Source organism: Varanus komodoensis, unplaced genomic scaffold (assembly GCF_004798865.1).
Source record: "Varanus komodoensis strain SLA01 unplaced genomic scaffold, ASM479886v1 scaffold1, whole genome shotgun sequence".
NCBI lineage: Eukaryota > Metazoa > Chordata > Lepidosauria > Squamata > Varanidae > Varanus > Varanus komodoensis.
In genome coordinates this window covers 82,601,437-82,673,525 of record NW_025335268.1, presented here as the reverse complement: position 1 = coordinate 82,673,525, position 72,089 = coordinate 82,601,437, and the positions used below count along the sequence as shown (strand labels likewise).

The 72,089-nt window shown below is 41.0% G+C and overlaps 1 protein-coding gene across 1 annotated transcript; it reads right to left on the bottom strand.

Annotated features, from left to right (window-relative positions):
- Window positions 1–32,917: 32,917 nt before the first annotated feature.
- MXRA5 (matrix remodeling associated 5) lies at window positions 32,918–51,964 on the bottom strand. Its single transcript, XM_044449691.1, has 7 exons — window positions 51,749–51,964; window positions 48,526–48,655; window positions 47,282–47,672; window positions 42,768–46,022; window positions 41,172–42,662; window positions 39,353–40,253; window positions 32,918–34,826 (listed from the first exon to the last, which is right to left on the bottom strand). The coding sequence occupies exons 1-7, from the start codon at window positions 51,952–51,954 to the stop codon at window positions 32,918–32,920; spliced, it is 8,283 nt and encodes a 2,760-aa protein (XP_044305626.1). The 5' UTR covers window positions 51,955–51,964.
- Window positions 51,965–72,089: the final 20,125 nt, after the last annotated feature.

Below are 72,089 nucleotides of genomic sequence, written 5' to 3'. Positions count from 1 at the left end.
GCATGTTGCTGAAGAGGCCAATAGATTATGTGCTGCTTGGGCCAGGTTTATGTTCATGGGTGCTGACACGCACTTTATGCACTGACATCTCTGCACCTGCAGTGAGTTTTCTTGAAATTATTACTACCTCAAAACGTCTATTTGCCTACAGGGCTCCATTTATATATCTCAGCTATTCCACTGTGGCCACATAACAGCACAGCCCAAATAGCAGGTTTTTAAAAACAGTGTTGTGAATGGTAAGACGTGGATGCTATTCATTCACTTCCCACCCATCCTCCAAGGGTTTCAGGGAGGCGCCCTTTCCCCTCCCATCCTCATAATAACTGTCAGTACTAAAATTGCACAGTCCCTAATTACAAAAGGCACATTAAACATAGCCACTTCTATTTTTAATGTAAAGCAAACATGCATGGCCTGAGGGGCCATGTCCCCAGTCTGGATTGAGAGCAGCCTCCAGTGATTTTCTACTGAAGATCCACCCCTGAGGGTGTAAGGGGAAACAGGGCACAATTTTCAGCAGACAATTTGCATGTGCCCCCAATGTGCAGTTCAGAGTTGAGACTCTGTGCAGCTACTTTCCCTTCAAAATAAAATAACAGTGTTAAGTATATTTTATTAAAAAACATTAAGATATCTTAGGGCACCTTCTGAGATACAAAAATGGACTCAAGGTAGCTTACAAGGTTAAAAAAACAGTCCATTAAGAAATATTTGAATTAAGGATAAAACAGATACCCCCCTTCCAAAATGCTAAATCCGAAATACAATTGCACTCAGAACCATCGGCAGACTTGGGGGATGGTGTGGAAGCAGCCCCTCTGCCCCAAACCCAACTCAGGACTAGGCCAAGCAATGAAACCACTTTTAAGGCCATTCCTGAAAACCTGTAATAGATAGGCCTTGAAAAAAAGCATGCATTGGATTGGTAGTGAATTTTTTAAAAGGACAATTAATACAAAATTTCATCTTCATGCTCATCAGACCCCTCTTCTGGGGTCTGATGAGCATCGGCCTCAGGCACATTATCCCAGTGTTTGGTTCATCCCATAGCACCAGTTCTGTTTACCAAAAGTAACCCACTAGGTGGCTCATGTTCCACACCTGGCTCCATGCTGGGTTGTCTTAACACAAGCTGAAATTTGGCCTGTAGGGAAGGGTGAGTTGGGGCCCCATATCATTTAGGGCACCATCCTATGTGTGTTGACACAGGATAAGTCCTACAGTTCCCAGCATTCCTCAGTCAGCAATACTGGATGATGTAGGACTTTTTTCTGTTTAAACATATATAGGAATTAGCCAATGAATTAGAAGACTTCTTTGTCATTTGAGTAGCATCCATTGCTCAATCAAGCTCCTTTGCCTGCAAGGGATTGCTGGATCTGGTTATGAGTAACAGAGTGAATTATGCACAAGTCAATTATTATATCACATCAACTCTTTAGGGATTACTACAGACAACTCTGACAAGACTAACATACCTGAAAATGTAGATGTATTCTGGAAACTATGTAAGAGTACTATTTTAGCACGAGTTGCTTTAGAGTTACATGTTGAAACCTATCTGTGATGTGAACAATTTGGCTGTCTTTATATATATACAATTGAATTCTTAAAGTGGAGGGTTGGAATCATCTATGCCATTTTGTCCTTAAATGATCTTTTATTTGATGTGGTTGAAGGATGAAGAAAGATCGTAGAAAGGGGTAATTAGGTTTTACAAAATAGTTGCTTTGCTATGATCTAGGGGCCCACGAAAGTGCTGTTTTATTAAAATCGCATAGCCTATTTCAAAGAGATAGGAAAATTAAAACACTTTGAAGGTATACATGGATACTATGTTAGGATTCAGACCTAAGATAGCACAGTTGCTCTGGGGCATTTAATTAAACCATGGCAGTACCTGGCCTACTATAATTCAACTTCAAAAGGTAAGAAATATTTTTGAATAATATCAGATGGTGGTAAGGAGAAATTTTTAAAATAGAGATGGAGGCATGAAATCAAATTTGCAGGGACACAGACATAAAGTTGCAAGCTTTGTGTTCAATTCAGTGTCTCTCCTCTGAGACAAAAGTTATTACTCTGGTTCTCCTACTGCATTTTAAAGGACTTTTTGAGATAATGGATAATGCAGCATACTACAAAGAGAAGTAGGGGCATGCCGCCCATCTTTTTCTCCAATCCTTCTTCTTCCTTCTTGTGTGCCTAACAGGGGAGGAGCCTATAAAATTGGTGTGTGTCTATTTGTTTATTTTGACAGTGTTTGAATAGAGAATCAGTTGGAAAGGAAAGGGGACTCCCTTATATAGGGATGAATGATGTTATCAGTTTGAGTTCCTCTCAGTTTTTCAGTTTTCCAATCTCAATTTCAGTTTGTCCCAAAAGTTAAAAAAACAAATCATTTGCATGAACGGTCCAACGTATTGTGCACATTTCTCCCAACCTTTTAATGCAATTTTGCCTAGTATACACAATTTTGCAAATACGTTTCCTAATACATTTTAAACAACTACTTTTCAGAGTGTATGCATTTTTGTGTACATGTCCCCATAAAATACACATTTTATGCTTTTTTAAAATTGGAGAACACCACTGCAATATTCAGAAAAGTGCACATTTCAAAGGATAACTAAATTTCAGTTTCATATTGATTTAAAAGTGCTAGATCAGGAAATAATACATTGTATTGTAGCTGGACAGATTGCTCCTCCATCCTTATCCATGCTTGTCATTAAATAGTTCTTTTCAAAAATGTTCAGCTGCTCCAAAGGATCAATTCATTCAAATTTTACTGTTTATCTGTTGAATAGAAGCTGGTCAGAATTTAAGTCATATAACATTCATTAGCAGATTTGATTTGGAGTGAAATTCCACAATGCAGATTTGTCAGTGAGATGTATTTGCACGCTCTTGGATATATTCAGGAAAAATGACAGAAAGCAGTGTATTTCAATAACCTTAACTGTTGATAATTCTGGAAACAGCAGCAACTTTATCAACACTTTTCATTCTCACTCCTGAATTTTAAAGCAAAGGGATCTATTGCTTGGGCAGGCATACTCAGCACCAAGGTACAGACAATTGAACAATGAAAACAAGAAATGTTGTCAATTGTTTTAAAAAAATCTATACAATACCATAAACTCTCTGGAGGATTGGCCAAATGTTTTAAAGGACTAATTCACTTCACTGTGTCCACCTCGCTCAGAATGCCATTTAGGGAAGCATTGGGAGGTTTCAGGCTACAAGAGCATCTGCTCTTTCTGCCTCTCTCACTAGCTTTACACACTGGCTTTAGTACTTCTAAAGATTTGCACAATGGTGTCTCTATCCCTTTAGAAGTACAATAGTACTTCTAAAGATTTGCACAATGGTGTCTCTATCCCTCCTTGCCATGATGAAAGAACAGGAGGAAAGGGGCTCTCAAACAACCACAGATGTGAACTACGATCCTGAACATGGAGTCTCTCCATGTAAGTGGGAACCTCAACTGGTCCTAATCTGTGCAGAGCCCTTTCCCATGTTGGCTGAATGAATGGATGCAGGGAGAGCATTTCTGTTGCAGGTGGCAACTTTCTATCTTGACAAGCTCAGGAATATGACTGCTGTTTATTTGACACTGGGTGAGATATGCATCATCCTGTTGGACTGGACTATGGGACCACTTGTATAGCACCCATTCCCATGCATACTTCTGCATACAACTTGAGATGTGCAGGAGAAGGCTGAAGAAGAGCTAATGAGGAATCATTCACAAGCAATTACATGATGTTTTATCGTGCTGCTTTATTAGGGCATGCATGACCTCCTGTCAGTTCTTACCACCTGGTCAACAAGTGGTTACCTGAGTGGTGGAGGAGAACACCATGCCTCTGCTTGCCATCGTGTCTGCTCCTCTGATGTCTGATTTATGAGGATATTGAGCATGGTCCGTGAATGTGTTGCTTCTCTGGTGGTGGCAGAGAGAGAGAAAGGAGATAAGCTCCCTATCATGACACACCAAGCAACTCTTCTGCATCTCTAGATTTTTACTGCATCCCCAAAGCTACCTGCAAATGTCTAGAGGGAACAGAAATTAAATCACTACAAACAAATGACTAGCAAGAACAGTCTTTTAAAATTTTCATATTGGCAGATCCATTAATTTATACCACAAATCTACAGCTAGCCTAAGGGCATATCATAAGCTTTATGCACCAACTGGGGAGCTGTAACCATTTAAGGTATTTTTCTTCCAGGAAACAAGTGGTTTCAAAATGTGCAAATGACTTCAATGAAGTATCCAAGGAGGGAGTGTATTATTTTCAGTGATGCAGCTGGGATTAGCATGAAACATACTCCTTCCAAGAAATGGAAGTTTACAAGCTAAAGCAGTATTTTCAGCCAAGCCTGCCAATGTTTACGCAGCAGATTATATTTCTCAGTTATTTGCTTTACTGATTTTACAGAGAATTAGCAATGATAGTAGTTGCACTTGAGAATTTATTGTTTATGCGTTTATTATTGTTGTTGTTGATTTGGCAAAAGAGGAAATTAAATGGGAACAACTTGCAAAAAATAAAAAAAAACCCACACAATTTATTTGACAGCAGACCCCAAAGTTTAATAAACCTCTTATGTTGTATATACGTTTGAATGGGAGAGGGATGAAATCAATCCTATACGTGTCTATTAAGGAATAAGTTGGATTTATTCCCAAGTAAGCACGCCAAAGAAGCAGTGGAACGAAGTTAGGTGAATGAGCCATTTAATGAAACTATTTCTTCTTGAATTATTGTGTCAATGTGGCTTACTGTGGCTTACAGAATTAAAGTGGGACTTAGATCTGGCCATGAGGCTAAGTGGGTGATTTCGGTCAGTCACTGACTTTCAGTCTCACCTACCTCACAAGAATAAAATGAATAAAATAAAATGAAGAGGAGGAGGAACATGTATGAAACCTTCATCCCCTGGAAGGGAAGGCAGGATATAAATGTAACAAATATATGTCTTTTAGAAACTTCTGGTGAAACCACTATTTCTTAATAGCGCACCCAATTATCCCTCACAAACGGTGATCTCAGAAGCTTCTGGGTCACCATTGCCTGTCTATGCTTCCCATCACAGAAACACTAATTAGTGCTTCCATATGGCGGCTTCCTGGCACACAACTCCTTCTGAGAATTCCATAATGACAGCCCTTTGGAAAAATGTCAATGTCATTGTAGAAATGGCATTAGTAACCCCAGGTGAGCACAACCTGGTCTTAATACAAGTCTTCCATGCTTTTTGTGTCATTGCACATGTATGCATCTGTGTGAAGAAGAGCACCAGCATCCACTGGAAACGATGTCCTACAATAGATAATAGAAGAGAGTTGAATTCCTGAGATACAGCAAAATCAGTGAAAGCAGATAGGGATGTCCTTGCTATGAGAAAGGTATGTGAAGTAGAGATGGGGTATAAAGGTTAACCAAATAAAAAGGCACATTTAAAAAAGTCCAGGGAACTTATTGAATTTACTTGCTCCTTCATACTTTTAGTAGATATAGCACTGCTAATACTTCCTTCTGGCCTGCCTTTGCAGAGGCACAGAATTCCTGCAAGATGTAGGCATGTTGGAGCCAGTGCGACATGGATAGAGATGGATTTTCTGTACTCAATTGACCCTAAACAAAGATAAACTATGTTCTAAAACAGCACTAACTGCCCTTTTGCTAAATGAGATTCTACCATTTTAAATGGAAATAATTCTACAAGTCCATTTTCTCCATCTTAAGCTGTTGAACATGAATAAAACTCAAAATAAGACCATGATGTTAATATCCCACTTACCAAACCCAATTTGCTTAATTCTTTGGCTCCAGTAGCTATAGCTCATTTCATTACTGTTAATACGCGCTGTGCCAGAATATACGCCCGACTCTCATTACCAAAAAATGTCAGACCAAATTAAATAAGATGTTTTATAAACTTACTGGTGTTAAATGATGAGCCATTTTAGAACTTGGCATATATAGCATATGTCTTTCAACACTGAATGATGTTTGATGTATTGTTGTCAGCTAGAGAGCCAGGATTTCAGAATATGTCCTGTTTACCTTTTCCTAGTAGATTGCATTCCAAATAATGACAAGACCAATGAAATTGCTTGGGAGCGTTTTGTTCCCCAAATACTTGGTATGCAATAGCAAAACACAACCAAAGTGGTGTTTTGCAGGTACACACAGACAAAACTGAGGTATGGACGGTTCTCTCCACCCCACTATACCTTTGCTGTTGTTATGTGCCATCACCTATGAACGAAAGCCATCCAAAATGTCCTGTCCTTGGCAGTTGCCCAGTAGCTGCCCTTCAGGAATTTCTCTGCCTCACCATTAGAGTGAAACATTCTTTTCTGCTGATATGAGCACTACTTCTGGACAAGGTGGATACATCTTTGGTGCCTCAGCTTTGACCATTCTCTAGGGAGAGTCTGGCCTCCAGATGGTATTTCTCTTGGCTTCTCTGACATTCTTAAACCACCTCACCATTGTTAAGGTGTGCATTCAAGAGGGGGCCTCCTCACACGTTCAAAACATATGTTGGAATTGGGGGCCATTTTGCCTAAGCATGTTCAGTATGTGGTTTGAGTAAACCCTACAGCATAAAATGTGGGGTTGTTCATGATCATGCCTCTGGGTGGGGGGGGGTGCTTTTTGCTGAACCCCCAACCGTGCCTACAGCACTTATGTACATGCAATTTATTTATTTATTTATTAAGTATTTATATGCCGTCCTGTCGCAAAAGCCTCAGGACGGCTCACTTAGATAAAATACAATAAAATATAACATAGATAAAATTATCGACCCACACTGGCTGCAATGTGCAATTTGAATGCACGTGGGTCAAAGGCGAGTGGGACCTACCACTGCGGTCCAGTACCTCTCCTCCCACATGTACTGTTTATGTGCTATGACCGTAAGAGGGCAAAACTCAGCCCAATTGAGTTGGCCTTAACAGAGAACAATATTTCACTAAGCAGACTGGAGAGCAGAGTTGCTAACAGACAGCCATCTGAGAGGGATGGGTTAACGCAGAGTCTTACACTGAACAGAGGGGGGAACGCTCTGGCCCTGTCCAACACTCCAATTCCATGATTTTATTATTAGACGCAGATTATACACTACAAGAATTGTGTGTTCCTCACCACCTGCCAATCTCTATACACAATTGTTTACTGCTTACATGCTCAACCTACAGACTGAAATAGTAGGCCAGCGCAGTGTTTCTTAGCAGCTAAAAATGCCTAGAAATTGTCCATACAACTTTAAATACAACACATGAGGTGAAAGTGGGAGGAATGTTTTGCAACATTAGGACTGATCACTTGACTTAAACATGGCGTTGAAAAACATAACAAATCAATCAGCTTTTCTAATAAATACCTGTAAACATACACATGGAAAACAATTTCTTCAGTCTGTTACTGGTGACCAGCTCAGCAATGCATATAACAAGAATAGAGACACATGTAATTCCATCACTCTTCATTGTTTGGTAATCGTGGGAGTAGTCATTTGTTTTATTTAAATATGTGCTTAATAGTTTTATAACAGTCTTGGGCAACATTCATCTACAGTGGCTTTTAACTGATTGAAAGCTCCCAGAGCATGAATATCTATTCAGGCATAAGGCCAAGAGCATATTAGACACTTGCTAAAATCCTAGGAAACGGCAGAAATTACATATGAAGAACCTATTAAAGTATCAATATAAACTTCTTTTGAGGGGGATGTGGGGAGGCCTGGATAATAAATTGTGAATATCTAGCTAAAGGAACTTTGCTTTAGAAGAAGCGAAACAGCTTTGTGCGTTAAGTGTGAGTCAAAGCTCATGTGTGGAAGATTCCCATAGTTTGAACATGCACACTGGTGCATGCAGGAGTCCAAATGGACTCCTGCACAGAATTGGAGGTCAATACCACCTCCAGCATCTTCATCTAGTCTTTCTTCACTGCATAATCCACATTAACTCATATTCTGGACATAATCAACTTGAATTGCAAAGAGGGACTGCCATTCCCTTTTAATAGCCCTGGTTATGTGTTGCCTGTCTTTGCACCTATGCAGCGGAGGTGGGTGCGGGGATGACTCTTTAACACAGAGTACTTGGCAGATTAAGTTGCATTTATGGTGATTAGTTGTAATAACTCCCGATACACCTTTTCTAGGTTTAGGTCCTGGATTCCCCCCCCCCCCCCACATTTCCTCATCTCTCTTAGCCACTTCCTTCCTATTTTAATTTTCTCTCTGTCCTTCTTTTCCACAGATTTTTACAGTGTCACCGATCGTTTCCTGTGTCGAGTTTTCGGTGCTAGACCTTTTATTTTCTCTGTTTTCTGTCCTCTGCCTTATAGTTACCCATTACTTGAGAATTCATCCATTCTACATCTAAGCTTCTCTCCTATGCTTGCATAAAGGATTTCTACAAATGCCCATTCTTTCGTTTTCTTCCCTGAAAGAAAGGGTCAGCTATTGACTGACTTTCAGGCATTAGGAGAAAACAGGTACAAAATCCCTGTTCAAACTTCTCTTTTGAATAACAAATAGCCAGCAGTGTTAAGTATATTAGGGTTATTGCCTGATTAAATATTCAGTAATGCTGAATGTCTTCAAATACAATATGTTTTCATAGTTCTCAGTACAACTACCTTTTTGAGGAACCCGAAGTGTGAGTTGACATACAATTTAATATTCAAAAGCCACAATGAATTGTTACAGATTTGATGTTACATCTTCTCCTTACTGTAAGGCGTGTTCTGATCCACCCATGGCAGGTACACATTAGGTAAGGCCAGTGATTGCAGCACCATGGAAGGCCGCAAGTGAGCAGCTTGTTTCAACAAGTGCTTGAGATAGACTGGACCCTCATACAGCCTGCCCATCCCACTAAGTCACACCCCATGCCTGAAGGGGGTCTTGACATTCATGAGTCTTGAAATTGTCACCCCACCTGCTCTGAAGACAAATGCTTACCTTACTTTCTTTGGCCTCCTGCTTGTTTTGATCCTGCTCCATTGGTAAAAGGTGGGGCAGAGGGATGTACACTCATTGACACATTGTACAACCTGGACATGGGAGAAGGAGTCTGTGGGTATTCTACACAGTCTACAGACATCAGGCTCAGTTACCTGCTCCAGTTTCTCAGTTGGTAGTAAAGCACATCTTCCTCTGACTCCGAGCTCTACGCCAGGTCCAGAGCAATATATACAAACATGTTCACCAGTAAAAATTCACCCAAGCCTCTCTGAGTGCCATTTTTGGTAAAGAGGCCGAGTACAAATAAACAAATAATTGCTATGATTATGATAAATGATTTAGTAGAATGATCTACAAGTTAAACAATTAAAATTTACATCCCCAACATAAATACATAGATGGTTTAGATTTCAGCAGATCATTTAATTACTATTTTATAGTTCTTCAAAAGACAGCAGATGAAAAAAGGCATCTATTGATAAGAAGTGCATGAATATGACTATTTCTTTTTGGTTTCATTTTTACCTGAAATTCCATTCCATTCTTACATAAATCTGTGACATTAAGAATAATCTCTGAATAAGTATTCAAAAATATATTGTAATTCACACTTAAATACATGCGTTTCCTCAAAATGCCTATTTGGATGTGCATGCAGACATTTAAAAATGCCAAGAACTGCATCACAACATTTAGAGAACTGCAAAATCTTTGTAATAACTATGTGTCGATCCACACTTTAGTCCACAAAGTATGTTGTTGTTAAATGCTGTCAAGTAGCCTCCAATTTATGACTAACCTATGGATAAATACCCTCCAAAAATGTCTTGTCTTTGATAGCCCTGCTCAGCTGGTATACCAAGAGATATAAACCAGGCCCTTTCACATAAAGGTTTACATATCAATCACATTCCTCATGGAATCTGCTGCTGATTACACCCTCCAAACAGTTACTGAGGAACCATTACTCTTTCAGGTTTCATTCCATCTATAACGGACATGAAGATACATTTTAGAAAAACTCTTCAGGATCTTGGAGACTATCCAGTTCATCAATGACAAATTTACATGTATGATTTTCACTTGGCTCAGCAGTTGCAAAATTTAATAATGATAATCTCTGCTGTGATGGATGTTCGGCAAGAATAGTCTATTCTATTATCTCTGGACCATGCTGACAGGTTAACACATACAATTTAGATATTACTTTGACAGGGACTAATCTAAAGTGCTCTTCAACTTTTCATATAGCCACCTGATAAGGTAGCTATCTCAGGTAAACTTCTTAAACAATAATACATCCCTGTTTTCTACAGACATTTTGTTATAACAGCTTGTGTGAATTGTAGGTCAAGTGAAGTTTCCAAACTGTCTTCAAGGGGAGCTCAGTATTCATCATATTGCAGTAGTCCAAACAAGAGTTTATATGGTCCTGCACAAAAGTTGAAGAACAGATATATCAACCAAAGCTGGTGAAATGCACTGCAGGAGATTGTGTCTTCCTGACAGTGGGAAAGAAGCCTTAGTTTCAAGAGCACATTTGAGTTATGGAATGGATAGCATGCACTGAAAATGGACAGGCAATTTGATGGCCGTTGACTGCCCTGTAGTCTTTTATGAAGCACTGAGAGGTTTCAGAGAAATCTGAATGGCAGTTATCATTTGTTATCAACAACACAAATTCCCTTTACTTGATGAATGGACTGTTCAGTTATCTGTGTTCAGCTACATTATTTGCCTTGCTAGAAGTTTTGTTTAGAAAGTCTGCTCTCAGTGACCATCTGGTCCTTTCATTCACCTATTCAAGTGATGGTTAGAGTGCAATGCACATCAAATTATGATTTTGGCCCAAACCAAACCTTAGACACGGAAAAGTAATACATACATATAAAGAAAATTGATGCAAGACATTCCATTTGTATGAAATAAGAGTGTGCCTTTATATGATTTGCTGGAAATGATTATATTGTTCAGCCACTGAAAAGAACATGGCCTTTCGTATGCTACTGATTGGTAGTGATCTAATTTGGGAATTATGTTTTTAATCCAGATGTTTCCTCCGATTCTGCCAAAAGGTTTAGGTGTCTCAAATTATTTCCCACCAGAAGTACATGTTTTAATCATGTTGCTTACAGAGATAGCTGGAGTCAGTAAGAGTTCATAATCTTAAATAGGCTGTGACCCAGGTCAGCTGGAAGCTGATCACAAGGAATCATTTGTGGAGGCTAGGTCCTCTGCCAGGGTTACTTTTGGCCTATGGTGAAGAGAGTGTGCTAAGATCTTCACCTGAGGCTCCCGTACTGGTAGGTTTGCCATAGCAAATCTTTAGAAAGTGGTTGAACTCTGTTCAGTTTAGGAAAGTCACTCTCACCCATCTCAGCTGTTGAAGGTTTAGAATGAAGAAGACACATAAAATAGTTCATCATGTGGAGTTATTGACATAATGTAATTATGACCACAAAGGAAATAGCTGTGCAAATGGGCCCTGCAAACTCTCTTGTGGTCTAATCATAGTTCTAATGTACATGTTTACACAATTCAATGTCTTTTTTTTTCAAGGAATCAGGCACAGGACTGCAATCTTACTTTTTCAAATACATCCTAAACTTCATGCTACTATGCTGAAATCATCTTCAAAAATCATGGCAGAGCTTAATTCCTAAATTATGAGGAAAACTCAAGTCCTTATGGAACTCTGAGTTTTCCCCTCTGAATCAAAAAGTGAATGGTGCTTGTTTGCAGTTAATTTGCAATGAAAAAGAGATAATCCATCGAGACTTTGCATGTGTAGACAGAAAAAAAGCCATGCCGGCTGGGGAATACTGAAAGTTGAAGGAATTTTTGTCTGACCAAACATGCATAGGGGCATGACCTAAAGGGTTTTTTTTAGTTTACTTTTTTATCTGAGAGGTAAGTGTGTAATATAATGTGCCATAGATAGTTATGCTATTAGGTTATGCGTGATATTGAGATTAATTATATTTTAATTGGTTTGTATTTTTATTTGTTGGGACCCCCATGCATGTATGATATCTATATTACTTTATTTTGTCTTTTTAATTATAGTAGCTTTTATTTATGGATCTATATAGTTGGTTTTATCATGAATTATGGATTTTATTGTGTTGTAAGCCAACTGGAGAGCCTATGGCTAATGGGGCAGCATATAAATGGAATAAATAATAATAATAAACAATAGCTAAATTGCTGCTGCCAAGGATTCATCTAGTCCAGCATCTTGTCCGCAAGAGGCTCCCACGTGTACATTTTTGACTAAAGCTTATATAGATCTAGACCTCAGACATGAAAAACATGAGGAACATCTATAGAAAAAATATGGGAGCAGAAGAAAAATGGTTGTTTTGCCTCAGTTATTTGATTCAGCTGTGTTTTGGATGAATAATGCTATAACTGGCCATTCATGAAAAGAGAGAAAAATCTTAACTTTGCAGATCCTCACATTTTAATGGCAGGAAGTCCTAACTGTACTCCAGCGGGTTCAATCACACTTCAAGCTTTATTTGTAGAGCCCCCAAAGGGCTGCACATACAGCACCACATGTGTGCATTGCAGGAACAGCGCAAATATTTATCTTTTCAAGTTCACGAAAGAAGCTCCTGCTTTATTGTCCACTACTTGTCTCTGTTCTACTCTGTCTCTCTGTCTCTCTCTCTCTCCCAACTTTAAAACGGATTTTCTGAACAAAATGGAAACAGGTGGCTTCTTATAATCTTTGGAGGTGAATCCTATATCCAATCACATGCACGCACACGCACACACCTTGATACATGTATATATCTTGGCAAATACTGGAAATTGCAGCAATTTTTCCTTTTATGTATGGGACATACAATCATGCCATAGTTATTAGAAGCACTCCAGATGTACTGATCTGCAGAGCTCCTTCAAACACATGGATTCCTCATATACAGCAATATGTTAAATGTTGCATGGAAAAAACGGTAATGTGAGGGCTACACATTTCCTTAATGTTGTATCCTAATGACTATGCCTTTTTCATTCTAGAGTAGATGTGCTTCAGTTTCCAATATTTAGGCTGAAGCTGCCTCATCCAGCATGCATTTACATGCAAGAAATGTTCTGTGGGGTGGCTCCCCATAGAAGCTAAATGAAACCCTCACTCTTCTTCTCTCTCATCCAGCTGTTCCTGCACCAGGGGAGCTCCCGGTATGTTTGTACACTGCCTTGTGGCCAATCACTTGATCCCCAGTCGGGGTCCTTTGCACAGGACAATTCAGTAGTCTACTTTCATGTCGCTGAGCTCAGCTTCAGCTTTATGCAAGCCCTCTGACTGCTGTTTCGCCTCATGCAAACCAGGATATTACACTGAGTGTCTGTTCACAATGGCACATGCAGGACTGGCTGTCACCTGGCTGGTGCCATAGTGGAAAGAAAAAGTTTCTGCTTGACTCGTTATGAGAAGGAACTCTAGAGCCTGCTTCGCATGTAAGGAAATGCTGTTAGAGTAAGGTGGAAACCTACCCGTTGGTGCTAAGTGTTGGAAGTGAAGAGTTCTGCCTTGAAATGTGGTTCTAGTTGTGCAAGGTACGGAGGAAACTCTTCCATTTTAACTCTAATTTCTGGAGTTGTAAATTTTTGCTGAGCTTGTATTTTTATATTTGTGAACCACTGTCAGAACTGAAGATGCTTTATATAAAGTCTGTTACCAACTAACCAATTGATCAAACAACATACAGCAATCAGGTACTCATGAGATAACCTTTCACAGTCCACAATAGCATCCTGTTGTGGATCTAGGCTAGGACTGGGGAAAGCATTGCTCTTCAGATGTTGAATGCAACTCGCATTATCCTTAGCTAGAGAAGCTAGAATCTGGAAGCCACATATTTCTCATCCCTGAGTTAGGTATTCTATGATATTCGTTTTGCTACCATAGAATCAGCATAATGTGTGCATGTTATCGGGAATTTGTGACCAGTTGCTAGTCATCATTACCCTGCATTCCATAAATGACAGGACCTAGTTCTAGGCTTCTGGAAATGTGTATGCCATGAGAGAAATCAAATTTTCCTCAAGAAGTGTACAGTCTATATCAGATGTTGCAATAACAAAGGGTTTAATCCATTTAGGCAGAAAAATAGTACTATAAACCCCAGCATGCTCCAGAGAATCTGGCTGGCCGGGTCACGCTGAGAATTGTAGGACTTTTCTCCATCTAAATGTGCATGGAATTGCACTCCAATGATCCTAAATTGTGAGACACTAGCTAAGAGGAGTGAGATAAAGGAATAAAAAGAACTTGAAGAAAGCCATGCGAATCCATGTTATTAACTACTTCCCAATCTGTGTAGATAGGAGACCAGGCTAAATAGAATGGCCCACATCTATTTGTCCTTCCCTTCCTTGTACTCTTCCACTGTCATCAGATGCAGTTCTTTATTTTCCCAAGATGCATCTACCAAACAACCACAAGACTGTTTTGTAAATGCCTTTTGGCAGTGTAGGGCTTGGCTTCTAAACACTGGGTGGATAATGCAAGCAGAAAATGTAAACAACACAAAGTTTAAACAGTATCATTTTAAAAGGTTACTGGAAAAAAAATATTATTAGGAAAAGGGTTTCAACATCTACAATATGCATAGACACAAACAAAATTGTACAGGCTAAGTGTATCCAACTAAACACAACTAGAATGTGTCCCAACAAAATCTTGGTATCATATCTTATAGTTTTTCTAAACAGCTTTCTTTCTTTTTTCTTTCTGCACTTTTCCCCACCTTCCTCAGTCAAATCCTTCTTCTGTCTTCTAAAAAACTGTCCTTTCGGTTTATGGATTTTATGTATTACAACTATCCTGAGTTTTTGCAACTCTGACCAATCAGTAGGGCTAACTCTAGCCCTGCTTCCTCTGAACTTTGCATGCTTTTTCTTGTTGTTGTTGTCACAAAGCCTCTGCATTTGGCTGATCTGAAGTTTGTTTTTTCTTTAGAGATCTTTTCAGAGCCAAAAAACAGAGCAAGTTTTCTGACCTTTTGCTGGATCTCCTGTCCCCTCTCTTCTAAGTAGACTTACAGGCAACCGCCTAAACTCCTGAACTCTTGGTTTTAGCAAACACAGCCAAGGAGCTAATGCTATAATATCCAAACTAAACTATATGCAAAATTAGAAGACAGTTCTATTCATTTATAGTCCATAAGGGAAAAGAACCCTCAGTTGGATAGTGCTTTGACTAGAAATAATCAAAAGGTTATGAAGTAGCAAGCAAGCTTTTAAATTGCCCAGAGCTCTTTACCAGGTTTGATGTTAAGCAAACTGGGGAAAGAAAAAGATTCCATGCCTTGATTTAGAAGCCGTAACTTTGTATTTAATCATAGACTTAATTCTGGGTGCAGAAAGAGATCACAGACTTGGGGTGCAATCTTTTATTCATTTAGTTGGGAGTAAGTCCCAGTGAAAGTGAGTTATACTTCTGAATAGACATTCATAAAATAGCTCTGTTAATTGCATGAGGCTACTCGGCACATTACAGGTTTGAGGCTGCCTTTCTGATTGCAGAAACAACAGAACACACAATGACTGGTTCTTGATTTTCGAAAATGCAAAATCCCATGCTTACCCAAGTCTATCCTTAAAAACATTTGGACTCCTTGTTAGGTACAGAAGAGATAAAATTATAGCAATTGTTATATTAGCAATTCTAATAGTAATTTTAGGTGTCATACAAGGCAAAAATAGCAAATAAAAGCCAATAAAAGCTTAACTGGGTAGCATTATCCACTGGATGTATGTAACAGAATCCTCAGCAATTAACTGTCGAAAAGAAAGGCAAGGCAAGGCAAGGCAAGAGGAAGCTGGTTCAAGGAACGTCCTGTTTGCAAACTTATCCCCAAAAAGTGACAGGCCCTTTTATCTACATTTGCATTGGGTATTACTGTTCTTTATCCACACTTCCGCTCTTAACACCATCAGTGGTCTACAGTCTTGATCATTAGTCACCAAAAGAGTCCTGACTGGATGATAGAAATGTTTTAATAAATAAATAAATAGTAAATGGGGGATATATTAGAACAAAAATGTCCACATAGACAGATTTCAAAAAATGTGAAAAGAATAATATCCAAATAAATCTTCTTATATAAGGAACATATATTTTAAAGTAAAAAATAGCTGGTGCTACAAAATAGCTGTTTTTGAATCCACAATTAGAGAAAGGCACACCATCTAATTTAGCAAGTTTTGCCTGTACTGAGCTGTACAATGTGGTCCAAAAGTAAAACTGGAGAGTTGTGTAAACCAACGCAGTATGTCAGAGGCAGCTTCCCACAGAAAAATAATGCTGCCTTTTTAGCACATGAAAAATAATTTTGAATAATTGTCTCATTAGAAGGTGTGTATGCTTTATAAAAATTACAGCCATGGGCTATAGAACAAAATATATCCTGATGCAACTGCCATGCATCTTGTTAGGGAGTCATAAGAAACATAAATTATATAGTGACTAATACATAAAATCTTCACTGTGCAATAGGATTTGGACATTAGCCAGGGAGGACACTTCTACATAATATTTCATGAGTGTTATTTTAATGTATTTTGGCCTAGTGGAAGATTTATTTTGACAAAAAATCTTGGCACTGACAAAAGAAGGAAGGAATTCCTCAGGAGCCAGTGATAACTAGAGATAACAAGTACTATCTTGAAAGTAAAATGAGTAATTCACAACAAAATAAACTGAAGGAAAGATGACAGGAGCATGAAATCCAGTTTATCAATGACTACCTTGCAAGGTTGTTAGGAAGAATAAAGTAAGAGAGGGATTTTTCTACAATGGAATTGCTATAGAAAATGGTTTGTAAGCTTGTTTGTTTTATGATCCTTATCCAGCAATCAATGTGGGAATGCCTCTGTGTGTACAGTTTCCCCACTTCCAATAGCTTCCCTTTTCAATCCTGGGAAGAAAACAGCTGTGAGGAAATGGCATTGAATGTGCAAGGTCCTATCCATTTGAACAAATCTGGGCAACTCACATGTGTGAGGGTTTGCTTTGAATTCTTGACCCTCGCATGCCGCAACTGTGCAAACCTGACATATGGAGCTGCTTCCATGTGATTGGATGCATGCATGAACTTCATTTATTTTAGAAATCTGTGTGTTGCCCTTTATGAAGCAAGTATGATCCCTGGGCAATTTGGCAATCACAGTGAATCACAAAGCTTTTGAAAGACACGTCTTTACAATTTCTAAAGCAGGTGGCTACAAGTCATCCTCAGCCAGTGATAGAGGGTGATGAGAATTGTAGTTCAAGAATGCAAGGTTTACCTTATAATCTCTACATGAAAAGAAGGTAATGAGGTAATTTGTGAGGGAATGTACTTAGTGGCTAAGAGGCTCACACTGCTGGGATGGAAAGACAGATCATCTCTCTCTACCATGCATGGACTGAAGACCTCACAACACTGGAATCTTATGAGAAAATATACTACTGACAACATCTTTGTCCAATCCTCATTCCAACATTTGGTCAACCGACCTCAATCAATATTAGTGATGTGGAACAGGAACTTTGACTGTTTGGATCCATATGTGTGAGAATGTTTGTGTATGTTAGTTATACTTTCAAGACCAGTTAAATGTATCTCTGATTGTTATTGTTGTTAGTTGTGAAGTCGTGTCCGACCCATCACGACCCCATGGACAACATTCCTCCAGGCCTTCCTGTCCACCACCATTCCCCGGAGTCCACTTAAGCTCACGCCAACTGCTTCCGTGACTCCATCTAGCCACCTCATCCTCTGCCGTCCGCTTCTTCTTTTGCCATCTATTGTTCCCAGCATTAGCCTCTTCTTCAGGGAGTCCTTCTTTCTCATTAGGTGCCCAAAGTATTCAGGTTCTGGCCTTCTAAAGAGCAGTCAGGGTTGATGTCCTCTAGGACTGACTGGTTTGATCTCCTTGTGGTAAAAGGAACTCGCAGGAGTTTCCTCCAGCACCACAATTCAAAGGCCTCAATTCTTCCGCGCTCAACCTTTCTTTATGGTCCAACTTTCACAGCCATACATTGCAACTGGGAAAACCATAGCCTTGACTATACACACTTTTGTTGACAGGGTGATGTCTCTGCTTTTTAGTATGCTGTCTAGATTTGCCATAGCTTTCCTCCCCAGGACCAAGCGTCTTTTAATTTCTTGACTGCAGTCCCTGTCTGCAGTGATCTTGAAGCCCAGGAAAATAAAATCTGTCACTACCTCCATTTCTTCCCCATCTATTTGCCAGGAAGTGAGAGGACCGGATGCCATGATCATAGTTTTCTTAATGTTGAGTTTCAAGCCAACTTTTACGCTCTCCTCCTTCACCCGCATCAAGAGGCTCTTTAGTTCCTCTTCACTTTCTGCCATTATAGTGGTATCATCTGCATATCTGAGGTTGTTGATATTTCTCCCAGCAATCTTAATTCCAACTGGTGATTCATCTCGCCCCGCCTTTCTCATGATGTGCTCTGCATATAAGTTAAATAGGCAGGGTGACAGTATACAGCCTTGCCGAACTCCTTTCTCAAGTTTGGACCAATCATTGGTTCCATGTCCAGTTCTCACTGTTGCTTCTTGACCCGCATATAGGTTTCTCAAGAGACAAATAAGATGGTCACAATATCTAAGTGAGTTAAAAATAGGGAGAATACATTTTGTGGATAGTTTAAGCTGCCCCCTTTCTCTGTGTGAGATAATTGGTAAGAGTTAACATTTTAAAGAAATGACTCTTTTCCTGTAAATCTTCAAAGGAAGGAGTTCTTACCAATTTAGAAGATGGAATTGGGCCAAAGAAGTCATTATTGCATAGTGAACCAAATACTATAAACACTGAGTCAATAGAGAAACAAATTCATGATTAAATTTCTAAGGAAGGAGAATGTAAATTCTTTTGGTCAACTTCATGTTGCGTGTTGCTAGTTTTATGTTGCTTAAAAGGGAAAACCTTAGAAAGAGAAAGAAATGCTAGAAGATTCTTCTGGCATAAAAGCCTGTATGCAACTCGCTTTGCATTTTACACCTAGGCCAATTTCAATGGTCGGGGGGAGTGAGACATTGGCCACCAAAAGAGACACCAGTTCCAGGGGGACTCCTATAGAAGATGTCCAAACAAATTTCAGAGAAAAGCTCTGATGAAGCTTTCAACTGAGAATAAATAGATGAGGAGCACAAAGGAGTCCATGGTGAGTAAAATAACATCTACTTGGAAATTGCTGACAGCAGGGCTGTTCTTTCAAAGTAGTGAATACACAGGAAGCTATGCAATACAAACTTTAAAAATACTTTAAGGATCTCAGAGAGACCCCAGCTTGAGAATAGCTCATCTCATCCCTCTCTCACTCTCAGCTTTTCTTCAGCTGGGAACATCTCAGAGGCAACTGTTAAAAAAGGCTTTGGCAACCTCTCACTGAGCATCCTGAAGACTTACTGGAAGCTGAAAGTGACATCAGAAACTTGCGCAACAGAGCACTGAAAATTTATATTCTTGACTAGCAGTTAAATTAATGACAATGATCAATAGAGATGCACAAAATGTGGACTTACCATTGATGTGTTGCCATTGAAGGTGGACTGATAGTTGATTTACGGGAAAACTATGTATGAATACACTGATTCAAAGGATGGGCTGTTGTGGATAAGGTGGTGGAGACAGCCTTCTGGCTTAGCTTTCTGACATCCAAAGTTACTTTTAGAAGTGATGCTTATGTGAACTTTTGCATAGCCTCCATCTAAAAGCGACAAAGTAATTTGATTAAAAAACAAGCATCGCCACCTCTCTTTCTCTTCTCATCCTTCATTAACAACATTCATAAATGATCTTACAAGATTTTAGAATTACTTGTGAGAATGCCAAGAGAGTCTAGGTTGCTTCTTCTTCTTCTGTTCCTTTACATATTCTGTCTGACAATTGTAGTGTTGATTTTTCGTTATTATACATGCAAAACTCTGCCAGCTACAGTAGTGCAATTCATGAAGCAGTGCCAAATGTAACGAATGATTCATATGTTTCCTATTTTCCCTAACTGTGAGCTGGATGCTTGCTCTGGCACTAAGAACTTTGTAATGAAAAGCAGATTTGACTATTGCTTACCTTGATATTTAGGGTTCTGTTCCTTTGGCTTGTTACATTTTGGTCTACTGGGAAAGTTTGAATAGTGTTTTGTCTTTTGTTTTGTTTTAATCAGGTGGGTAAGCTAGCTTCTTGTGTTTGCATCCTACCATCTATTGAGAAAACTGACTCTGGACTCTGGAGCCAGCTATACCAGCACAATCTGGGCTACCCAAATTACCAATTTGTTGTGATGTTGGACGTGTGTAACCTCTCTTGCACCTCTTCGTGTGTCTGATGTAACCTCTCCACTGTTCTGCATTTCATCAAAGCCTTACCTGGGCTACCCTAATCTCTCTTATTAGCAATATTTGCTTCCTTCCAGCCATCCTTTTTTTACTCCTATGCACATTCAGTTCTCATTAAACTCTTTTTTCTATGCTCATCATGTCAATCATTTGTAGATTATAAGTGCTCTGGCCAATTCCTAGTAGAATAGAAACATAGAAACAGAGCGAGTTAGAAGGGGTCTCCCGGGCCATCTAGTCTGACCTCTGGCACCAGGGACAATAATGGCATAAAGGAATAGGAACTCTTTCTTATCCTGGAAATAATGACCACAGATTCTCATTCTAGCTGAGTTCTGATAACTGAAATCAGCAATGAAAAATATAGCAAAATGCTGCATATATTTAACAGTGTCAGTTTCTGGGTTCAGATTTGAGTCTTTTGTTATGCACTTTTTATGGCAGCACTGGAAATAAAAATGCTTCCCATTAATGATCGGTAGGCTGCCAGACTTTCTGAAGAACATAAACATTTAGTATGTATGGTGAATATAAGGAAGCACTGTATTCTTTGCCTCCATTATGATCAGTGTGTTGTTATAACCACAATAAAAGTCAAATAAATGGCCAATGACAACAAATGAATTGTAGTCTAAATTGAAAGTTCAAAGCAAATATCATATTTCAGTCACTTTATCTTTCTTTTTCTTTAAGTAAGCCAGAAATTTCAATCTGTAGCCTTATTTTTTTAATACCCCAGTTTGCCAATACAGTATATTCAGGTATATATCCAAGTTCAAATCAGCTTTTATGCTTTAGGATTCTAATAGCATCACATGTACTTTTAGGGTTTGAGTTTTTGCATGGCATCTAGAACCTTTTTCTGTCTTTCTAGTGTAAAATGTTAAAACTGGCCAGCTAGGCTGGCTATGTGATACAGACGATTATTGCAGAATAACAAGAGACACCAATAAAGTGGCTGTTAGAGAAATATGGCTTAATGGTACAAAGTTAATTCCAAAATGAATACCTCTCCTCCCCTCCCAACCAAAAGAAGTTGACTCCGCCCTCAGCGTGGTCCATGCTGTTTGTGGGCCAATTGGTGTGAATGTCTGATGCCACTCAGTTGGACTGGCTTTTTAATCTGATGCCATCTAATTATTGGACTACTATTGTTAATTCCACTCCCATCCAACTTTGTTTGTTCAACAGTGTGGCATAGAACCAGAAGTAGACTGGTTCTCATTGGCCTCATGGCATATCTCTGGATCTGTTGTCCTTGACGTTTCAGCTAAGAACTCTAAATGTTCTTGTTCTTCTCATTCTGATCCAGAATCTGAACCAACAACGTGGAAAGGCACATTTGAGGAAAAGTGGGCCCAGTTCCTATAGGCACTTTCACACACATATGTAATAGAGGAGGTGTGTGTGTGTGTGTGTGTGTGTGTGTGTCCGTACGCACACCTGTGCATATGTGCACATAGGGGAGTATGTTAGTTTCTGTAATGGTGCTAGTGATGGAGAAGCTGAAGTGCTATTGTCACCTTTCCTCAACAGCAACAATCAGACATGATGCCTGAATATCATCCATCCATCTAATACTTTGCTTGTAACAAAGGTTCATCCTTTGCTTGAGACTGTGCCTCCCTAAAGCCAGGTGTCTTGTTTATCAACTTCACATTAAATAATATCTTTTGGCCTACCCTGTGCTAATTTATGTCAGGATAATTTTTCTGAACTCAGATCAGCGGGGAACCTGGCCACTCATCTGAGTGCACCATTAAATAATCTTATGGCGGTCATAATTCTTTGGATGGTTTCAAAGCACTGCACATGTCATGTCTTGTCATCTGGGTTGTTAACATTCCCATTCTGTTGCTCGACTAACATTAAAAGCAGAAAGGAAGGCTAATGTATAAATATTCCACCTCAGCAAAGCCTGTAGGAGCTTGACAGCCAGTGGCTCACACTGACTAGGAGAGTTGCTGTTTCTGGCAGCCCTGGCGTTTGTTTTTCCCTCCTAGACAGGACTATGCATTTCTAAAAAACATTTAAGAAAAATAGAATGGAGAACCCCTGTGTAGAAGAAAAAAAATGGTGAGTTATTGAACAGGTGCTGGAAAAAACCTTAGTGAATAAATTTCTGCACCCTCCATATCTAGCATCAATAATGCTGTTTTATAACAAAATTCAAGATGTCCCTTTTGCCCCAGAAAACATGTAGCATTAAATTATGATGCAATTTCTTTGAGGCAAGCATTTTAAACCAATACTAATACCTGCACCTCTTCCTCTTTTCCTGCAAAACTACAAAAAATGTACTTTACACTTTCAGAGCATACATTTTGTGTGCTACCTGGCAGGAAAAACATGCTTGTGTTAGGGAATGGAGCACAGACTAGTAGAAATACCTGCTGACCCAAACATACATAATAGGAACATAGTCTATGTCTTGGCTGTCTCCTCTAATAATGTAGTGTCTGAACCGGTGTTGTCTGCCCTGCCGTATGACACACCCTCCCATGTCTCAGACAATATTAAACTACTGTATCATCATCGTCATCATGAAAAAAAGATAGTATGGTGGTGGGGTAACATACTCCAAAGCTTACTCCATCTGGGAATTACCAGGTGAATAACTAGGTGAATTATGGCCGTTGGGTACTGCAAACTGCCAGTCAAAGCTGCCTCATGCAGCAGCAGTGGAGGCTGGAGTAGAAGATGCAGGAGCTGGCATCACAGTGTCTGGGCATCCAGAACATGTCAAAGGCTGCTTCCTGAAGATTGCTGAGGAAGGCATGGGGGGCTGCAGGAGCTGCTTGATGGTCTCTAGGGTGGAGGCTACTGAGTTCCATGACTAACTGGGCAGCTTCATTGAGCACTATGCACAGCTGGGCCCAGCAGCTGGCTCAGGCCTTACCTGGCAGGGGAAAATGCACCGGCACTGGCAGACTGTGCCAGGCCGAGCAAGTTGAAGGTAGTGCAGAGAGGAAGGTTTCAGATCTGTTAGACACTGAGGAATATGTTGCTATTGACACCTCTCTCCAGCAGGAGGGAATACTGCAAATGCCCTACACCATGGAGTAGGAAGTTGTGCCAATACAGACCAGTTCAATCTGGTCGCAGACTCCCACCAAGTACCCCAACATGTTTACTCCCACTTAGAAAAGGCCATTCCTTGAGGGGGTCTTTCTCCTCTGGAATACTCCACAAAATTGTAGTCTAAAGCTTAATAAAGTACTTGCTAGCTGTGTATGCAAAGACAAACACCCACCTCTGGTTTTTTTTTCCTCTTTATCTTTGATAACATAAGACGATTCTGTACCATTTATGACAGACCTATTGTACCACCTAGTCTAAGGAATGTCAAACTCCACCATAGAGAGATTCATGGTTAAATCACATGAGCCAATCACAAAACAGGACACAAATAGGATGCATCACCCCAATGAAAAATTTGCATAATGAGAATGACCTAATGGATTTGTTACTATATATGTGATCACAACTTAAGCCACCAATCTGGGTGGCTCTAAAAGGGGGTTGGACAGATCCAATCAGGAGGGAGGAGGCTATCCATGGCTACTAGCCTTGCTGGCTATGTGCTACCTCCTTTAGCAAAGGTGGCACACCTGCATACACTAGTTGCTGAGGGGCTTGGGCAGCCAGAGATCTTGAACCCGTCCTGTTGTAGTGATCCTGAGGGTACCTGATTTGCACCATATGCTGGACAAGATGAACCATTGGCTTGATCCGGCTTGGCTTAACTTTTATTAAGTTCTTGAGCTCTTAGTGGGTTATAAGATCAAGTCCAGTATCTGGCTTTCCACACTGGCAATCAGTGCCTTTAAGAAGTCACAGACAAGGCATGACACAATCACCCTTTCTGCATTATTGCTTGTCCTCTTCGTGTAGTATTGTTTACTTAAACTGGAAGTGGTTCTGCAGGATCCAGGGCAAATGGTCTTTCCCATCACCTGCAGAACAGAACCTTTTAAGTGGAGATTCTGCCAAGGTTCCTCCCTGAGACATTCTGCATGCAAGGCATCTTTTTCGCTATTCGTCTGTGGCTCTGTATTCCACTGGCATGGCACAGAATAACATGGAAAAGGGATGACAAGGCTAGAGGATTTTCCATTCCTTTCCATCCAAAGGATGCATGATGTCAGGTAGAGAAATAAGCTATGGTGGCTTATTTTCTCACCTCCCATGTGTAAGTCAGTCATTTGCTAGAGGGATTTGCATGACCGCTCTCAGCAGCATAGCTTCTCATAGCACCTGCGCTCATCTAGGATGGCTTGGTGCCATGGATAACAAGCCACCCCGAACCCTAAACAAGTTCTGGGTTGCTTATCACCCATGACAACCATCTATTCAGGCCAGGTTCACATGATGCCTCCCAACCCATGTGCAGGGTGGGGGGAAAATAAGCCACCATGACTTATTTATCCTTTCATGATAGTGTGACTTTGAAGGCTACCACATATGGCATAAGCATCTATGGATCAGAGAATATTTAAACAGCTGCGTGGGATGGAATATGTCTTCATGTATCTGATGAAGCATCCATGAAAGTATATGCCATAAGTATGCTATTGTTTAAGGTTCCAAAAGGAGCATCATTGTTTTTGCTTAAATTTCCATTTTCCTTTAAACCCAAGAAATGAATCATGCTGCATGTCACATATATACCTTTAAATGCTTTGTGAGACCACTTATGCTTCATAAATCCATGTAATTACCCTGCTGCCAGTGTGTGGATAGCTCTTTGCAAGCAAAGACAAATGCAAGCATTCCTGCCTCTTGGCTTAAGGTTTTATTGTGCCCAAGTCCTCAGCACAGCAAGAATCGCTTTCTCACAATCAAAATACGATGAATAACTTTGCAGCAGGACATACAGCATAAGGGCACGAGGCCCAGCACTCTTTTGTTGTATGTGTGCTCTTTGCTGTACTTCCAGGTTTCTCAGAGCTTGCAGTAACGAGGAAAGAGGAATTTATGGAGCAGTGGGCTATTCCTATGACTTTTACTTGTATTTCCATGGCGGTGATTTAATGCAATTGCATGCTCAGCGTATTAAGACGACCTGGGTACAGAATCTAGATCAATGGTTCTTTTGTCTTGGAGGTTTATGTGAATTGACTAGGATACAGTAGGTTTGAGAGCAAGCCAGTCAAAGAAAAGAAACTTAGCATTTCCATAGTGTATTTCTTTTTCTTCTAGAGCTGTGGAAAATGCAGCTTAAATTGTTTCCCATTTTGAGCCTTTAGTATGTCTCCCACATGATCATGTATAAACAGGGAAAGCTCAGAAACATCTCCTTCTACTGGAACAGAAATGTGAATGAATTAAAATTAGGATGCTTTAATTTAAAAAATATAATTTGTTATAAGGGGAATGTGTATATGCAGCAGGGTTGTTTAAAATCCCTCTTCCCAGATCCAACATGTTTTAATACAAAGAAATGATCTATTTACATAAAATATAAATAGCTTTTTCAAACACACTCACACCACTTAGAAGAGTGGCTGCTCAGAGAAGGACCTTCTCACCGGTAGCACCCTGGTTATGGAGGATGCTTCCCAGAGAGGTGTGTCTGGTGCCCACTCTTTGTTCATTTCAGTGCCTGGCCAAGTTCTTTTTATCTGTCCAGCATTTTAATGGTTTTTACTATATTTTTAAAATGTATATTGGTTTCAAGAGCTGTTGGGGATTTAGCTGTTACATTTTCTTGTCTGTAAGCCATCTACAGATACTGACTGGATATAGATGGGATACAAATGTTATAAATAAATTCCCTTTGGTGTTGCATATCCTCAAAAAAAAAAAAAAAAACCATCAGATTTTGTCTATATTGAAAGGGTTCAGTTTTCCCCTTCCCACATAAGTGATTCCCTCTGTAAAACAAAGTTGCTCCTGGAAGAAATGAATTCCACTACAGAATTCCACTAACAATTGTTATTGTCCATTTCTGGAGAGATTCTTCCATGAAACTCAAAGGGACATATATCTATCTCTGTAAGGGATTACATAATTGTATTTGCATGGTCTGTGCATTTCTTTCTTTTTCACACAGCTGTTACATTTGACAAGACCACTATAATCAGCCTCGACAACAATAATTTTTCCAAGCACATATCAAATTACTCAGAATTCTATATACAAATCTGCTGACGATCTTCTTCCTTGGCTGCACTGTTCGAAGATTCTTTAATACACAGGAAATCTATAGTTGCAGCCTATGCTATTGTATTGAAGAGAGAGAAAGCATTTTATTTTGGAACTCTTCTATAACATGTTAGCTGATGGAAGACCTCATTTCTTTAGATAAGTCTAGCACTTCTGTCTTCATCTATACCCAATGGTATAGGTAGGAAGTCCTACCTTATTTAGTTTGTGTGGGAGAAAAGGTGTGATTTGACAAGTTCTAAATTCAGAGGGGGAACAAGAAGCTGTTTTGATCTTTAGAGCTGGTAGAAGAAACAGCCTTGGTAGGCTCACAATGCTTCAGGGACTAAGGCAGCATTAGGAATAGCAACCTGCCTTGTATACTTTGCACACCTGTTGTATATGTACACAAAGCACTCCACACTTCTCCAATGTTGCTTCCCAGCAAGGAAAGAAACACTGTGTTGTATCCAACCGTATTGACATACATACCAACACTGCTGAAGAATGGATTTCCCTCCCCCTTGCAGTTCCCTGTGCAGCTTCCACATTTACTCTGTAGAGTTGAGACCCTGCAGAGCAAATCTGGAGGCTGCAAAGGGGAAGAAGAGAATGCCCTTTTCTGCATTCCTGTTTTCTGCATTACCTGTTTTGTCCAAGAGGCTGCATTGCCAGCATTGAATGGGAACACAACTTAAAGATGGTAAACATGTGACTTTATACATACTCGCCTGGACATACAGGTGCTCTCCCACATGCCTTATCTTCATGTACTATTCACACACAGGCACATACTTCCAGTTTACATGCAGGCGCCTCCCTCCCTCCACACACTGGGCAATGCCTTTTCCCAGTGTATAGGGCAAGGACTAAGGGAAGCCCTGGCAGAGCACTGCATCAAGGTACTCCTTTTAAACACTTTGAAACAATGGCTCAGTTGGGAGCCAGCTTCCTCATCTCTTGCTTCTTCCAATAGGAAGGCAAAGGTCAAGCGGAGGCTGGGATACCATTGCTTCAAGGCACCTCCCGATGCAGTAGTGCCCTCCTGAGAGCGGGGAGGCGGCTTCGGCACCAGTCTTCACAAGCTGAGAGAGGAGGCAGGGTGTGGTGCAACGTCCAGAAGTTCCTTATCCCTGCATTACATTAGCTGAAGTTTGCTTGCTTGCTGTTGGAGGTCACTTTTGTAAAAGCTGCTCTGGAACTTCCTCCTAGTCTGAAAAGGGTCCTGCCATATCCTATTGATAAGGATTCGGATTGAGAATTATTCCTGTATGGAGAGCCTCAATTTTATTTTCCTTTGTGTGTGTTTATCTATTAAAGGCATTTCTAGCCTGTCTTTGTATTACACCACTCAGGGTAGCAAATGATAAGAAACTGCTCCCATCCCACAAAAACTGCCCAAAGGAATGTTCATAAATAATATATATATTTAAATCTTATTTTACGTCATCATAAAATTTCTCAAAACATCCATGCTAATAACTTTATTACAACTGTAGACCATTGTTGGGGAATGCTAGAAGGTGTGAGGCTTTTTTCCCCTATCTAAACTTTTCTAAGGGGCTAAGATACAAAAGGAAGGGCATGACTTTTTCTCCTTCTACCTCTGAGTTAAGGATGATGTACGTTCTTTGTGCAAAGAGAAACACATTACACTGAAATGTTGAATCAGAGAATCAAACGGATTGAGAAAGGGAAAGAGGGGAAGGAGAGGAGAGAAAGAATAAAAAAAGAATGAAAAAAAGAGAAAAATTGAATCTGGGTCCTGCAAGTTAGGGTATTTTGGGATGCAGGTTTCCTTCTTGCCTTTGGAGATGATATGAACTTGGGTTAATTCCATCTATGGTCAACTTGTATGTCTGTAAACACAATTCTGCACATGTTTAGACAGACAAAAGTCCTACTATACCCACCCACCAAACTTCCTGGGGCATGCTGGGAGTGGTGTGAATTTCCAGTCTAAACATGCATAAGATAACATGCCTAATAAACTCAAATACTATAAAATGCCAATAAGGTTCTACTCACCTGTTTCCTAGCAAAAATAAAGCTGGGTAAACACTGCATTCCTGGATCTTTTCAATACTTGGACGATCAGGAAGAAACTAACCAGCAAGATGGCTTCATGTGCAAAGGCACGGTTTATCATATTGAGAAATTCTGATAATTGCAGGTATTTCAGTAATAACAAGACAAGCCTCTAATGAAGTTGGCAGCTGATTAAAGCTTTATGAAATTATCATTTTTTACAGATCTAAGAGATGTTGAGTTTTGCTTTCCCCAAACAATAGCATTCAGGTCTGTGTCATTCACGCAGCTGAAAGGTGTGTGACTCATGCCTATCAGTTTCAGTAGGGCTGGTGTGAAGGACAGACATGCTTGGGCAGCTGTCTAGGCTTCATGTCCCAGCAGGGAGGCTACTGGCAAGATCTCCCTGGACCTGTTCCACCTCTTCACCTGCCTCTGGCTTTGAACCAGACAATGGAGGTGGTAGTTATGTAAAAAAGCAGCAGTAGATGCCACTTTCTCCTTTCTTACTGGCTCACTGCTTGTTAAACATGCAGATAATAGCAATAACGAGAGAGAGAGAGGAGGAAGAGCAGCTGGAGACAATGCTGGTAAGCAGGTGGATGCATGCAGGGATCCCCCTCTAGTGAGTACCTTATCCAAGGGCCCCTGAATGCAGGGCTGGGATAGTTCGGGTCCCATATGTAGACCTGCTGATTCTCTGCAAGCCAATGAACTTGCTGCATTCTTCAGCATCGATAAGAGCCCCATCTGTCTGAAGTTACACTGAAGTTCAGGCTATTAATTCAGACACAAAACAGAAGAAGAATATTAAACTGGCACTTACATGTTATCTTCCACTTTCTGCAGTTTACCCTATGTGTCCATAACACTATAGATAATTAATCTCCTTGACAAGTTACAGGGGGATTTGGGTCTCATTTATTGCAGTTAAGTAATTCTGTATAAATATAGCTGCAGGCAGCATTCATCTTTCTGTTACAAATTAACTGTGATTGAATGGAAAAGGTATTACTTGTCCTTGTGTTCGGTAGGAGGTGAAGCTGTTAGTTATGACTGAAAACAGATCTTTCATGAAGGTATCTGGAAGTTCTGTAGCATTTAAGATATTTGCCCTAGCTGAGCCATTGCCTTATAGTACTTGTAAAAGTTGAAACCCATAGATTTTCCCTTTGTGTGCACACATGCACGCACGCACGCACACGGGGGTGGGGAGATTCTGCAGGTGGCAAAACAATTGGCACCGAGTCTCATTCATAGTGTAGTGATACTAAGAGACAATCCTACCCCAGTTCTAACCACATGATCTAGATATGGAATGGATTCTATTTGTGTGGAACAGATCACTCAGTCATAGAGATACAGCTTGTCACCAGCAGATACTCATGGAAAGAAATATCTACACATTCTGGGATTATGATAACACAGGGTTGCACTTGTATGGGTTGCTCATGTAGTTGTTTCCACCACCTGGCTCCAGCTCCCACATCCAAATGCCCTCTCTGTAGGCCTGAGCGGGTAATGATGAGTGCTGCTCTTATCACCAATCCTTTTTCTGTTCCTTTTGGACCTGATACTATCACAGAAGTACTGGTGAAGAGGACATAGGATGGTTCAGATGCCCTACTCTACAGGGGAAATCCACTATTTTGGGGAGCTGACCAAGGACAGTCCTTTGTTTTAAGGTCTTCTCTTCTTAATGGGCTACCACTCCAATTATGATTCAATGGTCTTAAGGAGTAAGGAAATGGGTCTTTAAGTTTTACTTTAACATAAAAGTCTTTAACTTTAACATAGACAGCATATTCAGCAAGTACATAGATCATCTGCCTGACTTTGGTGAAAGGTATTACATTTTTATTTAAAATATAGTTATTATTCCTAAATTTTCTACCAAATTTACAAACACAAAAGTTACATGAATTTGAGTGCACTTTTTGTGTCATTTAAATCAAGGTCAACTTTTAACGTGATGTTCTTTAAGAGTTATCAAACAGCTCAAGGAAATTAAGAAGTGGAACAAAGAAGTATTTCATGACACAACACCAAAAGCTGTACAGGGAGATGGGACATTGCTAAAATGGAATAATTCAAAAATGACTTAGTCACTTCAGTAACATGTAAAAAGGGACCAACCAATTGTAATGCCAATACAACGTCACATCACAAGATGGGATGCATATGTTACAATAGTACAATTAGAGTTCATTCGGTTATAAATACAATTTTTGGATTTGCACTTGAATTTTATAGTAATTCATAATGGGTATTTAACATATGGTTGGCTAATAGAGAAAACAATACTTTAGTGCAACTTGTAAATTATGGGAAAGTCTGTGGTGTTATTTTAAGAACTTCTTGTCAGGGAAGAAACATTCCATCTTCTCCCACTCCCCAGTTGACAATGATTCAACTATTTGATATATCAGTGTATCTGGAATTGTACCTAGGATTTTTATGTCTGAATACACTCAAACTTTGAAACCAGACTTGGGTTGTATCCAATGTCAGTCCTGCACATAGCAGATCCATAAAAAAGAATGGCAGTTAAATTACTCTTAGCCTGGATCCAACTCTTAGCTATATGTAGTGTAGATTCACTTGGTTATAAGTAATTTGTCCAATTGACTTTGGTGGTTATATTCTAAGACCAAGTCTGGATCCAACACACTGTATAACTTTAAGGAAGTCACAGTTTATAGTCTTCTGTTCCCTCAGGACTATAAAAGGAACATAGCACTGACTTACTCACTGGGAAAAACTGTTACAGCACAGTGTGTTTTATAATGACTGTGGAAATGCTAGTTAATAAAGTTCAAGGCATGCATCTTTGCACGCTTGCGTGCTTGTGTGCAAGTTGGAGATGGATGGCCAGGTAATAGCCATGTGAGGGCTTTGGCATCTCCTTGCAGGTATAACTGAATTCTTAAAGAAAAATGAACCCATTTCTTTCTAATTGCCTACTACTTTATCTTTGCTATATTTGAGGTGATCTATGTTGCTTTGTGGAACAGTTTTATTACCAGGAAGAACTACTGTGACAAAGTTGTGAGGAAAATATTTGTTTTTATTATAAAACATACAGTATACTGATCTTAATATTATATAAAACACAGTAGAAGTATCGGAGTCTTGTAAAGACCAATAATTTATACACTGAGACACAGATCACTGTTATTCTTCCAGTCTCATAGTCTGAAAACACACACACACACACATAAAATAACGACTGAAGTCAGCTAGGGATTCCCTTGCTGTGAGTCATTTGCATTGTTACAGTAATGATTGCTAGGCTGTGAGAGAATAAAATCAGGTTGTTGCTCTTTTAATTTGCTAACTGAAGAGTTGATCCCAGAGAGCTGATAGAAAAATGAACAGAAAATAGTTATTATATTCTATAGAGGCTTGGCTATGTCAAAGCATTGCAGGGGATTAAGGAACCTGTTTGTTTCCAGTATCATCAACAGCAAAGGAAGCAACTTTTCTGTCAATCCTTTTGTTTGTTTTAATACTACTCTGGTACGCTTTAAGGTGCTTATTCCATAAAGAAATAGATTTGGATTATCAATGGGCAGAGTATTTTAGGTTGTGGGTAGAAACAAAATAGATTGGGGCAGGGAGAAGCCTTAGAAAATATCTCCTCGTTTTGAATTTTATTGCAAAAATTACAGATTTATATTTGTTTCCCCTTTCCTCTGCCAATGTCAATTGTGGAAACCATAGTGGTTTTAAACAGAACAAGGTATAAAAGAAAGAATTTCTCAAGCTCATGCTAAATTTCATTGCCTTAAATTTATCAGCCAGACTTAAAGAAGAACTATGTGTTACAGACTCTACAGGACTGCTACGGAAAACAGTTTTCCTGAATCAAATCCTCCTCCTTTCCCTTGTAATTCACCCCATGTAATGGCCTGAAGGATACAAAGCGCAATCCAGGCAAAGTTAAATACCTTTTTGGTCCCACTGACTACAGTGCTGAACTCTCACTTTGACATTTGTGGGATATAAATGACCTTACTTTGGCTGGACTGATTTTATTTTTCATCACAAGAACCCATTCAAGGTTAAGTTACAAAAGTGAACATTGCAAATGTAGAAAGTTCACCAAGTTGCTGCATTTTTGTTTTGTCCACTATTTGTTTCAGGTTTTAAACTCTGTCCCATCTCAAAGATAGTTCAGAGATTTTGTTTTACTTGCCTGAAACATGTTTTGGAGTCTCACAAAGGTAGAGCTTCATGATACACCATTTCTGGCACAACTGTGCTTTTCTCTGCTTAGTACAACCAGATTCATTTAGCATCTGCATTTTCCTAGCTGCGCTCACTTGGCAAAGATGTGAGATATTTGTGTGTATTCAAAGGCATTTGCTTGAACATTAGAATATGTGTACGTAGGTTGCTTTTGAATCACTGCCTAGTATATTTTTAGCTGTGCATTTGTAGAAGCCTGCATCCCTTTGTGTAGCCTGCTGGATGATTAGTGAGCCCTGAGGGTGAAGGAATTTGTTTCCATACAGACGGGACTGAGCTCCTGTTGTCAGATGTGATTTGTCTGGGAGTTCCCATGTTACTTCTGCTTTAGGGATTCCAATGGCCATGCAGTTCAGCTTCACGGTATTGCCTGGCCTGGTGTAAATGACGGGAGCTGGCTCACTTGTGATGCGTGGGGGGTAGGCAATTACAATCACCGGGACATTCATAAGGGAAGAGCCATACTCTGTCACGGCCTTGCATAGGTAGGTACCTCGGTCAAATACAGAGGCTTCACGCACAGTGAGAGAGCCATTCCCAGACAGGGAGAATCGCCCAACAGCTTGGGGACCATCTAAGACCATCCCGTTGGGCAGCGTCCAGGTGACACGGGCGCGTTGGCTGGGCTGGGTGATGCAGTGGAGCTGGAGGGTCTCCCCATTGATAATGCTCACGAGGTTGTTATACTGATTGCTGATCTCCGGCTTCATCCCTACCTGAAGGAAGACCACCCTCTCAGCATAGCCACCTGGGTTCCGGGCTGTGCAGCGGTAGGTCCCAGCATCTACTGCTGAGAGGGCACTGATGTGCAGGATCCCATCCTTCTTGTGGTAAAACCTGTGCAGATGGCTGCCTTTCTGCAGTTCTGTGCCATTGGGGAGGATCCAGGCAGTGCTGGGTTGTGGCATCCCATTAACAGAACAGTTCAGGTTGATGCTGTGGCCAGCTGTGGCAGTAATCCTTTCAGTGACAGGATCCCTGAAGGTGGGCTTTTCCAAGTGGTCCATGACTTGCAGTTGCACAATAAGCCTGGCCTCTCCCCCTTCATTCCTGCCAATGCACACCAGCTGCACTGAGTCGGTCTGCCTCACTCCACGAATATCAAGAGTGCCATTACGGTGCACAGTGATTCTGCTCCCATAGTACGGGGCAGGCAGGATCACTCCTTCAGGGAAAGCCCACATGACCCGTGGAGATGGGATGCCTTCTGCTTTACAGTCAATCAGTTTTCGGCCGTCTCTCAGAGCCATTTCTCTCATGGACGTGATAGTGCTGGGATGCCCATTTATTCTTGGAGGTTGAACATTGACCCGGATCCAGACATTTTTTCGGTCTTCCCCAGCACTGTTCCGGGCTACACAGGTATAGTTGCCACTGTCAGACCTTTGGACCTTCTGTATGAGAAGTGTCCCATCTCTGTACACCTGATATTTATCTGACAGCAGTGGGATAGCCCTGTTGCTTGGAGACAACCAGGTGACTTTTGGTGTAGGCTCTCCTTTTGCTTCACAGCCTACAGACACCACATCCCCATATGGAATGTCAATTGTTGTGTAGGTTTTATTCCTAATGGTGGCAGGTTCAGCCACAACTTTGACTCGCACTTTCATCTCATCTTTGCCAATCTGGTTCTCGGCATAACAGGTGTAGTCCCCTTCTTCTCTCAGTCCGACATCATTGAAGTACAATGTCCCATTGTTGAATACCACATACCTCTTTGCTCGACTTCCACTGTCATCGGACTGCATGAAGGTGTTGATCATGCTGCCATCTGGAAGACTCCAGGAGATCTCTGGATTTGGCAGACCTGTGGCTATGCAGTCAACTTTTAGGTCTCCTCCATACATCACTTTCCGGTTATTCTCATTTGTGTGTTCAATTTTGGCAGGTTTCATCATCACATTTACTTTGAGCACTACGTAGTCATCACCAATCTTATTGCGGGCCACACATAAGTAATCTCCAGCATCCTTATCAGTGACAGAATGGATGAGCAAAGTTCCATTGCCAAATGCCTTGATTCTGCTGTCCAAACTAATTTAGGAAAAACAGAAAAAGCATATGATGTAAGTTTATGGTCACAAGTCATCTTACTTTGAGCCAAAAAAACAAAACAAAAAAAATTATCTTCATTTACAAGCATACAATTCCATCCTGATATTGACATTCTGGTAATGGGAAGGATGGTTTCACTTTATACTTCTCTTCTGAAGATCTAGGTTTATTTACAGAATTATGTTCTACATTTAGTCACAGACATAGAAATGCACTTTAAAAAATCCTCTGGTATATACACATCATAGACGAATCCTATGTAACCTTGAATGACTGGACACACATGTTTATAAAATGAAGAAGGTACTGATACTGTGCAGCAAGATATGCACATTTATTGATGAAGAAATGTTATTCCAGTGTGTGATACTACTTTGGTTATAAGCATGCAAATGTATTTGGCAAATTTAAAGAAGTGGAGCATTTTGTATATGTTAGTACCTGTATTTGGGCAGCAATGCTGTATTGAGTTTACCTGGAATTAAGCCCCATTTGCCAAAGCCTCAGGATTTCTGGACAGAAATGTATTTAATTGCATTATCTGTCACTTAAGAGAGGATCATGGGATCCTTGATGGTAGAGGATGGAAGTTCAACTTCCAGTAACATCACACACAATATTTACACAAGCAGCTTAAGATGTTTATGTAGCCAAATTACTTAATGCATCAGGGTATAATCTTCTCTACCACAGGAAATCATGTGACCAATATATTTTAAATGATTCTAAACATCTAATGGCATTATGTTCCACTCATTTGGCAAATGAGATGTAACCTCAGATGCTGACCCTTCCGGAATATCTAATTGCTCAAGCTGTCTCCAGGTCTGCAGGCACACCACCTTTCATTATTTCAGATCTGGAGAGAAAGGAATGTTAGTCCTAAGTATACATACCTTATATTGAATCAAATAATTGATTCCTATACATGAAGGGTGCAGTACCTTAGGCCTGCAGGCTAATTTGGCCCTCTGGAGTTCCCCAATGGCCACGTCTCCTTCCCCTGGTTCTACCTCTTTCCCCATTTGCTGATCACTTGGTATTTTCCCAATTATTGCATTTTTCCTCCATTAGAGGGTTGAGTTGCCTCTACTAGGGCTCATTTACTGGCAGCAAGAGCTCCAAGGTAAAATATAATGGCCTTTTTATTTTTGGCACTATTCCATTTATCTTTAGCCAGATCACCCACTAGAATGTAGCACCAAGAGCTTCTCTGAAATTGAATGTGGTCCTTGTGCTGAACGGTTTGATGTCCTGATCTATTCCATTCCTATCTACCTTATTCTCAGAGGTTATTGGAGTAGTTCTCTACCCAATGTACAGTCATGTGTGCATGTGTTAGGCAGAGTTTCATGTAACACTCAGAGGAAAACTGGTGTATAACATGTTCATAACCATGGCCTGTACATCTCTCTCTTCAACTGTTAACAAGAAGCAATACCAAACAAATGTACTAGTGCTTGTATCTTTCATCTGAAGCTAATCCAATGGAACGCAGTTACCTAAGGCTTCAAGCAAGATCTTTCCCAGACATGTCAGGAATGGAAATTGGGACCTTCTGCAGGTAGATCATATGCCCACTAAGAAATGTGGCTTATTCTTCCACAATGAAAGCCATGGAGTTCATTCTTTTCCCTAACTGAAACACATTCTTGGAACTGGCTTGAACATACTGCAGCTAGAAAATGACCAGTGCTGATTATACAGTTGACTTTGCCATCGCAGGTTGATTGAGCAACGGCTCCTTATGGCTACACAAGGTCAGGGAGGCAACACAAGGGCTGGAACCTTCAACCAGTTCCCACAGAGTTGCTGGGGTCAGTTCTGACACCAGCATGGAGACACATACTTACCTTTGTGTCACTGATAGGACTTACGAACTACAGGCTCAGTCCTATTGTCTCAGGTACAGCTATCTTTTTGTTCATATGAAATCTAAAAGATGTGATGAAAGACTGAGAGCGGCCACAGAAAGGGGCTTTTCTGTGCCTAGTTCTCTGCAGGGTCCAGTGAAATTTAGCACTTGATGTGACATCATGACACTGCATTTCCCAACCCTTACTAATGGAAGCCCACTGTACTCCTGTGTAGCCCTTAAAGCAAGAGCTGGGGAACTCACAGAGTGAATCCATGACATGTCATGCTGGGCGGGATGCTGTTTTCAGTGCTACCTGAAACAGAGGTCCAGGTTAACTTCACAGAACAATCCTGTAAAATCCATCAAAAACACCAAGGCCCCTCAATGGCTCAGCTCTTCTCAAAAATGGACCTCGCCTATAGTTCCCTTGTGACTGCAGACATGATTACTATCTGAAGAAACACTTCTCCCTGTATCAACCTGCCCATGGCCCTAGACCTGGGGGAATCAAAATAGGGTAGTGGTACTCAAATGCCCTGCCGCAAACAGTATGCCTGCTGCAGATTCCACTTGAACATCATGACCAGGATAACTGGGCATTTATGAATAGCCAGTGCATATGAATGGTTTGCTGTAGTGTAGCTCTCCTCTCCATCGTTGTGGTTTTTATCAGGTGTGTAAAGCACTATTGTCTTTATATAGATCACTGTATACTTTAAATCATAGAGGTATACTCTGGCCTCATCTTCACTGCTTTTTATGGAAGTTGTTGGTGCTAGATTATTAAATGCTTAATTGTCATCAGTTAAAGCCAATAATTTAACGTATGCTTTAATAAGGCAAAGGTCATGTGCCAAAGAGCATTTTAAAAGAACTCTGCAATTCCAAAGCAGTGTAAAGTAAAATGAGTACAATAATAATAATAAAAAAAAACAAGGCCAAACAACTTGGCACACTTGAACTTGCTGGAATACAATGAAGTATTATATTTATACTCTAATAAAAATAGTCATTTGAGCATAAATACAGGCTTTTAGCTAAATGTATACACATATAAACAAAGGAATGAGATCCTGTACTGCTGCTATAGCAAACATGGCTGCAATTCAGCTAAACCGAAGCACATTTATGTTCCCTTCATTTAAGTATGGAGGTCAACATACAATTAGCTCCCTTGAAATCAATTGGGCTCAGCAACGATCCCCTCTGAATGCACTGCATCTGTGTGCGCGCGTGTGTGTGCGTGTGTTTTCCCATATGGAAGAGAGGACACATTGGCAATGGTCCATTCAACACATTTATTTAAGATATGTTGGCAGGTTTTAGCTACTCTCCTCTCTTCATTAGGGCGATTTAAAGTAATTCTATCCTAAATTTATCCAAAATCTATTCTAATTTTATCCAAAGGACTTTCTTTGTGATGCACCCTGAGCCAGACCAGCGTGTTCCAACTTTTCTATTTTTAGGGACCTCTTTCCACAGTGCTGTGTATGATGAGTAGTTCTGCTTACCCTGTGTGAGGCGTTCATGTCTGAGGCACAGAAATAGTTGATTTGGCACGTTCAGCCTCACTGTTGGCTCTGCAGACATGGGTGAACTCAATGAAAACAACCCTGCCCCTGTGGTTGTGCATGATCTGAGGAGGCTGATACTTATGGGCAAGTTTCAGGAGTACTTTCCACCATTGCAAATCTCCTCACTGGAGGATCTCTGATTGCAGGGAACCACAAGGCTTTCGGGAAAACCAGTAGTCTTGGCAAGTGGTTCTAGGCTGCAGTCATGCGTCTTTAGTAGGAAGTCCCACTGATTCCAAGGGAATTTCTGCATAAATGTGCTTAGGAACAAACCCCGAAGCTGAAACATGCCACTGTAATGCTTTAGTGGAAAAGAAATATTTGGAAAAAGTTAACTCAGTTGCTGGCAGCTTTCCATTCTGAAACCCTGTGTATTGTATCTGGCAGCAGAACAGAATGTGCTGCTGCTGCTGAGTGTGTGCGTGTGCATGTGAATTTATTTCTAAGGCCTTAACTGCAGCCCCCTGCAGAACTAGCATGTTCTCCACCCTTTCCCAGCTATTTTGATTCAGGTGGTTCTTTTCCTGCAACTGCTGCCAGGGAGAGGAAAGAGAGAATTATATCAGGATCACTGCAGGAAGAGATGGAAAGAAGTATCTCCATTCTCACTTCCAGAGAGCCTCATAAAGATCCCCATTTCCTATCTGGAAAGGGATGCATGCATGCCCGTGCATGAGTGTGGGTATGCATCACTGTGCAAGCCTGCACAACTGTGCATGTGCACTCACACAGGTGTACATGCACATGTGTCCACGCCTCAAGCAAACATCACATCCAGGTCTCAGAGAGGAAAAGGTTGGGAATGGTCAGGATATAATAAATATAATAAACAAATAAATAAAGGCAGTGCAGCTTGATTTAGAGTTATCCAGTGCACCATCTCTCTCATTCCCTCATACACAAAGGCATATTAAGCTGGCCATTTAACTGCTAATCAGGGTGTCTCAGGAAATATTGTTGGAGTAACTTATGAGTTCATGCTCACTTGCAGAGTTGTCATACGAAACTCATGAAAATCATCAGTGGACACTAGACATGCCAAAAGTAATAGCAAATGGGTTGTTTTTTTTCACCTGTGTAGGGAATCGACCATCCTTTTTGAAGGAAGCCTCCAGAGTATCCAAGGCCAGGGGTCGCCAGATGCAGTGCAGTCTAGCTGCAGGGTGCTGCCATACGTTACATCCGTTCTCTGTGGAGAGCTCCCAGTGATCTTGGCATTTGTGGACTGCTTCTTGACATGCAGCCACACAGTTCTTCGGGAAGTTCCCACCATATTGGTCGCAATGCATTCATAGCTCCCGCTGTCTTTGGGCAAGACATTGCGAATGTACAGGGTCCCATTTGGGAAAACAAAGAGATTGCCATGGACAAACTGGGAGGTTCGGATCTGAGTTCCATCGAAGAGCAGCCAACGGATTCCAGGCAGAGGTGCTGCTTTGGCACTGCAGTGAATGTTAATGTTCTGTCCAACATTGAGGGAAATGTTTTCTTGTTTCTCCTGTTGAATAATCGGTGGCAAGGCAGCAACGTGAAGTCTCACAGCAATACTATCAGCTCCTGCAGCATTGCTGGCTACACACTTGTAAACTCCCCGATCTGAGAAGTTTGTGTCCTTAAGGGACAAGGTTCTGTTTTCATACAGCATTACCCTGCCCTCTGTAGTGCTCACAGTTTGTAATATTTTCCTGTCAGGAAAAATCCAAGAAATGTGTGGGGTTGGAATTCCACTGGCTTGGCAATCCATGGTCACTTTCTCTCCAAAATAAACAGTCACATCTCTGAAGCGGGAGACCAGCATTTTTGGCTGCTGGGCTAAGACGGTCAACAAGACAATCATTTTGTCAGCACCGTGCAGGTTCTGAGCAGTGCACAAATACTGTCCACGGTCCTGAAGCTGAACTTTGCGAATAATGAATGTACCATTTTTCAAGACTTCAAAACGTTGTATCTTTGTATTGGCTGTCATCAGGGCTCCTAGAAGGTTCAGCAGATAAGAGAGGGGAAGAAAAGAATAGTTGGTAGATTTCATTCTCATTTTCCCTCAAGCAACACTTTACAATAGAATAATCCTAGAAATTCACTTTGGCTGCTCAGTAAAACATTACAATAAGGGTGCAAATCTAATCTGGCCAGGGAGACAAATCCAATTTAGTCCTCTGTGGTTCCCCAGAAGATCATTTCCTCCTCTTTTTCTGGTTCCACTGTTTCTCCCGACCACTGATGGTTTGGTATTTGTCCATCCCTAGTCCCCTGTTCTAAAAGGGTTAAAATGATTTTCCTAAGCCTTAGTTACTGGCTTTAAACTAGAACATGCTGATTTCTTGGCCATTTTACCCTTTGGTCTTTGGACTGACCCACCACTGGAATGCAGTTCCCAAGAACTTCTCCAAGGTGTAACCTTCAAACTGAAAGAGGTTCTACATACTTGCCATAAAGCCTAAGATGTGCAGATAGAAAAACTCAATCCAGCTAGTCACCCATAACACCTCCTGGCTCCAGGTGTAGCTGTCCATCCCTGTATATAATCAGAGGAAGCACCCTGTCCAGTTATGGGGAATGCTTGCCTCCCACAAGTTACTGCACTGCTGCTCTGCTTCTATCATCCCTCAACATGGCTATGGCAACTAGGGATAACAGGAGTTGCAGACCAACATCTGGAGGACCACATTTTCCCACACCCTGATTTAACTCATTCATCAGAACTGTGATAAGCATCACAATGCCTTTGTGTGCATGTATTATGCCTCAGCAATGTGCACAGAAGGATGCTTACATCCATGATGCATGGATGTCTTGTGCATAAAGGATGCTGTTCTCTTGAGAGAAAAATGGAAATGTCTGTATTCATGCCCTATTATGATGGTATCAAAACTGACACTTTAAAAATCTTACCTGTGGAGATTTTCTTCCAAGAAAGGAAAGGCTTGGGTTCTCCAATGGCATCACATGGGATGACAGCATCTGACTCAGCAAAGATGGATACAACATTAGATTTTTTTGTTATAATCTTTGGCCTTTCTCCTTGCATCCTGAAATGTGTGGAAGGCTGAATACTGCTGGAATTAAGTGCCTGAACTCCTCCTAGCTTAGGCACAAACAGCATGTTTGGACTATTATAGTGGATGATCCTGGAGGATTGCTGCATGGTTGGAGTCACCTGAGGTTTAATTCTTAGAGTGTTAACTGTAGGAGAAGCAGGCATGGCTGGTGGTGTGGTACCCAAGGACACTGGAGGCACTGGAGTAGCTGTGACTTTTAGCGGAATGCTTTGCATTATAATCCTAATTGGAGAGAGGAGTTTCTTCTCATTTGAGCTTACTGGAGTATGCAGATTAGGCACAGGTTGTTTAGAGCTGACTCCTAAATGTTGGAATACCCTGGTTCTGTTAAACAGGACTGGAATTCTGGGATTTGGAAGATAAGGTATCGCTTGATTTACTGTTCGCCCAGGTTTATCTCTGATTTCAGGGAGGTAGTTGTTGGCAAACACTCTGGAGTGAATGCTGTATCTGGTTTCAGTCTGGCTGCCAAATCTGCTTGGAGTATGCAGCTTAGGCCTGTATAATGGTGTAGCTGTTGTGATGGAGGGAAAGGTATCTGGGCGAAAAGAGGTTTTCCTGTCCTGTGTTGTATGTGCTGCATAGGCAGTTATCTCTGGTTTATTGGTATGGTGGAGAGGGATCTGATGAGTCACAAAGTTACGGAAAAGGCCTGGTGCAACAACATATGGAGGTTTCAGGGTGCTTCTCACAGGGATGTGTTTTGGAGGTGCCAGAGCAGGTGGCTGATTAAAAGTGGGCACCATTCCAATTGACTGGTTAGGAATTTTGGGTTTCCCTGAGAGGCTGTTGAATGATCTGCCATCATATGGTTCCTTCAGTTGTTCTTGCTTTTCTTGTGTGGAGATTTTGTTGTGGCTTAAATGGGAAGTGGAAAGTTGATTCTGTCTTGAGGTGACTTTGGCTCCTCTGCTATCAGGGACGGATCCTTTGTTGTCTGGGGGTGCTAGTTGATGATACGTGTAATTTTTCTTTGCAGAAGAATGATGGGATACATTAACATTGCTAGGCAATGAGCTGGGAAGAGTGGTGGTCAAAGGAACAGGTGAAACAGTCAAAATGGAGGAATCCCATTTTTCTGTTCTATATTCAGTAGTCTCAACAGGCTGTTCATGTACCTGAGCAATCATGTCCAGTGCATGGGTTGAAGATAGTGATGTGTCTGTTCTACTTTGCCAAAGATTTATCACTTGTTTAGTTTCTGTAGATGTGAAAAGGTGATTATCTGTTGCCCCATAGTGAGGTAAAGTCACTGTTTCTCTTTGGTGGAAATTTGTTGCAGATGTAGTCATTAGCAGAGATTCTGAAGAATTGTGCAATTCATCTACATCTGGAGGATTCTTAACATGCTCCTCTGTGCTATTGTCAGCAGTCGGTTGCTGTGCAGTAGCAGGTCTTAATTGTGCTCCATTCTCTGGAGCTAATGAGCCAATAGAAAGAGATTCTGCTACTAATTTTGGATTCCCTGTGTAACTAAGGTTAGACGGACTAGTGGCACTTCCTACAAATACTGAAGTGCTTGCTGTATGGGCCTCTGTGACTTCATCATTTGCTGTAATGATATTACTTTCAAAGATTTTGGCTAATTCATTTTCTGTAGATGCTGCATGTCCTGAGGTGTGAGACAAATTCAGCTGTTTGTTGGGAACTCTAAAGTGTGAATCATGAGCTGATGTGAACATGTGACTTTTCAGGTCCTTGGTAGTATAAGTAAGAGGTGTTTTGGGCACCGAGGTAGTCAGTTGAACAACTGAATCTACTTTAATGTTGTGAACCTTGGTGGTCATTTGTAAAGCAGGAACACTTGTCATTAACGAAGAATTCACCTCCAAAGGTTTATATTCATTTGCATGGGGTGTTTCAACATCAGATTTCTGATGATTTTTAAAAGTGGAATGTTGCAAAGTTTGTGTGGCAATTTCCAGTTTAGGTGTTTTTTGAATGAAAGGCTCTTCTTTTATACTAGAGGCAGTTGGAAGAATAGGCTTTGGTCTCCTGAACCGATTTGGTCTTAATCTCCTTCTTCCATATGGTCGCCTTCGGGGATATTGGATAACTGATGGGTTAGAGGTGGTTACTTTTCTTTCAGGTACTGTCATCATGACCACTGTGGTCAACTTGTTAGTGGTTGCAGCAATTGTTCGCCAGTCTTTCTTTTCTAATGGAGCAGTGGTACTTTCTACAGTAGAAGTGGATTCTGGTTTTTGAACATGCATGCTGTCCGAATTCCCAAAGGGGTCAGAAGAAATTTTCACTTGCTGATGTGCAATGCTACCATTTTCTGTGGGAACCAGATTCATCACTGAAGCAGCAGGAGGAAAAACAGCAGTCGTGACTTCTAAATTCAGATTGTTGTTGATCTGAGAATGTGTAGAAATTATTGCAGTGTTATCTACTGTGTTCATACTCTTCTGCCAAATATTTGCCTCTGTGTCTTCTGAGATATGAGTTTTTGCAGAAACTTTGGGTAGTTCGGAAGAGGAGAATACATACTGTGTGCCTTTCTCCCCTTTCTCTGCTGTTGTCAGAGTGCTCTGAATGTAAGGAAAGAGGCTTATTGTTTCTTCATTTGTGGGCACTCTGGTGAAACTATCTAGGTGTCTTGGTTCTGCTGCCTTTGGCTGACCTCTCCCCAAATTTCTGTGATCCCAAGACTGTGTTGGAGAGATCTGAGTATAACTTGTGAGAGATATTTCCATACCGTATGGGCTTCCTGTTGTGTTTGAAGATTCATGTTCTACAGAAGGGTGAGACTCAGGACTCACTGTTGTAGAAGATGCTTGGTCTTTGTTATAATTTTCTGTGTTGATAATAGGAAGAACTGTGGTTGAGAACATCTCTGCCTCACCCAGATGTGACACATCTGCAGAAGACTCTTCATTGATTTCTATAGTAGTCTTAGGCGGAGGACTGGCAGCAGGAAGAGGAGATCTGCTGGTCTGCTGCATGAATGGAGTTTCAGTTGTAGTCCTTAAGGACAGCCCTGAGGCTGTTGTTACTCTTGGAAGGTTTTTTCCACGAACCTTTGCCAAAATGTTGGCCCACTGCTGTGGATTAATTTGCTTGTTTGCCATATTTATCCTCCGTCGGGATTCAAATACTCTACGGCCCTCTGCAACATTGATCTCTTCAGCCCTGTCCATGCCCTTCCAGAATTTCATTTTACGCTTTCCTTTTTTGTTCTTTTTAAATTGAAGGTGAGAAGCATGGTCATTCTTTTGTTTAAGAGATACTTCATAGTTCTTGAGATGGATTTTTTTGCTAGGAGTATCATAAATTTCTTCAGCACCAGAACCTCTGTCATCTTCTATGACGCGCCCCCTTGCTTTCTGGGGGGCGTTTGAGCCAGGATGCTTTTTTAATTTCACCCTTTTTGAGGATCGGTCAGATACCATTTTATTTACTGTTACTTTAACAGCAAATTGATCAGATCCATGCTGGTTGATAGCCACACACCTGTAGTACCCACTGTGACTGGCACGGCTGTGTGGAATTAGTAGTGTGCCATTGTCTAGCAGGTACCCATTGGAGGAGTTTGAGAAATCATGAAGAACGTGGCTGTTTGGGAGTATCCAGCTTAGGTGTGCATCTGGGATAGCCATTGCACTGCAGGGCAAAAGTATGGACTCCCCCACATTTTTTTCAATATTGGTTGTCCTGGAGTCAGCTGGCTGAATGACTGGAGGCTGCACCAGAACTCTGTAGGACATTGTGTCTACGTCACCTCTCACTTGGGCAACACAGTAGTACACTCCAGAATCAGCATAGGCAACTGATCGGATGACCAACTGACCACTGCTGAGGACAGAAAACCTGCCGTCTTCCCCTTTGAATGGAGCTTTGAGTTTGGTCCCATCTGGGAGCATCCATCTGATGGAAGGACTTTCTGATGCTTTCACATTGCAACTCAGCTGAGTAGTTGAACTTTCCACTACACTCTGAGCTGTCCTGGTGTGCTGGTCTTGCTCTATCATCACCCAGCTGCTTCTCTGCTGTCTGTTTTCTTGAGGTTGGAGCATCTGAGAAACCTGGGTAGAGAAAGAGAGCACTACTTTTTTCCCAGTGCTCTGGTGTCTGTTTAATTGGATATGGATCAATGGTTGCATCACCCAGGCTGGTTCTGCAAGGATTCGCCCTTTGACACCTGTGTAGTAAAGGGCATCATAATCAGAACCTTGTCTATAATGATAGCTTAACTTTGGTTCATGGCTGACCACATGTTCCCTTTGTAACTTGAGGGGGACTTCACTATAATAAGCAATAAGCTTCCACAATTTTTCATAGTTGTCTCGGTTCATTAGGCATTCCAGATCCAGGGAAATGGTAGCATTGACTTCAATTTCCTGGGGAGAGATCTGGTTCCACTGAATTTGGGTAGAGTCTGCTGGTTTCTTTATTTCACACTTCAGGTTTACTATATTTCCATGCTCATCAGTCATGTTCAGAGTAATGTTCCATTGAGTCAGTTGAAATTCTTCCATGGGAAGCTCAGAGCTGTCATCATCGTCATCCTCTTGCTCGTTGAGACTAATATTCTGTTTCAGAGGAGACTGTATGATGGGCTTTGTGCAGGAAATATCTTTCACAGTTTGAATATCTTGTTTCTGAAATTGCTTAGGGAAGCTGCATTTTGGGCAAAGTTGGCCTTCTTCATATGCTTTGTCTTTTTTACACTTTAGGACACCTGGAAGACCAAAAAAGGAAACAAAAAAGAATTCAAAAAATCATAAATAATAATGATTTTATCTGTACAATCTGAATACGCCACAGTTACAAGCAAATTACAAAGAAGCCAACTAATCCCACTTCCTTTCAAAGCCCTGGCCTCATACAAATGATTGGTCAAATGATGATCACCAAGAGATGTTGGTTATGGTTTCCTATCTATGCTGCCTCAGATTGCTTAATTTACCACTTCATTTTTTTTCCATTTGATTTTCCTCTCTTGACATTTCCCCTCTCAACATGGATGCTTCTGGAATCCACTTCATTTAAATTTTGTCCTAGAATTTGGCATTTGGAATGATATTATCCTGCTTCCAAAGCAGAATGGATATTTTAGAAATGCCACTTCATTAATCCTCAGTAGTGGTACCCAGTCTTTTGAACTCTCTTCGTGAAGGAGTCTTGTCTTCACCTCCTTATTAATGGCCTTCCACCACTAGGCAAACACACACACACACACACACACACACACACACACACACACACACACACATATATATTAATTTAAGCAAGTATTTGGCTCTTGAGCTGATTTGTTTTTCTCTACTGCTCTTTGTTCTTATTTGTATTTTTAATGCAATTATGTTTTAACTGACTGCAATTATTTTTTCATCTGCTATTATCTTGCTTTTCCCTGTTTTGATTGTGACACTGATCAGAGAGAAATATTATGGTCCAGGTTAGTGTGTTATTTGTCTTTTCTGCATGCAGGGAGTTGTCTGCATAGGAAGCATTCAAAAACATGATTCTGTATCACTTGCAACCGAAAATGATGCCCTCCATTCTACCAGTTATGGATTCTGCAACCTCATTCTGCTATCCATGTACACCAGGCCTTAGTCATAACTGCCTCCAGGGAGAAGATTTACCAAATAGCCTCCACTGTGGCTTGGAAAGTTCTTTGTTTTCCATAAAAATGCCTCCCCCTGCTCTGTGGATTCCATGCATCTTAGTACTGTGCACACCATTTTATTGCTGGGCTTTCATCATGGAATGATGCCTAATTAGTTTTGGGGTAAAACTAGTTCAAATATACTCACTTCTGCATTTTACTACTCTTGTTCACTTCCCTGCATCAGGAAACATGGAATGGCAGTCTATGGTTAAGAAATAAATAAGCGACCCAAACGCTGAATATAGTCAACAAAGGAATGCAGCACTCCCAGTTAAAATTCTGTTGGAATCTATTTGCTACTGAGTATAGTTAAAATCTCTTACCTGCTGATTTTGCACTCCATTCAAGGAGCCATTTCAACCTGCAGTCACAGGACCAGGGGTTCCCATGAAGATAAACATTCTCTAAGAGTGGCATTCTTTGGAAAATGCCCACAGGGAGTGTTCTAAGGGCATTTTCAGACAAATAAAGGTGCTTTATTGTGGACATCCTGAAAAAATCAAGGACCAGGAATGTGGAAAATGTGTTGGGGTGAAGCTGCCGGAGCAGGTTTCCTTCCAAATGGAGGAGTCGGAGAGAAGTTAATCCATTAAAAGCATTTGGGTGGATGAATTCAATTCTGTTGTGGTCAATGTGCAGTCTCATAAGGCTGGAGAGGCCTTGGAGGGTTTGACCTGTTACAACCTGCAGCTTGTTGTAGCTTATTTTGAATACCTAGACAGGTCAACAAATGAACATGTTAGGGCTTTGATATACTACAAAAACACAACATAATATGGGAAAATAGGAAGATGAAATTTGACCACTCATAGGTCCACTGAGATAAACGGGACTTCATTTAGGCTCAACAAAATTGTTTCCTGTGGGACTTAAGTATGACTAATTTGATCTGGACTGGGCAAAGAAAATAAAGAACATGAATGAACATGATGAACTCTAGCAAAAGACAAATTCAAAAGCTTTCAGATACATAAAGAATAAAAAATGGTTTCTTTACTCCATAATGAAACAAAATATATCATTCATTTCAACACTACAGGGCACTGATAAGTAGAAATGAACAATTATTTCAATTTACCTTTAAAAAACATGCATTCTGTGCATGGTTGCCCTAAAATACACAGTTTTGCTTAATATATCATTTAAAGCAATTTTCCTAATAGAATGCATTCTGGATATTGTTGTTGTTACTCATTTCTATATGGGTCCACAGCTGAAGCTCGCTAGAGAGTTTATACAATCCAATTATGTTCACTTATATATGCATCTCTGTGTATCATTTCTTAATTTATGCATTTTTATGCAGTTTTGCATTGGCATGCTTCATTGTATTTTGGTTTGAAAGCATCAAGGTAGGTGAATATACATTAAAATGTGAACTGCATTGATTTTTCTCCATTTCCTGTTAAGGAGTTGGATATAATGATATGTTCTGCACATGTATTCACATATTCTTACTGAACACCAAACATAATCTTGCTATGCTGTGCATATGAGTCCATGCATGCATACCACAGGTTTGAGAACATGAAGATTGTTGTTATTTTAAGAATTGTTTTGGCTCTACCTGTAGTGATGCCAGGTCTTTTAAGGCACCATTGGGTATATTTTGGATGTCATTTCCATGGAGCATGAGCAGTTCTAGCTTTGTGAGTCCTGCAAATGATTTTTCAGATATAGCCTGTATGCTGTTAAACCTGAGAAGAAAACACATTTTAAAAGTTCTGTTATGAATCATTATTCTTTATTAAGAAAACCTGGCATTTTAGGTAACTTCACCCCATTCCTAAATCCTACACATAATTTGACAAAGTTAAGGAAACATTTTAACAAGGCCATGTGTCCTTAACTAGTATTTCACGTATGGTTTCTGAAGTCGGCTGTATGCTGCATTGGTCATAAACTAAATTAAATAGATGCAATTAAGTTGGAGCTTAAATTCATGAAAATGTTAATTGGAATAGGGTTTCCCCTATAATCTCCAAATACTGGGGGTGTTAGTCACTAGATCTATGATCAACCTGGCAAAACATTAGGTCTTTAAAGATACCAACAACATATGCAACAGTACACGAATAACCTTTGCCAGAGGACATAGAAAAATGAACGTATGCCAAACAATTGCTCGAAGCAGAAAACCACAGGTATTAGTTGCACTGCTAGATCGGCCCATATAATATGCAGTTTTTTTAACCATTGAGTCAAATCAGTGGCCTTCAAACTAGAAAACTGTGGGTCTAGATGCTAGGGCTAAGAGTGCATTAAGGAATGCTTAGCTGATTACTTGCTGCTTTTGCCAGATTACTCCATTACATTTAAGCAGATTAGTGTTTCACCACACTTTCACTTTGACAACAAAGGAAGCATGTGGTGTGCTATAATTAAATAAATCAAAGCCACTATGCGTTGTGTGATAGCCTTTTAAATTTAACTTTATTTTTCCCTATGAACGTATAACCAAATTTAAAATTTAAATGTATGCTTGTGTTTAACTCACAGTCTCATTAATTAAAATTTGCTGTTCCCAATTTCTGAACCAAGACTCTCATTGATGCATTACTGAAAAAACCAACAAAAGTTTGCAGTCTGATAGTGAAAAAAAATCTAAGCTTTAATATTGGGAAGGAGAAAGTATATGCTAAATGAATTTAGGATTTCCAGTAATGCTCTAATTGGCAATTACTTTTCTACTTTCAAAACTAAAAATAAGGTGATTTGTGTTGCATTTGGTTGCCCTCTTTGGAAAGATATATCTCTTGGCTAAATAAACACATGAAATAACTTGAAGGGAGATGGGAATCCCAGTGCTTATAAATTAACTATGCCTGCTACAACATGTGCAGTTTCTGCTGTGTCAGCAATTGAAGCATCTCTGCTAGCAAGGGGTGGGGGGTGGGGGGTGGTCATCTCTGCTTCTCTTGTCCAAATATCCCCGTGCTCCCAGAAAGGATGATACATCACTAGCATTGACAGTGGTAAAGATTCATAAGCAGATCATAGGCCCAAATTATTAGCATAAGGAATGATACAAAACAAAGGATTTTTGGTGCAATAGTACAGCCTCCTGACATTGTTTTGTCTGTTGGGTGGGGGAAGAGAGACAGGATTTTCTGTAGCCTCAGTTCTGATGGGGAGGGAAGGGGAGCAGGTTGGGTCTAGTGACTTACACTGTTTCCTATTGCTGCCTCACCCTTTTTTCTCTCCCTCTCTAGTGTTTCTTCCAGATGGATAAAAATAGTAAAAGGTAAAGGTAAAGGTTTCCCCTTGACATTAAAGTCCAGTCATGTCTGACTCTTGAGGGGGCGCTCATCTCCGTTTCCTAGCCAAGGGAGCCAGCATTTGTCTGCAGACAGTCTCCATGGACAAGTGGCCAGCGTGACTAAACACCGAGGTGCACAGAACGCTGTTACCTTCCCACCAAAGTGGTACCTTTTTATCTACTTGTATTTGCGTTCTTTCGAACTGCAAGGTTGGCAGGATCTGGGACAGAGCAACAGGAGCTCACCCCGTTGTGCAGATTCGAACCAGCAACCTTTCAATCAACCAGGCCACCAACACAGCAGTTCAAACCACTGAACCACCTGCATCCCCCAGATAAAAATAGATGTGTACATAAAATATACAGCATGAGGCACAGTAGTGGCAGAGATTACCACCACTCCTTGTTCTATGCATAGGATGCATGCAAACCTTTTATGTTGGAGGGTTGTGTGCATATGAAGCAGAGGGCGTTATTTATTTTTATTTATTTATTTGGGATATTTCTAGCCTGCCCAAACACTTTTCTCTCTGGACGGCTCACATTAGATTGTGCCCTTAGTATTTCACTTCCACATCAGGAGGTAGCCTCTTTTTACTTCTTTTAAAACTTTCTTTCACACTGATACAAAAATGTGAGTGCCCTGTACTCACATTCCATTTTCCTTTCTGCACAAGTGACCAATGCAATTTATACAGTGCTCCAGGGCCTGCATGCACACATGTAGCACAAGTTCTGAGTGATCTGGGAAAGAAACCCAGTGAGCTTAGGAAGATAGACATGACCCTTAGCAAACAGAGATCAAAGAAAAGGTGTTGTGAGGGAAAAGTTGCGTGATGGCAATGTTGGCAGTAAGGCTGAAATGATCTCCAGGAAAAGCAGGAGATTCTGTAACAAGGAAAGGAAGGAAATTGTCACGTGGGGTTATACAGGAAGTTTGCTGTCTGTGAGGCCAGTGTGCGAAGTATAGCATTAGATGGATAAGATCCTTGTGGAAGAAGAAGAGTGGCAGGTTGGTAAAGGAAATGTGAGGCACGGAAGCAAGTTCAATGAAGCTGTAGACCTTTGGGTTGTGGGGGGGGGGGGAGATACAGGGCAGCAGACTGCGTATATTTGTTGGGAGGAGCCCTCATTGCTTCAGGGCAACAACAGTTGTAACTTCCTCTTTGAACATGAAACGATAGAATGGGGTTAAGAGGTGGGTTTGAGGAAAGAGAAGGAAAGCAAATGCTATGCGCATTCACCAGTGGCTCATCATGTTTGTGATGTACTTAAGGCAAGTTAGCAGGATTTGAGAGCATCTTGTTTGAACCCAAAGTTAACCAAAGTGCAATTAAAAGTAGATCATGGGGGTTTTTAGACCAACTCCATTAATGCTGCTCTTTATATAAAGCATTTGATTTGTGACACATTGGTGTCAAATTGCAACTCTGTTGTCTAGCATTGTGCATCACCATTCAACACATGGGATGAGCTCTAAAAGATTATATTCAAGGAATGCAAAGCAGCACAGTAAAATTTCAATACAGACCCCAAATTGATTCGTTCCACATGTTTAGAAATTCTTGTTGGTACAGCTGCTAGAGACCGAAATGTGCAATGAACTTCAGTGGGAACGTAACAGGCACAAGGGTGAGGACATGCACGTGTAGTTCCTGGAAGCCCCAGAAAGAGAATCAGCACCACGGATAGTGTTTCCAAATTTAGTTGTTTTAACATCTTCTCAAATGTCTTCATTTCGCTATACCTATTGCACTGTAAAAGAGAATGGATTCAATTACAAAACAGATTGGGACAGACCATCTTAAATATTATGTAATTCTATGCCTTCCATGTAATTGGGCATGAATAACTTCAGAATACCACTGTATAAGTTGAATGCTAGAAAGGTAAGTTAAACAAAAGCAACCAGTCTTGCACATTTAGACAAAACTATCTGCCAGCACAGTTAGTACCTTCCTAAGTGCTTAGGTTTGAGGGACCAAGTCTTATAATCAGCCTGTAAATGTATTTTAGCCATTTAAATGAGCATGCATTGTGATTTTACTAGATGTGACATGCCTTCAATTGATTATTTATCCAAATACACACACACACACACACACACACACACACACTAAACACCACACATTTAGATATTCAGGTCCAGTTCTGACAGCATAAGATTCTTTAGATAAGTATACCACAGAGGTTGTTCTGATAGGATCATAGAAGTGTAATCTGAAAGGAACCACTAAGAACATTTAAACATGCCACATGCATGTAGGAAGGGACTCCTCACAATCAAAAGTATCATGGTGCCACCCTGTTGGACCCACCCCCTTTCTTTTGCACTCTTCCTGGTCCCACCCTTGATGTCCACATGTGAGGCCTGGATGTCTGAGCAAAAGAAGCTATGTGCATAGACCTCTACACACAGAGGTTTCCACATGTTCTGAATTGGCTGTGATCACTGTTTCAGTAGTTTGCTCATGCGGAAGTCTGCTCATGGGGGAGATTTATTGAGAGGTCAGCAGGATGCAGGCTTGCCAGACCTCTGACTTAGACTCCTGGGAGTTTTCATGAGATACCTGAAGACCCAAGTGTGACACTGTGGCTAAAGTCTAAAGATGGGCAGACGTAGGCTAAAGTCTGAGGAACAGAGTGTCTCTGAGCACATGCTGAACACAAAAAGTTATTATCAGCACTGGAACAAAATTTACAAGTCATGTCATGTAAAAATCCATTCCTGGTGTGTTCCCGCCCAAGCATTCCTTTTCAGCAATCTAACTTGAGCAGTTAGGAGTAGAGCTTTATGATTCTTGCATTTGTTAGATGATTGGGAGTTAAAGGCCCTCTCCAATCTTCTGCATGTCACCTTAGTAGAGCTCAGTTAAAGTTCTGAGCACTCCTGGCCTATTTGCACTGGATTCCCCACTGCTGATAGCCATACTCAACAGATGGACATTAAAGGTTATCAGCATTACAAGAGGGGTTTATTGTGTAACTGAGATTCTCCACTCTTAAAATATTGTTATGAACTTGTCCCACAAGCTGTGAGAAAATATTCCATAATCATGCTTAAGAAGAGCCTCGAAATGCAAGTAGCAAAGTTATAGCAAGACCAGTCTACCCCAGATGCTTGACAAATGCCAGCTAAGCTTGGAGAGGAGAGGGAATCCCGAAGGGGCCGCCAGATGATGTCAGCATCCCTGCTAATCAAAAACTGCTGGTGCTCCCTCTCTGCAAGCCATGGCATAGGTATCCCACCCCACCATTCTTATTCAGTGGCTTGCAAGAAGCTGACCTAGTTCCCTCAACACAAGTCAAGACCTTGGTTTATCCTGAGCCAGTCTAAATAAAATCTGATTACAGCCATTGTAAGCCTCCAAATTCTTCCTTCCCAAATAACTCTGCTCTGTCTTAGGATGCCAGCTTGCCTGAGGACACTCAGACCTTTCTGCTTCTTTTGCTTGCTCTAGCTTGACTTTTTCTGTGTGCTGCTTGCCTTTAACCTTTCTCTCTGATGCTGCTGTCACCAATGCCCTCACCTGCTTCCTTTCAATAGACTCCCCTCCATGGCAGAAACCAGCTGTGCAGAAGGGAAGGAGAAACCAATGTATAACTGTACTGGAAGTTTGATTCAGATCTGGAGAGGGGTGGCTGGACAGGTAATACCCTCTCACCAGATTCCTCATCTAGCAAGCACAATGACGCAGATGACTGAGCCATTAAGCCTCCATTAAACTATTCTTTGTGTACAGCTCTTAAATCTGCAAGCAATAAGACAATCATTCCCTTCCTATAAGCATCATATGCAAACCATTACAACTCAAAGCCGTGGTTTTATCAGGCTTCAGGGGCTTCTCAAATGCTTGTGGTCAGGTTAATACAAAAGCTGCCCTTCTTAAAAAAGTTTCTGTGACATTTTAAAGAGTCTTTCACTTGATGAGGTGTTTCTTTGAGGGAAGTTGTCATATTTAAATATTGTACATAGTTTCTATTATTTAAAGAAATAATGAGAAGCAAACATCTATTTCTATTCATATAATTCTTGCTTAGTACCAAACAGAAGGTACACATTCAAAGGAAAGGTTGCTATTCAAATCCTGGGTTAAGGCTTCTAAGTGCAAAATGATGTACAGAAAGGTGCATCTTTTTTTAAAAAAAAGTTCTATAACTACAGCACATCACAGGAGTATTCACCCCCATTTTAAAAAACACTTTGTTGTGTTACAACCTGGCATTGAAATGGATTTAATTGGTGTTGTTACCACTTAATGTATACAAAACTTTCAACACTGAGGGAGCAAAATATTTCCATTGTGGCACAAAAGTTTGGTTTAAAAAATGACACTTGTAGTTGTGTAAGTATTCATTTCCTTTGTTGTGACATGCCTAATTAAGCTCTAGCACATTTCATTGCCTCCAGAAATCAAAAACTATTTGTAAACAGTTGAATGGAGTCCACCTGTGTGCATGTTCCAATGCCACATGATTTCAGATTAAATACACCTGTTTCTGAAAGGCCCGAGAGTTTGTTGGAGACTGTATCTAAACAAACATCACCATGAAGCCCAAGGAGCTATCAAAACAATTCTGGAATAAAGCTGTGCAGAAAAGCTAATTAGGGTTGGCTTATGCTGTAAGTCCTAAACTTCACCTGGAGCATTGTTAAATTCATTATTACAAAATGGAAAGATTATGGCTCGGCCTAGAGTAGGCCATCCATCAAAACTCAGTGATCAGTTAAGGGAGTGAATTAAAAAAGTAGTAATCAAGAGGCCAATGGTAACCCTGAAGGAACTGGCAAGATCTGCAGGTGTGATGGAAGAAACCATCCATGCTGCTCCATGAAGCTTGGCTTTATGGAAAAGCAGCAAGAAGAAATCCAAACTCAGATCAAACTCCATTTAGAGTTTGTGAAAAGGCATGTGGGAAACACAGCAAACATGGAAATGAGTCCTTTGTCCTGATGAGACCAAAAGTGAACTTTTTGGCCTTGCCTGTAAAATACTGTGTATGGGGCAAAGCCCACAGTGTAGAAAGAGGGCAGCAGCAGCAGCATGTGCTGGGGATGCTTTTTCTAGCAGGGAGTGGGAATGGCTAGGATAGAGGACAAGATGGATGGGGCCAAATGCAGGGGGATTCTTGAGGAAAATCTTCACGGGACCTGGAACTGGAGGGAATGGGCACCTTCAGCAAGACAACAACCCTGAACACACAGACAAAATAAGACTGGAGTGGCTTGAAAAAACAAGAACCCAGGTGTCTTAGAATGGCCCAGGCAACGCCCAGACCACAATCCATTTGACAATCAGTGATAAGATTTGAAAGCTGCTGTTCACCAGTGGTTCCCATCCAATTTATTGCATTTATATCCTGCTTCTTTCCAATGAACTCAAAGCAGATTGACAGAGCTGGAGCTATTTTGCCAGGAAAAAATGGGCAAACATTGCAGCAAAGGTGGCAGAGACTTACCCAAGGAGAAGCTGTAGTTGCTGCCAAAGGTGTCTCTACTAAGTATTGATTTGGAGGAAGGTGATACTTATGCAACAAATAAGTGCCAATTTGGTTTGGTTACTGAACTTTGTGCCACATTAAAATATTTTGCATTTTACATCTTGTCAAGTATCTTGTGTACATCAAGTAGTAACCAAGACCAACTGAATCCATTTCAATTCCATGTTATAATACAGCTAAATGTGGAAAAGGCACAAGGAAGTGCATATTTCTCTAAGGCATACATTTAGCCAGCTAAAAGTTAATTAATCTTAAAGAGTCTGAACTTTTGTTTGGGAGTGTTCTGTGGCTGGATGGTATCTTGATTGGTATGTGGTATCATTGATCACATAGATTGTAGATTGGACACAATCCTATGAATGCCTATGAGAAAAGGTTCTACTGTTCCCAGTGTTTCTGTGGCAGCTATGCTGAGAGTTGTAGGACTTTATTCCACCTAAACATGCATCAGATTGCATCCTTAAATTGAGAACTGTGTCTGCTCCCACTTAACCCCATCAAAGTATCAATGTTTACATTTGCATTGATTCTGTGTTTAAAGTATGACTATCGTAAAAAAGATTGTATAATAAATTACATCCACATAACAGCTTTTTGTTCTAAAGCTGATGGTGTGCATTAATATTATTTCTTTTGAACTGTTGCTTATCTATGTTTTAAAAATAAAAAGCATCATAAAACGAGTCATTCTTTGAACTTAAGCAATCAAAAACACATTCATACTCCACCCGAATCATTGATAAAAAGATTGAATAACATCAGGCCCACAACTGAGCCCTGAAGCACCCGACTTGAAACCTGTCCCTGGTTTGATGGGGAACCAGTGCTAAGTGCTCTCTCAGCATGATTTTACAACCAGCTGTGAATCAATCCACCAGATGGCCTGCATTTAAGTGGTTTCCTAACTGAAATATTCTTTCAATTTTTTTTTGGACTACAGTCATTGATTGGTGGGAGAATTACCCAAACTCAAGAGGAAAAGGGAGACTAGGCTATGAACTAGCCCTATAGCTGCAGCAGGGAATGTGGATTTGGGGTTTAACTTGGACTAGGTAGACCCAAATTCAGGTTCTTGCCAAACCAAAAAGCTTTCCGGGTGTGCCATCCACTACATCTCAGACTAACTTAGGCTACCTCATAGCTGTGTAGGAGAGATCTATGTATGTGATTCTGAATTTAGTAGAAGTGTGATATACAAATGCAATTTCTAACAATAAAGGAAGATCTGCATCTTTCTGTCAGCCCCACAGCACCAAGTCTGTGAAACCTATACAAATGAAAATTTGCTTGCATATGAAGAGGATATCTGAGGTGTGCACCTAGGAACTTTTTAAAATATAAAATGCATTAATTAAATTATTAAACTAAATTAAATTAAATTAAATTGTGCCCATGAAGGCTGCAATAATGTCTTCAGCCACTAGGGCCCTCTTTCCCTCATCAGCAAATAGCTTTGCAGTCCATACAATCTGGAGTCATAGGAAATTAACAGGCCAATGGGCAGTGTCATACCTCAGTGAGTCCCCTCCGTGTGGGGCAGCCCCACTCAGGATTGTTGAATGGGCAGAGCCCTCCTCTGAGGGGCTCTCTGAGCATGCCCACTGGCAGGAGAAGTGCCAGCAAGGCATGGCCTCATTCAGACAGGAAAGGCACCATCCACCTAATTGTGAAAGCTGCATAAACTTGTTTGAAGACAAATAAATACTGAAATGTTCTCACAAGCTCTGTGCTTGATGCACAGTGGTTATTCTCTGGGTAGGCAATATCTGTAGGGAGAAGGTGGTATAGGGGTCAGGCTTCATGACGTTTGGCCTGCTTCAAAGCCTGTAAGATAATTATATAAAACTGTTGAAGCCATGAATGAGCAACCCTGAGGGTACTCAGATGCATGTACCAAAACAAAAAGTATATAATATTTTAAAATAATTACCAATATTCTCCTCCTTAGGAAAAGCACAAGTGATGATAGTACTTAATGTGCCATCATATCACAGCAGACAGAAAGGAAAGAAACATATCATGCACTGTTATAATTCTGAAGTGTCTGGTAGTAGAAGTAAAATAAGAGACACGTAAATGCCTGAAGTAGAACATAAGTATTTCACCTTCTGAGAGGCATGTATGGAGTAGACCAGAGTGGAAAAAAAGGGAGAGTAACTGTAAGATTAAAAGGGTTTTGCTTTTTTTCAGGCATTTTCTAACCATTCTCAGATGAAGTTGAACTACAAGTTGTCGCACCCATTCATATTGTGGCTCACTGGCTGCCCCCTAGAGATCGCTTAGAGTTACTGCCTAGGTAGAGACCAGGGATAAAGAGACAGCCAGATGAGTGAGAGAATTGTTGAAGTGCTGTGAAAAAGCTGCGGTGATGGTGAAGCGATGGGATCGGTGCTGGGACTGTAACACTGGCTGGGAGAAGCTTGACAGTGTAAAGCCAAAGGGAGTCTGACATGCCGTGCTCTTGGATGCATCCTTGCAGATCATTCTGTGGGACTCCACTACGCATGTGTGCATTTTGTCTGAACGGGGGCTCGGGATGAAATCCAAGGATTTATCCCCAAGGTGGTCTCAGGTTTCCTGAATCCTCACTAAGGCGAACGAGAATAAGTAGGTGGTGAGGAAAGAGCATGAAGGCTGATTATTTCACCAGCCCCAGACAGGGCAGCAGAAGGATGTGCGTGAGTTACGTTATTAAGAGACAGCAGCTTTGCCTGTGCCTTCCACTCATAGCTTAAAGTTGAGCGCACATGCTTCCCATTAGAGAAGAATGCCCCTTAATTCACCGAGTCATTACAGTTCTATATGCACTGGGAAGGAAAGAAGGAAGGAAGAAAGGAAAAAGGAAAGAAAGAAGCCCCTCCTAAACATCCCCGCCAGTAAGTTTCCAGTAAACATTTCATTCCGACTTTTCAAACACAACAAAAGCAGCGGACAAGGGGGGAAATCAACACACCAAGCAACCCAGAAACAAAGAAACTTTCCAGTTCTCTCATCCATTATTCCAGCTAGGGGGAAAAAAACATCACAAGTCCTCTGTCTTCTGCAATCCATCCTCCTCTTTCTTGGAATTAACATCAAGAACAACAGCGGTAGTCCTTGGTGATGGCGGTAGGAGGGACGCCTCTCTCAAAGGGAAAAAAATGCTTTGGGGAGTCCCTTGGGTAAAGCAAGAGAGAAATGACCGATATTACCTACTGTTTGGCAAGGGCGTCAGACAAATCTGCCCGCACTCTCCATCCTTGCTTCGAGACGGAAAGAATCGCTTAATCCCACACGCGGACCAGTCACTTGCCTGCTTAAGAAACCTTCCTGAGCTCCTCCTGGGTTGCGCCTGCCTTTCATTCAACCGCAGCCCCAGAGTAGGCAGAAAACGTTCACATCCTCCCCCAAAGGTGCTGGGTTTGAGCAACGATCACAATTCTTCTGTAACACCCAGTTTTGAAATTCATAGCTTCAGGGACTGCTGGGAGGGGGGCGGGGGAAATATCAGAAGGGTGTGCGAAGTGAAAAAAATGCAAAGGCAATTCAGGGAACTATGGACGTGATGGTTCCCCTCTCCCCACCCTCGCCCCTGTTAGATTGTAAATCCAGGATCTCTCGTTTCAGAGCCAAGGCGAGCAGCAACAGAAGCCAGGGTAGTATCAATGAACCGGGAGCGTTTCGCACCAGCTCGTCGGAGGTTTCCCAATCTCTCTCTCCCTCCCCTCTCTCTCCCAGCTCCTTAGAAACTCTGGGAAGGGCTGGAGGAATGAATAGGAATTTCACTCCTTTACGGAGGCGTTTCCTCAGCCAAGATCATGCCTCAACCCCCGTTTGGGAGGCTGAACAACCCTGCCTCGGGAGGATGCGCGCACAATAGCGCTCCGTGCGCAGCGTGCCCCGCTCCAGCTCCCCGCCTCCAGCTTCTCGTGCGGCGCGACTCGGAGCAGGAGGGAGGCGGTGGGCGGCTCCGTGCGGGGAGGCCGGCAGCTGCTGGGAGCGAGCCTCCTGCCACAAAGCGGGCGCGGGGGACCGACCTCTCGAGCGCTGAAGCGAGCGCAAGGCGGCGTGTGGGGGGGGGGGTGCCCGAGCCTCCCCCGTGCGCGCAACGCGTAAGGGAAGAGCGCGCCGCGGGAGCCACTTGTGGGTCCATGCTGGCCTTCTTGCCCAGTCTGGCTTTCCTGGGATTCATCCGCCCACGTGGGGAGTGCCATGCCAAGAAGCCGTGTCTCGAAGGCTGTGGGGAGGGCGGGAGGGGGGGCTCTAGATGTATCTGAAGTTACCGTCGGTTCGATGTCTGAACAGGCAAACGGCAAGAACGGGACCACGTGGTGCTTTACACTTTCCGTGTCACGGTTCGACCAGGTGTTCGTGAGCTCGCGCTACCTTCCTCAACCTGGTCCCCCCCCCCCCCGATGTCTTGGACGCATGATGGCTGAGAGGGAAGGGCAGCTGCAGGGCACCCGGGTTGGAGAACTTTGGCCCCAGGTGTCCCTGTGCTGCATGGTGAAACTGGGTGGCCCAATTTAAATCAGTCCCATGCTGAATTTCCATGGGTTTCATCTTGGTGCAAAAGGTGTGTGGGTGAAGAAGCCCTTGCCCAAACAGTGCCCATCACAAATGCTTTCTATGTAAACAATGCTTAGCAGAGTTCCTGAATGCCTTCTGAAGTTAGGTGGCCACTGAGTGATGAGAGGGCTTCTTCAGGTGGGGATGCCCAGCCTGAGGAACGTGGAACTTCCAAGTGGGATCCATCACTGCTCTTTTGCAAAAGGACTGCACATCGCCTCCTCAGAAGTAGCAGTTGCCCCTCTCATCCTGCTGTCCTGGCATTGTACAGACTATGCTGCAATGTTCTGCCTTTCCTATCAAACTGCCTTTCAGTGTGGAATGACTGCGGGTCGGAAGCACTGCTTTGCAGTGGTTCCGCTCCTATCTCAGTGGCTGATTCCAGAAGGTGCTGCTGGGGGACTATGGCTCTGTGCCATGGCAGCTATGCCATGGAGTACTGCAGGGATCCATTTTGTCCCCTTTGCTGTTTAACGTCTACATGAAACTGCTGGGAGAGGTCATCAGGAGGTGTGGGCTGCAGAATCATCAGTATGCTGATGATATCCAGCTCTACCTCTTGTTCTCCACCAATCCAGGTGAGGCAGTGGCTGTGCTGAACCTGTGCCTGGCCAAGGTAATGGGCTGGATGAGGGCCAATAAACTGAAGCTCAATCCAGATAAGATGGAGGTCCTGTGGTTGGCGGATCGGACTTTGGGGAAGGTGAATTGAACCTAGTCCTAAATGGGGTTGCACTCCCTCTTAGGGACAAGGTCCACAGCTTGGGAGTGCTCCTTGACCCAGAGCTTTCACTGGAAGCTCAGGTGACAGCGGTGGCGAGGAGCACTTTCTTTCAGCTTCGGCTGGTCCATCAGCTGCACCCCTACCTGGAGAACGACTGCCTGGTGACAGTGACACACGTGTTGATGACCTCCCGACTTGACTTCTGTAACGCGCTCTATGTGAGGCTACCCTTGAAGACGGTCCAGATACTTCAATTGGTTCAAAATAGAGCTGCCAGGCTGCTGACAGGGACTGGGTGTTGTGTTCACATGACTCCAGTTCTCCGTCAGCTTCACTGGCTTCCCATTGAAGTCCGGGCCCAATTCAAGGTGTTGGTGATGACCTATAAAGCTCTTAACAGCTTGGGTCCTGGTTACCTGAAGGAGCACTTACGTCCATATATGCCCGCCTACCCCTTGAGATCAGTGGGAGAGGCCCTTCTCCGGGAACACTCCGTGAAGGAAATTAGGAGGGTAAGTACTTGGAGGAGGACCTTCTCTGCGGTGGCGCCCAATCTATGGAATGCGCTCCCCAGAGAGGTCCACCTGGTACTGTCATTATTTGTTTTTCGGCACCAGGAGAAGACCTTTTTATTCAAACGTTATTTTAATTGTTAATATTATTTATTTATTTTATTCTTTGGCCAGGGCGACTTAATTTAATTTATACTGTTAAATTATATTGTTTTATATAATGTTATTTATTTATGTTTGTGAGCCGCCCCGAGGCTTCGGTGAATGGGGCGTCATAGAAGTTCCCTAAATAATAAATGAATGAATGAATGAATGAATGAATGAATGAATGATGGGACACTTTTTATACCAGTGCTACTCTCCTCACTGCAAATCCTGTGGCCCAGAAGAGAGGTAAAGAATCTGAACCTTTTTGGCTGAGAAAAATGGCAGCTGGCAACTGACAAGCCACGGAAAGCACAAGAATGAGTTTGATCTTCCCTAAATATCTTCAGCCCTCACCCTCCAAATTCAGGATTTCTAGAGTACATTTGATTCTGCATTAGTATGTATATGTGTCTGTCTGTGTGTGTGTACATACCTCAGCTGCCTGGGATTTGGACTCGAAGGAACAGCTCCCACACAGGTGGGAGTAAGTGTTGAAGATGCCTGATGTTCCAAAGTGCGATACTTGGCTGTAGAATGAACAAATGCTGTGTAAAGCTTCAGTGCAGCAGCTGGGCAGTCCCATGCACACAAGAGAATAAAAGAAGGAGGGATCTGAACTAAGCCTTTTCCTGGACAAGTATGAACAAACCTCTCATATCATCCTCAAAAGAATCCCTCCTGATTTTTCAAGCCCAGCACAGCGCCACAATGCAATCTTTATCTCACATCTTGTGATTGCCAATAATTTGTTCATGTCGAAAATTGTTTTATGAGATGAGTGCTAGTCATCCAAGAGTAAAGCTTTGTTCCATCCTTATAACATTTCGCTTGAACTGCCTGACATCCAGGTTTTTTCCTTTCTGGTAACAGCAATAGCACAGTTAACTCTTAGGCAATATACCTCTTAATACCAAATCATAGCAAGCCTGTTTCAAAATGTTTTGATTTTAAAGGAGAACTTTGCAGCTGATTTGCACTTTTTTTGTTGGTGTGTTAAACAAGAACAAGAGACAGAGCTGACTTGATTTGATTTGTCTTATTTGGGTATAAGAAAATTAATAATTAAATTGGGAGTGAAAATTTCTTTCTTTGTTCTTTCTTTCCTGAAATTTTTATACCACCCAATTACCAAAGTGTTCTGGACAGTTTACAAAGATGAAAACCCTTAAGAATACAATATTGTATATAATATAAAAACTGCTTACATAGAAACATATATACAGACATCACACACATGCACAGATGCCTAAACAATTTTAGCAACCAATAATAAGAAACCTAGGACACAAATTCAAATCTTATCATTGCTGCCAAATTCCTAAGAGTAGAGGAAAGTCTTAAACTGGTGCCAAAAGGATGAGAAAGTTGGCATCAGGTGGGCCCCCTTCCGTAATTCCATTACGCTTCTAACAAGAACTGTGGAATTGCTGGAAACAGCACCCTGCCCCATGTCAGTTTTTGCAAGATGCTGGAGCTCAATAATAGATCACATGCATTGCATCTCTAAGTATGGCTGGGATCTTTCTTCTCTGAAATGCTGCAGAACTGTTGCCAGTCAGGGTAGACAATGCTTAGCTCAGTGGACCAATGGCTTGGCTCAGTGCTAAATTCTTTCTTTGGGCAGTGTGTAGTAAAGGTTCAGTATTCTGATGCCACTGTATGACTATTTCCCCCTCTACATCATTGGTGGCTGTTAGTAGATAGGAGGGGAAACACAACTCATAGGCCAGGAAAGCAAGGCATGTGCCTGGCTTTAACTAGTGCACTGGGTGATTTAATTAGAAGTGGGGGTGCATGTGGAAAACTTGTTAACAGGGCTTGCAGAAATTCTTCTGACATCCCGATTCTCATAGGTTGTAGATCTGCGCAATATCTTTTCCCACAAGCATAGCTTTTCTAAGGGGGGAAGTATGTCCTGTGTCTAGTGAGGGGCTAGACTGGCTGATTTTTTCCCATGGGATTTCTTCAGCAGAGATAATAGCTTCCGGACCCTGCTTTGTATCACAGTCCTTCTCAGAAAGGAGTGAAGCTCAGATATGTCAGACAAGTTCAAGCCTGTCAGCAGATCAATGTTTCTGACGTGCATGTCTGCTGATCCTCTTATCTAGGGCTTATTTCTTCATGATTACTGTGTTCCATATTGAAGGAACATAATCAACAAGTAAATCTCTGCCAGTTTTTACATATCTTTCTCTTGCCTATGTGTTAGGCTTAACTAATAGACTTGTATCAGCCAGCCAAATCTATGTTAGTCTGTCTATCTTTATCCATCTATCCACCTATTATTTATTAAAAGTGAGAAAAATTAGTATTTCTAGATATTCTGAAGTATTTTAATCTGCTGTTTGAACTGGGACTGACTTTTCCACAGATGCAGTTCATTTTACATGATTTCACTTTGAAACCCACTTACTTAGAAATAACAGTATTGCCAGAATTCATATTTCTTGACTTGAAAATGCACATATTGGTAATTTTACATATACATCAACAAAGGGACCACATATTATATGTTTGTAAATTAAACCTAAAGGCTATCCATTCAAAAATTGACTTTTTTAAAATGCTGTATCCATTGTGTTATAGAAAGGATAAATGACCACCACTGATAACATTATAAGCTATAATATTACAATGCTTTTTGTTGTCAAGGGGGCACAGACAATCCATTTATTTAAGAGAAAAAGTATATATTTAAATATTAAATAACTTGACATCACAAAATGTATCTGAATTATTAACTCCTTTGAAAAGGAAGCTGTCATTGAGCATTGCAAAAACATATAAAGGAGAACAGTATTAGCAGCATTGCATCTCCAACAGCTGGTCAATATAATTCAGTCCTTATTGAAGAGAACTTGTGGTGTCCAATGCATCTGATATATCATTTTTTTCTGCATTAAGCATAGCCTGAGGGTATTAACCCCTTATGAGATATATGATGATGATGATGATGATGCATTCCATTGGTTAAGCAATGTACAGTGTTCCAGTTCACTCTTCCAGCGTGTGTATCACAAACATATGGTTGCAATGTTTGTAAACATGAATTGTAAGCCAATGTATTTTTTATCTTGGAAAGTTTCAATAACACAGGTGGCTCTGAACCTGTATAAGTGGCAGAACCAAACCTATATTATAACAAATGTTTCAGTATAAAACATATATATCCTGAAATATATTGCCACATAGCCATAGCTGACAGTTTATATTCAGCCTGCAGAGCAGAGAATGAGCCCCCCCCGCGCCCCCCCACCCACAGGTATTTCTTTGCATTCTTGTCAGTTTCACTTTTTAAAAAGTTCTTGAAAGATGTTATTTATGTATGCATGTTATGGAACCAAACAGCAAACCGTACACAAGAATGAAGCCTAAAATTTGATTTTTGATAACAGAAGAATAACTTAGTGAACAATTAATGAATGGCAAGAGATAAATCTTTCATTAGAAGAACGTCTTTAAGAATTTTCTGTAATTCTGTGGCATTTTAGAACACACAGAGTTCACATGAAGGACTGGCAAGGCCCATTTGGCCTTACTGTTGCCTCTTGTGAAGACAGATTAATATGATTCTATGAGGAATAGAATCATAGATTCTATCATGAATCTATGATATTGAGAGGCCAGAAATAGCATGCTATGTGCAGAGCAGCAGATCTTCTCAGGGTCTTGAAAACGTCTTGCTTCTTCACTAAATAAGAGGAATCTGAAAAGTTGCACCCAGTGGTAATGCCACATCTGCTTTCAGAGGCCTTCTTCCTGTTGCAAAGAGCATTTTATTAAAGAATCTTTATCCAATGCCAGTTTTGTAGTCAAATCACACATGAAGGATTTTCAAAACACCATAATATGTTGCAAGTCTTCTTATTCTTTGTGTATTTACTCTGGACTAGTGATGACAAGTTAGTCCAGAATACAATGAATACAAATTGTGTGCATTCAATGGCCCATATTGTTTTTATTAGATCTGGTAACAGAGGAAAAGTGAATTTATGAGAAGTTATTTGTAAAAGCTTCCAGTAAATGCCCTGACATTGCTTGCTCTCACTATCATTGGGATTGTACCACTATGGCAAATAAAGGTTTTTGTATTCATGCCCACTTTTTCTTAAAATCTCTGCTTAGAAAGTGATTTGACAGCTAAATGGGCAATCTTATACATGTCTACTCAGAGATTAATCCCACTGAACTTTAAAAGTACAAAAAGGTCTGGAAACAGACTATATGGCCCAGGAGGCCCCTTCTGACTCTGTTTCTCTGCTTTTACATTTCTATGTAACAGTAGTAGTGCTCTCTTAAACAGTGGCTGCAAATTACAGAGGTTTAATTGAGGCTGCAATCCTATATCTATTTCTGTAAAAGTAAGCTTAATCAACACAAATGTACCCTCTCTCTTCTTTCCTTTGAATCCTTCCTTGTGTGCCTCCTTTTCTCTGGCTCTTCACTGATCTGCATTCCCATTTGTAATCAAGCTGTAATTGCGTTCCTCAGCATTCATACCTCCATCCCACTAGATTTCATTTTCCTCTGTCTGTTCATTTTCCTGTTGTCTCTTTTAGACTGAAAGCTTCTTGTGGGCTGGAAGGAGCCAATTCAAAGACTAGTTGGGATGGTTCACATGGTTTAGATTTGAACCATGCTCAGTATGATGCGTCTATCTAGTTTGGAGGATGCTGTTGGCTTTGTGATCTGGCCTATCCCCAGACAGGGATTTAGCTGCAGTTCTTAGGTCTGTAATGTCTTAGTCCTGCCATCAACATAACTAGTCTGCTGTTGTTTTGTCAGAGGAAGGACCAGGTGATGAATTACATTTTCCACACAACTAATATCAGGCAAAACAAATCGCAGATTTGACAGCATCACATGGAACTAATTTAGAGCTCAATTCAGAAAATGGCCTTCTGTTTCAACTGATTTGGAGGTGGTCAGCTTTGAATTGGTACATAGTTTGCACTGAGGTCTGGAAAACTGAGGCTTCATATTTTCCATTGACTATCATACAAAATCTAAAAGCTATACATTTTTCTTTCTTGTAAGAATTGGATGATAGTTGCAAACATAGTATCTTTTTCAGAAGGAATAGCACCTATGCAATGTCATAAAATATCTGATATGGTTTTTGTGCTATTTATGTTTATTTTAAAAGAGAAATAACATATTTCTTAGCAAAATGGATGGGAATTGCAGGGATGGCTATCCCTTCTGTGGGGATCAACCCTGGCAAATTCAAAATGAGAACAATTTGTGCAAGAACTGTCTTGATATTTTGTGAGTCTCCACAAGACAATGTACTTATCTCCCTATGTGCTTTGCGGGCAAGTATTCTAAAAAATATAGGCAGAGGTATCCCCAAGTAACAGAAGCAACAAAAGTTTCAGAAGGATTGATGGGGAAGGGGTATCTTCAGTTTATTCAGGAATGAGATTTGCTTCCCATGAACCTAGCTTGTATTCTTTTGGTCTATGTGTATTAAATGACACATTTCATAAAGATAGCACCAAGCAGGAGATCAGCAAATTTTCAGAAGGATGGATGCAGGGACTATAGAGTTGAGATGTTTGAAATCCAGTTTAAGCTTTTCATAATGAAACATGGTAATGGAGGAATGGTCATCTCATGGTTCCATCTTTGCCCACTCCCAAAGCATAGTGATTACAGCACATAGTAAAACATACTTTACAATAAGATGTACCTGCCCACTCAACCACATTTCCTCTTCCTCCTCCTCCCTTCTCCCTACAGTGTTTAAAGAAACAAAAGCAAAGATGCCAAATGGAGACATCTGTGGGTGCATATCACATTGAATTGATATCATATTGAGTCAGCAATGAAAGCTTGTTCTGGGGCAGCTTTGGCCTGTTGGGTTTTGAGAGAAGTCTACTTCACCACAGGACCCTAACCCCACCCAGAACTGGTCCTGGAGAGCATATAACCCTGGTCCACTGTCAACTGTACTGGATGCCTTTTATTGCCCTGGACCAATTCAAAGTGCTGACACTAACATACAACTCCCTTGGGCTAAAGGAATGCCTGTCTCTATATATTCTGACCAGACCACTGAGATCTTCAATGGAGGCCCTTCATCATGAACGCCCACCCCCAAATGAAGTGATGGAGGAAATTGCAAGACAAAGGGCCTTCTCTGTTATCACACCTCATCTTTGGAACTCTGTTCCTAAAGAGGTGTGACAGACACCCTTGTTATTCTGTTTTCACCACCAAGAAAGAATTTTTATTTAGTACTTGGTTTTAGAATCATGGTTTTATTTGTTTGTTTGTTTGTTTTTTGCTGGTGGTTTTATTGTTGTTTATATTATCCTTCTCCTTTGCCTCTTATATTAGTTGGATTTTATGTGGTTTTAGATGTTGTTTTATTTTACTGCAGCTATGTTATGTTCTTGTTTTTTTGTATTTTTTTGTGAGCCACCCAGAGAACTCCCCGGGCTATGGGGTGACATGAAAATATAATAATAAATGAACAAGCAAGCTTGACTAGACCAAAGCAGCTATATTCTGCAGGAGTTTAGGACTATGCCCAAATGCAATTCACATCAGTTCAGGGAATTGATTTTGATTCTGAGAATCGCCCACATCCTGTTTCTTTAATCTTTTCAACTACTTTCCCAAACCAAGAAGGAAGCAGGATATAACCAAACACTATTTTTCAGGTTTAATTTGTATAACAGACTCCCCCCCACCCCATAGTATTTTCAGTATGTCTTGCACCTCTTCTGAAGCATTAAATTCTCACCACTTCTAAAAACACCTACAGGTCTAATGCATCACCAATCTGAAATGGTATTTTTGCTACAAAATTTATCATATTTAGCTATATTTTTTCTGGGCTATTTACTCATTTTTGCTAATTTCTCAAGAAGCTAATAAGGAACTCAGGAAATTAGTTTGTACAGTCATACTGTGAGGAAGGTTGGTGCTCTAATTAATCAAATTAAAAACTGTTGTTTTGGAATTAATCTGCAAGCTTGGGATATTTCCAAACTATCTGAGTGGATCAGTTGGTTAAACAGTATCTCTGGAATTCACAGTCTCTCTTTTATGCTGTTGCCACATGTTCATTTGGTCCGGAGCGTGTCAGAAAAAAATCCCAAGAGGCAATGAGCTAGCTGTCCGTACCTTTTGTATATAGTCATAGGTAATTTATTTGGATAACTAGGGAACAATGCCTCCTAGTTCTCTGGAGAAAAGAGTAGGAGTAGGAAAAAATTATGCCCTTGAAAAAATATATGTCTGTGCCTCATAGCATGTCCTCCATGAACAACTACTGTACGTCTCCTCCTATTTTATAGCACTGAACTCCGGAACATTTTATTCCCTATTGCTTTGCTGAATAAAATGTGTTTCCTCTAATGAAGAACATTTTTTGGTCCACTAATGTAAAACTTGTAGCATTTGAGCTACATCTGTATATATAATTTCAGGTTATAGAAACAGTGGCAGCCCTGCTGGGATATGCAGACTTGAAATGATACCATTAAAGACTGTCATCGAAATAGAAATGATTTTAAAAACAGACTCCATTTATCTAGAAGCTGCTTGATTAGAAATACGTATACATACTGTTCTGTGACAGAAATAAGGCTATGGCAAGATAGTCATGATGGGTGGATTCTGAAGGTTTTACCAGTGCAAGTAGAAATTTGTGTAAATGTTTTTCGAAAACTTTTTCAGACTTTTACTAAATGTCAGGCAAAAGGTTACCTTGAGTATATAATGTATTTTATATACAATATACTGTCAGAGCTGGCTTGGTTGTCTGGAGTAGGCACACCATCACTACCTTTCAGCAAAAGAGTGGAATATATTGTGAAAGTAGCTTCTATCAAGTCAATAGGGTACCACACTGAACTCTTGAGATGTCCCATTCAGCTATATTGCTTTCCCCAACCTGATGTGCTCCAGGTAACTTGGGACAGAATTCACAGTAATCCCAGCCAGGATGGTCATTGACCATGATGATGAAGCTGATTAAGTTGTAGTCCAATATAACTGGGTGGTACCAGGTTGGGCAATGTTGCTGGGGGAAAGTTGCATGTTTTTAAGCTTTCCAAATATCCATTTAGTTACTCTGTCCAACCCTAACCCTAATGCTAATTCTTGTGACATAGCACCAGCAAAGAGATTGTACAGTCCATCCAAATCTGTTACTTTCTTGTTCAGTAAATCTTGGAAAGCACCCTCCTACCCAAGCACCCTTGGGAGCCAATCTCACCTTACTCGGCAGGAAAGACCTCAGCCACTGAGAAGGCTTTCCCTTGCGTTCCCACGAGATGTGCCTCCAAAGGCTGTAGGAGTAAAACAAGGATCTTAAAGCCTGGGTTGGCTCACGTTTGAGAAAGGATGGACAAATAATTTTAATTCCAGTTCATGTCATCTGTGCATGTGTTCATTATCAAGGCCACTCCATCTCATTTCCACATTAATGCACAATCTGCCTGCCTGCCTGCCTGTCTTTCCTTCTGTCTTTCTCTCTTTTGACAAGTGAAAATAGAAATGTGAATAGCCACAAATAAAAACTCTGTTGCATCTGATGATTGCCCCAAACCTGTTGAAAAAGATCACAACATGATCCCAAATGCAAAGTTCACTTCATGTCATGCACCGCACTAACTCAGCCTCTGGTGCTCAATTGGGCAGCCATATGGCCCTGGAACCAGCCAACAGGTGCTGACTGGGCATAATCCTTATTTTCCTTGGCTGTCATCTGTCAATATGCTAAATGCTGTCCTTGCCCAGATCTGTAAGTACTACTGGAGTCACCTCTCCAGTTCTGAAAATATGGAAATCAAAACCATTTATCCCTCCACATAGCTGTCAACAGGATGATTAGAAGAAATGATTTTAAAAAGGTCTTTTTAAAGTTGATGATTAAAATAATGACAGTCATGCAAGCAACAGAGAAGAATGAGTTATACAAAGAATTCTTAAGAGATGTGGAGAGGAACTCATACTGAGGGCAAAGGTCTTTATTCAAAAGTCAGTACAGGCAGTCAAAACATTTAGGTACTATGAATTCCAGATAAACCAGATGACTTGGTTTATCACTGTTTAATGGATGATAGTCCAGGATATGCCAAGCTATGAAAGGCAGCCCTATATATAAAGAGTGTAAACCTGGAATCTCTTCATACTTATGTCATAATTCCCCTGTGTGAAGTATCCGTGGATACACATGGTTGTTTGGCAACATAAAACATGTCTTGCTGATTCTGACCAAGGTCCAGCTAATCTAGGGATTGCAACTTGTAGCCTTCCAGATGTTTTGTCCTATAAGTTGCATCAGCCCTTTGTCTGCATAGCAAATGATGAAGAAGAATGGGAATTGTAGATCAAAACATCTGGAGGCCCACAGGTTGCCCACCCCTACAGCCCAACATTCAATGCAGAAACTGCAGCAACCAGTAGGTAGAAAGTGGTACATCAGAACTGACCTGTGTTCCACCATCTGTCCATGCTTAGAATAACAGAGAGAGGGCTCAAGGTTAAACAAGTAAAAAAGGTCCAATGGAAGAAGGTAAGGGAAAGACAACATTCTAACTAGACTTGTTGACCAACTTGTCAACAGCATCATCCTGTTGTTTTTACTGGAGTTGTTTTGATATCTAAGGGAACCAATAATCTAATGAGTCCATTCAAGTGAGCATTGCAAAGCAGGGCAGGATTGAGAAGTTATTTCTACAGGAGGAAAAAAAAACACATTTAGATAATTAATTGTTGTGGATAACTGGAATGACATCCAGCATTCTCTATCATCAAAAAGATAATAATTGATAAAAACCTGCACTGTGAATGCTTTCTACATCAATAGCACAGGAATGCCAACAGTATAGCCTTCTGGAAAAACTGCCTCATCAAAGTGAGATAGCTTAGTAATTTGATAATAACCTCCCCCCCCATAAAACCTCAATATAGAACATTAAATGATGCAAAACAGGATTACAATGAAATCATTAAAAAACAGATTATGTCAGTGTTCAAGAGCTGTAAACTATCCAGTTTCTTCAATAAGAATAGATGTTGCCTCAAGATACCTGAAGAGGAAGCAGTAGCAATAGCCAGTTAAGCAACATAAACATGTGCTTCCCCCTGCAGTCTGACACATATTATCTCAGTCAATGGATATGGCTGCATAATAAGATAATGAATCCTGTAGATAAATATATCTATGTAATGACAATTATGTTGCTCTCTTTGCTATTTCAGCCATCATCAAAATGGGCACAACACATATTGCAAAGGAAAATACTGATCTGTCACTAATTGCTGCTTTTTCCATGTTAGGCTATTTTTCAGCACAGATCTGGATCATTCCCCACACCCTTCCAGGTCTTGATCATCATTTTTTCCCTTTCCTGTGTTACACACAAACACACACACACACACACACAGAGTTGGCAGTGTGGCCTGGCCTTCCTGTTGGG

Coding starts and splice junctions, on each gene's coding strand:
- MXRA5 (XM_044449691.1), bottom strand. CDS start 51,954: ATGAAGACATTTGAGAAGATGTTAAAACAACTAAATTTGGAAACACTA. Junction 48,656..51,748: donor GTGGAACGAATCAATTTGGG/GTCTGTATTGAA, acceptor TTTTCTTCTCAG/GTTTAACAGCATACAGGCTA. Junction 34,827..39,352: donor ATGGTCGATTCCCTACACAG/GTGAAAAAAAAC, acceptor TTCCTAAATTAG/TTTGGACAGCAGAATCAAGG.